Below are 72,089 nucleotides of genomic sequence, written 5' to 3' on the forward strand. Positions count from 1 at the left end.
TTACAATATATATTAGTTACATGATTTTATATGTACTTTTAATTTATTTTAATTTAATTCAAGGGGGGAAAGGTGGTGATGGAATATGAAGAAGCATTGAGGGGATTAGGTAGGATTGGGTCAACACCACCAAGATGTGAACACAAATGTGAAGGATGCATTCCTTGTAACCCAACTCAGATTCCTACCAACAAACATCTTATTGGTGTTCAATATGCTAATTATGAGCCTGAAGGATGGAAATGCATGTGTGGCACTTCTTACTTCAACCCCTAATCAATTAATATTCCCATAACAATTTCACTTTCTAATTGATTATTATTTGTATTCCTTTCAAAAAGTAAATTATTATTTGGATGTTTGTTTAAGTAGTTAATCAGTGATATATCGTAGCCATGAATGTTATGGACACAGCTAACTGAACAAGATTGTTTTGAAACGACATCGATTTGTATATGTTTGGAACAAAGTCAAGCTTTGTGTACTTTTTAGCTGAAATTAATTAACATATAAGTTACAACTTACAATATAATTTTTAACAGTTTTCTTTGAGCTATAAGTATTTTGTATATTTTTCTTAGATAAACAAAATGAGTAAATGACAAATAACAATTGAAACTCATACACATAAGCAAAGGGCGTCTAAGTAAAGATGTCAGGTTCGAACCTCGATCATAAGCTTGTGTTCGACCCAACAATTTTGATAGTTTACCTATTTTGTTTAATTTTAGAGCTACACAAGGTAATTGATTTTTGGGTTTGGGTTGGATTTGTGGTTTTGAACCTCAACTCGCTCAAGTGTTAACTTTTGTTTAAGTAAGATTTTTGTTGGTTTGGATGACATCTTTTAATCATAGGGTGAGCGCAATTTTTACATAGGCGCCATTCTAAATCAAATTTAGTTGGATGCATGTTCACAAATGAAAAAAAATTAAAGATAAACAAATTAAATGATGGTAAATTTTTCTTAGTTGATAGGAACAATGCATAATATATGACAAAAAATTAAACATTATACTAATGTTGTAGATTTCATCGTAAAAAGTATTTAATATTCACTAATGTTCCTCAAAAAAATATTCACTATATGTAGATTTCATCGTAAAAAATATTTAATATTCACTATAATATCAATCAATAATTAGAATACAAATTAATTTTTGTTACATTTACACTTTTGGTAAATAATGTTTATTTTATATTAAAGATAAAATATACAATCGTACATGTTGAATTACCAAATTACTGAGTCTTTATTTCACTTATGTACTTACGTGTAGGGATGAGAATAAGTTATGTTGAGTTAGACTTTGTAAGGTTTAAGTCTGACCATTCAAATTTTTTAAGGCTTAAGTCTAGCATGCGTCCTGTCATAAACTTATTTTTCGGTGAGTATATGGCTTTCTGAAAGCTTGATATGACTTGTTGGCCTGTTTAAAAGCATATTTATATAAGTCATGGGATTTAAGTTTAAAAAGAATAACGAACTAACAGATCAATTAGATTAAACTCTATTTTGATATTTAAAATTAGCGTTTAGGAATTTGACTATATTATATAATATAATATTTGATTCTAGTTTATAATATAGTACATTTAAATATACGAAAAATTAATGTATACTAATAAATTTAAATTACTGAAAAAGTTAACAAATTTATATTTTAATTCAAAGTACAAAATATAATATAGTAATAAATATTATTGTTCGTATTTACTTAATGGTCTATGCCTAACCTTTTAAGTTAAATAGACTTTTAAAAAAATCTAGATTTTTTCTATTTAAAAAAGAAAACCTAACCTGCTCTAGCATATTGTAAGCTAGGTCGTATGCTCCTCTAAATCGATTTAACTTATTTTCATCCCTACTTACAAACAGTTACACTAGTATTTTATTGCTGCTCTATTTTTTTTTTTTTTTTGACAAAGCAGTTACACTAGTATTTAACAATTCAAAAACATTCACGTTTCCCTCAAAAAAAAAAAAAACATTCAATAATAGTATTAAGACTAACAAGTAACAATTTACTAAAATGGACAGAAAACTCTTACAAAAAAAAAATGGACTGAAAAAACGGTTACCGATCTAAACACCAAAAACAACAGTTGAGGTTACAAATCAAATCAAATATATTTATCGCTGATAATCAAAACTTACAATGTATTTATTTTATTTTATTTTAATTAAGAAACATTTGCTTTAAATTACAACATCTGCATTAACTGCCCTAGCTATTATCTTATAAATAAATAGCACTATTGCAAAGTTGCTTCCGATAAACAATTTAAAATAGAATGACAACTCGTATCAATCAATACCTTTTTAACATTACAATTGGAAAATTGTTGTTGACACATTGGAGAAGGCTGTGGCACACATGTAAAATACGCTTTTGCCCCCTCGGCAGTTAACTGCCGAGGAATTCAAAATCCGGCTGCAGTTAACTGCCGAGGAATTCCTCGGTACTTAACTGCCGAGGAAAACTGTTTCATCAGATGAAACAGTCACCTGCTCCCCCTACACACTATTTTCATCATCTTCCATAAAACTTCATTCAATCCACCCAAATCCAACATTTTTTTTGAATCACATCTTGCTCAAAAATGATTCAAGCATCAAGCATAGGATGTATCAACACACTTTTGACGTAAAAAAACAGGTATTGAGCATTTTAATCGGTTTATTTTTTTATTATGCAATGGGTTTCTACGTCAGTTACGTAGAACCCTGTTATGGGGAATCTCGGTAGCTTACTGCCGAGGAAAACCTCGGTAGTTTAGTACCGAGGAAAACCTCGGTAGTTAAGTACCGAGTATTACATAGGCAAAAATTTTGGAGCGAAAAAATGGCTGCCATTTTTTCAAATTTTGTTTTTCTTTGTTTTTTTTTTTGTTTTTTTTTTGTTTTAGTTCATTATGGCATTGATGTTTATGCATTAGTTAGTTGTTAATTCATATTTATGTGTTGTTTAATTATAGTAATGACCGAGAACGCGAAAGATGTTTCGGGAGACACAAAACGTAATTTTGTCCAAATTTCCGGAGATGTCAAGCCGCCTAAGGTTGAAGTCAAACCAAACATTGATGGAGCTTCCATCCATGTTGAAGCTTCTAAATGTGTTAGCCCCGGTGTCGTCCCACTTCAAGCCCACGAAGTGGACACGGCTAGGTTTTTTTCTGACGACATTAAGTTTCCAGATAGAGAAGAATTGCTTGGGTGGGTACGTTGTCAAGCAAATAAGGCAGGATTTACAATTGTTACACAAAGATCAAGCTTGATCCATCCAATATTGCGCCTAGTGTGTGAAAGGAGTGGAGCTCACAAAGTGCCTAAAAAAAACCAAAGCATGCGACAACGGGCTCAAGAAAATGCGGGTGCTTGTTCATGATTAGTGGATATCAAAGTACGCAAACAAAGGAATGGGGATTGAACATTCTTAATGGAGTTCACAACCATGCGATGGAGCCGGCTTTAGAAGGACACATTCTTGCCGGTAGATTAAAGGAGGATGACAAGAAGATTGTACATGACTTGACCAAGAGCAAGATGCTTCCAAGAAATATTTTGATACACTTGAAGAACAAAAGACCACATTGCATGACAAATGTGAAGCAAGTGTACAATGAACGTCAAAAAATATGGAAGGCAAATAGAGGTGACAAGAAGCCGTTGCAATATCTAATCTCGAAGTTGGAGGAGCACAACTATACTTATTACTCAAGAACACATGGTGAAAGTAATACAATCGAAGATATCTTTTGGGCTCATCCAACATCCGTTAAGTTGTTTAACAATTTTCCAACGGTTTTGGTTATGGACTCCACCTACAAAACCAACTTGTATAAGATGCCAATGTTTGAGGTAGTTGGGGTAACTTCGACCGATTTGACATATTCAGTTGGGTTTGGATTCTTGATGCATGAGAAAGAGGAAAACTTTGTTTGGGTTTTAAAAATGTTGCGTAAACTTCTTACTTCAAAGATGAATATGCCTAAGGTGATTGTTACCGACAGAGATGGGTCTTTGATGAAAGCGGTTGGAATTGTTTTCCCGGAAAGTTATGGTATGAATTGTTACTTTCATGTGCAAGCAAATGTTAAACAAAGGTGCGTCTTAGATTGTAAATATCCTATGGGAAAAAAGGATGGGAAAGAGGTGAGTAATCGCGATGTTGTCAAGAAGATCATGAGGGCATGGAAAGATATGGTTGAATCGTCCACTCAAGAGTTATATGCAAATGCATTAGTGGAGTTCCAAGATGCTTGTAGTGATTTCCCACCTTTCCTAGCCTATGCCATGACCACCTTGAATGAAGTGAAGGAGAAAATAGTGAGGGTATGGACAGACCGTGTGTTGCATCTTGGTTGTAGATCCACCAATAGGGTAGAATCGGCTCATGCTTTGGTGAAGAAATATTTGGACAATAGTGTGGGTGATTTGGGTACTTGTTGGGAGAAAATACATAACATGTTGTTGCTTCAACACACTGCGATACAAACAGCCTTTGGTCAGAGCGTTACCGTGTTGGAACATAGATTCAAAGATGTCACTTTGTACTCCGGCTTAGGTGGTCATGTGTCTAGATATGCTTTGGACAACATTGTTATGGAAGAGTCACGTTGTAGGGAAACGTTGTGCATGAACAAGGAAATTTGTGGTTGTGTTCAAAGGACATCTTACGGCTTACCATGTGCATGCGAAATTGCAACTAAACTCCTTGAAGAAAAGCCAATTTTATTGGATGAGATACACCACCATTGGCAAAGGTTACGCATGGGAGAAGAAAGTAATGAACTTGGTTTTTCGGTGGATGATGAGTTGAAGGGTATTGTAGAACGTCTCAAGAAACTCCCTTTCCAAATGAAGCTTGAAGTCAAGGAGGCTTTGCGGCAATTGGCATTTCCTGAAACCACCATGATGTCTCCACCACCACAAAAAGCAACAACCAAGGGAGCCAAGAAAAAAGTGGACATTGCGAGGTCTAAAGGAAGAATTACATCCACTAGCCGGATCCCTTCTTCTTGGGAGGTTGTTGATTCCCAAAATCCGGATAGTCAACCGTCACCATCACCAACAACATCATCATATAAAAGGAAAAAAGGTGCTCGTCTTGGTAAAGCACCAATTTCCCCACTTCCACCACCTTCTCGGTATCCAAAGCCTAAGGCTATCCCGGTTATGAGGCCTATTGATTATATGCCACGCTTCATGCTTCCATTTATTGAAAAAGTGGTGGATGTTATTGGCGATGGACATTGTGGATTCCGGGCTATAGCCGAGTTCATGGGCTTAACCGAACAAAATCATCTCATGATTCGTACACATCTTATTCAAGAATTAAAAGATCATAGAGATGATTATGTTGAAGTATTTGCGGGTGAGGATCGTTATAACTACATTTTAAATGGCTTACATCCTCCCGCAAATACAAAAAGTTGTGCACATCTTGTTGATAAGTGGTTGACTTTTCCGGACATGGGGCACATTGTTGCTAATTATTACAAAAGGTGTGTGGTTGTGTTGACAAATCTTGAACTTGGTAACTCGGAATCTTTTTTTCCACTAAGAGGGCCACCACCGCCGGGTAAGCAAAAAACTCCCATCATGTGCCTTGGGGTAATTCCTAATCACTTTGTGCTTATTTACTTGAGGAATGGTTGTCCACTACCTCCATCATCTACGGAGTGGCACAATCACAAGAAACAAGATGCGGTGACTTGGGAAGATGGGTATTTGGATCAACATGAGTTGTTCCGAAAGCTCATGGCTATTGAAAGTGGAAACAAACCGCCAAAACCACAAAAAGAATCAAACAAAGCGGCGCATATTTTGTTGGACACTCCCGAAAAACCAAAGCAACAATTTGAAGTTATTGCGGAAGATGAGGAAGATTTTATGTCACTTGATCTTCTCCAATCACTTGGCAATTAACTAGGGATTTTTTTGTCGGTGTTAGTCCTTTTTTTTGGTAGAAATTACACCGACGTATATTTTGGGGTCAAAATTGTAATGCCAATTTTTTGTGGCCAATATATAAGTAACATTATGTAAATGATATTGATATATATGATAATATGACTTTTATTGACTTGAAACTAGTGCAATACTTATTTATAGCTTATTAATGTTTACGCATTTGATTTATTCGTTATTACATTCCATTTAATTTTGTTCTAATCTATGATTATTTTGTTAAAGCTTTTGTCAAGTGAAACATGTCAGAGGTTGCAAGAATTGAAGGTCGTGTTAGGTATTGCGCGTTTAAAAAGACGGTTAAGGTTATGATAACACCGACGGACTCTATTGATGATTTGAAGACACAACTTAACACTTATTTTGAGCATCTTGGTGAAAATCAATATACACGTCACTTGTCTGCTCTAATGCCAATGATAGACCTAGGAGAAGATAGAGATGAATTCGCATGGAAAACGGCAAGCTATATGCCTTGGCTTATTAAAGACGATAGCGACGTCGGATTTATGTTTAGGAATATGGTGGAAAATAATGTATTATATATATATGTTCGTTCCATATGCAATTGTAATGAATGTAAGTAGGGATTTAATTTAATGATGTGTAATGATGTGTAATGACTTGTAATGTGTTGTTTGATTATGGACACTATGTTCCGTTTTGATGAATTTCAAACTTTTGTGTGGTTTGAACCAAATGTCGGTTTGATTTAATTATGGACATATGTAAAAGATATTGTATTTTTCTTGTTTATGACCGAGTTTCATTGTTGTATAATTTGAATTGCATATGGAAATGCTCTGGTAAAATTACAGGTAAAAACTGGCCGAAAAATGGCTTGGAAATGCTTAGCATTAATGCAGAACCTGCTGTCTGCATAAATGCTTTCCTCGGCAGTTAACTACCGAGGAATTCCTCGGTACTTAACTGCCGAGGGGGCAAAAGCGTATTTTATATGTGTGCCACAACCTTCTCCAATTTGTCAACAGCAATTTTCTTACAATTGTGTGCATTGCTTCCTTTGTGGTTGTAGGTAACAAATTTTAGTTTCATAACTCAAGTTGATTGCTATTTTATTTAACGCTTAAAATTGTAGAATTTGAGAATGAGAATGGTGTTTGAAACAGAATTTTTCAAATTATGTTTGAAGAACCATGCTACTATATATATTATGTTTGTAAAAAAAAATGGAAAACATTTCTCCACAATATTAGATAACATTTCTAACTGTGTTTATTGATTGTGGCATTGTCAGGAGTATCCGAATTGGTACATTGTCGTGTTTCAACAATGTGTCCACATCAAGATAATTCGTGCTACCAATTTTGTAAAACGAATGGCTACTATGAAGGTGGTGGCTGTTTAAAAACTGAGCCTCCCTCAAAATTGTGTTGTTGCGTTGGAAACAATTGAAAAATTTAGGAGTGTGTTGTATTCCGGTTTGGTTCGGTTTTGAGGTTAGAAATTGTTTGAACTGTAAGATAAAAAAACATGTGGTTTAGTTTGGTTTGATTGACTTTTAAAATAAAATCGAATCAAACTAAACCAATGTCGTTTGGATTGGATCGGTTGATGTGGTTTTTTCTGAGACAATACAATTTTTTGTTTTCAACATTAAAATCAAGTTAAAAAACTAAAACACAACATATTTTCAGCAATGTTTCCGACAATTTTTTAAATTTCATCCAACATTACAAGTTCATTTCCATCCAACAATGTTTCCAACGGCATAGACCAGATTAAAATCGAGGGCGAAAGGTAATCTTATTCCGTAAGAAATGCAAAATTCTAAGATTTTATCATTCTCTATAAGTTCAAGTATCACATAAATACAGTTTTGAAATTAAAAGCAAAGAAGAAACTTAACGAGAGAAGTTTATATGAGTATTGATCTAAGTGACATATGTTTAATTAGTGTTTTTCTTATGTCGCGGTTTGGTTTGGTTGATAAAATAAAAACCGCAAACCGAACCCAACCATGTGGTTGAGTAAGAAAATGATTTGTATACATCCGAACCAAATGCGGTTTTTTACAGTTTCGATTTGGGTTGGTTCGGTTTTCGGTTTTTCTATTGGGCTAGTTCCGTTTTGGAAACCCATAAAAAAAAAAAAATCTTTGTTTGATAATTGTATTTGCGTTTTTTTTTAAGTTTTTTTTTATAAAAATAGTCTTTACGTTTTTTTTATAAAAATTAGTTGAAAAATCTAAAGTACATTCTAATCAACGATAAAGTGTTCCCGCGAGTTTAGCTCAATTGATAGAGATAATGCATAATATATACAAAGTTTGGGGTTTGAATCCCTGACATCAACAAAAAAAATAATAGAGAGTGATATTAAAAGTGTGAAAATATAGAGAGAGGAAAAATCAAGATGATGTTTTAGTAAGAGTTTTTAGGGGGCCAAAATCATTTTAAAATCACTATCTATCTTTTCACATTTTATTTCCCATGATAATTTTAATTCTTGTGGTAACAACCAAACTCATTCAAAACAGGAGTGTATATCCTTCGGTCACTATTATAAGAAAAAATTAACATTTTAGATTCATTTATTAAATAATGTATGTGGTCTTTATTAAAGATCATATACATCATTTAAATAATGAATTTGAAATATTGATTTTTGCTTATTTTAATGACTGGAGGGTGTACTCCTATATGCTCCCATAGAATCAAAATCTTCTATCAAAATCTAATGAAATGGAATTTTGAAAATGAAGTTTACACTTGCTACAACCATGGAACACGAAGGTGTACTTCTAGACGATTGAGCAGTCAGGTGAGGAGGTCTCTCAACTGAGTATAGAATAAGCAATGTTAGAGCAGTCGAGCGAGGAAGATGATTAATTCTAAGGCCACAAACTCATAATGTGGGTCCTCAAAGGCTCAAAATTGAGTCACAAAACATAGTGAGACTCGACATTGACATATTATCTATGATATCTACACTCAACGCAAATAACCGTTTTGAGGAATGAGGGAAGAGACAAGATATGAAGTGGAGTTGCGCACAAAGGGACCTTGTCAACGAGTCATGATGAGGAGAGGAAGTTGAAGCCAAACACAAAGCGCCGCAATCTTACTACCAAAGGAGTTATCATAGCACCCACAAAAATTAATCGAATAGGGGTTACACATTATAGGTCACATTGTTTGGCTAATAGGTAATAGTCACACTATAAATACTCTATTCATACATTATAATTAACACAGTACACATTCAATCAATCAAACAAACTTATTTTCACAAATTTATCATTTTATCTTTCTGTTTGTAGTTATGTATTTTTTAGTGTAGCTCAAAATCCAAAAACAACCATACCTAACGCTATACTAGAGTAACCCATAACTGAGGGACAAAGTTTCTTCTTCAATGTTAATCGCTCTACTGGAATAGTTTGAGAGGTCCTCCCTCAAACTATATATATATATATATAAAGTGCACATTTTCATTTGGACAAAAAAACCAATATCCACTAGTGTAAACCAATTTAAAGTAAGAGATAGTTTAGTAAATATCTCTCAAGCTATTTGTTATAAAATAAAAGTGAGTCAAAGTTAGCAAATTGGTGCAAGTTAACAAATATGTTTTAATGAAAATTACTAAAGTAACCCTCAAGCAATTTGTAATAAAATAAAAGTGGGTCTCAGTTAGCAAATTGGTGCAAGTTAACAAATATGTTTTAATGAAAATTTCTAAAGTAATCCTCAATCTTTTAGTTTTAAATAATAAAGATGAAGGATTGTACCAAAAAAAAATAATAATAAAGATGAAGGATATTTTTGTCTAAATGGAAATGTGTACTTTTGCTAACTTGGACTTTCATGTTTTTGTTGGTCTAAGTTAGCAAACCCATATATATATATATATATATATATATATATATATATATATATATATATATATATATACCCGCAAAGGAGGAAAAATAGTACAATAAAGAGGCCCTAATAACATATGGCACCTCTCTCCCACACCAAAACTCAATAAAAAAAAACCTCATATGAAGCAGAACTGATTCAATCACAAAGGTAACAAAACTACCAACACCACAAAAATTGAAGGCCTCCTTTGTCTGTCCCAACCACACCAGCAGGCTACTGCAGTAGCATAGCAGCAAACCTGGTAGTGATGGAACTGATAACAAAACAGCAGCATCCAGCAGCCTATGACAGAACCACACTCACGTCAGCAGCAAAGCAACAAAAACTCCCTTGATCTTAGACTGATAACACAACAACAGTAGTCCACCAACCCATAACAAAACCGCTATTGCGCCTACCTTACACGCTAAGACACCATTTTGGGTTCCAATGTCATTCATAGTACAAACACGGCCGAATTTTCAACCTAGATAGACTTCAATTCCAAGACAACCTTTTTATTTCCTCCACTATATCTTCCACCTCTATACCTCCATTGTTGAAAATGACATTATTTCTAACATTCCAAATACTCCAAATTGTAGTATGCCATATAAGCCTCATACCCCTTTTTGATTCTTTACTATTGCACACCAAACCATCCCAACACCTTCAATGCGAAAATAGATTTGCCGGAGTTATAGTATTCACCTCTAGCCAATTAAGGATTTTTGACCAAATCTTCCAAGTCACATTACAATGTAAGAATAGATGATTTGTCGATTCATTCACCTCATTACATAAAACACGAAGTAAACTCGCATTTGGCGGAAAAACATGTCTCTTAGCTAAATTGTCTCTCGTTGGGATTCGATCTAGCAAACCCTTCCAAGAGAGAGCCACCACTTTCGACGGCGCCAGACTCTTCCAAATTTCACCAAGAACCTGTTTCTCCTCCTCCCCCCACAAATTCGCGTCGTATTCTTCCTCCGCCAACTTTTTATACATTGAGCTCACCATAAAAGTTCCTCCTTCCTCCAACTTCCAATTCCACTCATCCCCCCCTTGTGTCCATTCAAACCCTTGAATATCGGTCTTCAAATTTTGGAGAAGCTCTTCCTCCCATACAAATAACCTCCTCCTCCAAATAAACTTCCAATCAGAATCATTACCCAAATCCTCCCTCATCTCCGCCACCTTTGCCTTTTTTTGATTCGAAATTGTAAAGAGCATAAGATATTTAGTCCTCAAAGTCATTTCCCCCCCTCCACTTAGTATTCCAAAATGATGTATTAAGGTCATTATGCACCCTTCTATTCACTTCCCTATTAAACTAACTTACCCCACCTTCATCATCTATCTTAACAATGTCTTTCCACCAATGTGAGGCATACCGAGGCAAGCTTTCATTCTCCAAATGCAACAGATCACAAATCCTAGGGCCATACTTTTCTATCAATACATCTTTCCAAAGAGCTCCTTCATCTTGTAAAATTCTCCATCTCCATTTTGCCAAAAGACTTAAATTAACAAGCCTTATATCCCTAATTCCAAGGCCACCTTTCTCTTTTGGTTGACAAACCTTACCCGTTTTAACCCAATTAATCTTCCTACCTCCTCCCACTCCTCCCCAACCATATATATATATATATATATATATATAGCTTCATTTAGTTAACAAACTTAATGTTCACCTCAGAGGAATGCTAACAACACATATTTTAACACACACTTTTCAAAGCACTCTCTTTGATTGGTAAAAATTCACACGGGTCCCGCCAAATCATGTAGGTCATATATAAATTTGGTGGGTCCCATGTGAATTTTAATCAATCAAAGAGAGTGTGTTGAAAAAATGTGTGTTAGAATGTGTGTTGCTAGCATTTCTCGTTCACCTTAAGTTCAATTCATTTGATTCGTGAATCAAGTTCAACAAGTAAGCCAATAAAAGTAGGTTCACTTGATAAAGAGTTGAGACGTTATCCCACGCAAAGATGTGGTTCAAATCCCATTGTCGGCTTGAGATTATCTTTAGTAGGTAATTTATAAAGCGATCTTGGCTTGAGACAAACTCTAACCCTAATGAACTCTTGGAGCCCAACTCACTTAAATATTTATTGTAAAAAATATTAACAGTTTAATTGTTGAGTCAACGAGTTTCAATCTATGTTTACTCGGTTCATTGTCGACCATATCCATTACCATCATTACATTAATTTTTTTACCTACCTAATTATTTTACCTACCTAATTAACCCAACTAACCTATATCCTTCCTCTTCCTTTCCAACAAAATTACCTATATCTCACGCCACGTCAAAAATACTATTCATCTTCGTTTTTTTTCAAAGATTTCATTTTTCTTCCATTTTTTCAGCTCCTTTTTCTTCAAATTCTTAACATTTTCAATACATTCTTTAATTTATAATCCGATCAATGAACACAATTTCTTGGTGTGAAATGTGAATAACTTTTAGCATTAAATTCATCTTCTTTTTTGAAATTAAGCGTTGAAATTAGCGTAAGGGTTTGAATTTTGAATGGAACGTCGCGTTGGGAATAAGTTTCGTGTTGGTCGTAAGATCGGTAGTGGCTCATTCGGAGAGATCTATTTAGGTTGCTCTGTTTTTCTCTCTCTTATGATTTTGTTTGGTTTTTTGTTTTTTTTTTTTTTATGTTTCTTGTTTTATTGATCATGTTGGTGTTTTTTGTTTTGAATTGCAGGTACTAACATTGTAACTAATGAAGATGTTGCAATTAAACTTGTAAGTGATGTTTATTAATTGTTTTTTGTTGTTGCTTCATTTGTTTGTTGAATTTGAACTATGAAGAAAAGGGGTAATTTGTTAGATTTTTGTATTGGCATTTAGTTGTTTATTGTTTAGCTATGGTTGATGCAAAACAGGGTTTAGGAAAAGTGGTTGATCTAGTGTAAACCAAATTGATGTATATGCAATCAATGTTAGTGTATATATAAGAAGCCTTCTGACACGGCGGAACTATTCTCATCCACGGTGGAGCAAGTTCTCTGGTGAGATTAGAGTAGACTCAATAGGAGAGTCGGTGGAAAAGTGGTGAAAATGTGACTTGTTCTCGTTGTGACGCGAAGCCACCTTTATATAAAGGATCCCGGCTGTAACTGACTCCATGAAACCCACCGTGGAAGGCAGGAGTTCGTTAGAGATCTTATCGACAGTCATGATTGATGGAACCATGCTCCTATGGTATAAGGACCACATGAAGTTTTCTGTCATGCCTCAAGTGGGGCGAGGATTATAGGTTATTGGACCGGGCTGTCTGGAACAGTGGTTAAATCAACGTTGTTAAACAGCGGCGCTATAGCGCTATTGCATAGCGGAATTTGAGCACATTGCTATTGTTCTGTGATTACGCTATTTAGTACAAATTATTGTGAAATAGCGGTGTTATAACAATGTTGTCTAGCGGAATTTGAAATTACCACTATTATTTGTGATCCACAATTGACAACACTGGGTTAAATGTGAAGAGAATATTTGAAATGGGTAGAGGGATTTATGTTTCAAAAAGTTAATGTAAAAGTGAGTTGACCAAAAACTTTGAGTCTAAAAATCACATGTGGAGATAAAAACTACTGATTCTAGCTTCAAGTTAGAATCAATTTTAGAGGCAAAATCAATTCTACCCGAGAACATCGGAACATGACAAAACCAATTTTGTCTCCAGAACTCTATAGCGCCCTGTGTTGTCAAATGGCGGATACCGGTGGCAAATTTTTGGAAAACCAGTATGGCCAATTTGTGAAGGAAATGGTGGTGCTATACATCAAACAGCATGTCGGATTTTTGGCTTTCTGCCATCAGCCATTGGTAGCATTGATAGCGCCGACACTTCTGATTGAAGGCGTGTTTGGTGTCCAAAACAGATCCATGTGTGTGATTCACAAGCAATTTTATTATTTTCTCAAATAATTACCAGTGCCAAGGTGTCGTGTACGGTGCCTGTGTCAGCGCTTCATAGTTTCTATTCTTGCCATCTTTGACCGTATCTTTGCTGAGCTTGTTGCACTTTCTTATCTTTTGGGGAATGTGACAGGGTTATACATATATCTGATCAATATTTTCAAGCATTAAAAAAAAAGGTTGTTTCTTTTAAAAACCCTTTTGTTGTGAGTGAGGACTTTCTGTTTATGCAGTATTAGTAGGTTTGAAATGATTAATGATGTGTTTGTCTGCCATTGTTCAGAATAGAACTAGCACTTTGTGGTATTGTTCTTCTTGTTTCAACATTTCAGAGCTAGTTGAATCTAAGTTCAATTATTTTGACTGTAAAAAAGAAGTGGACCAGTGTAAATTTTATGTGGCATTGAATGGAAATGCTTCTTACTTGTTGCGTTGTTCCTGACACCATACTGACTGAGAAAAACAAGTATTTGTTTGTGCATAATATTTTCGATCCAACAATTAATTAATTATTACCTCTATGACATGCAGACTGTAGAATACATACATAATCAAGTATTACCTCTATGACATGCATGGCTCTAAGCCTCTAACATGTTTCAAAGAGGTCATTCATATGGAAGTGAAATTTTTCCTTTTACTATTTCACCTTAAAATGCTTGTGCGTGTAATATGCAACTGCTTTTTGCAAGATAAAAGAAGAGTTTCAGTTCCCAGATATTTGAAACATACCATGCATATTACAATTAATCAAGTCTCCTCAGAAAAATATTGGCATATTCCTTTCTATTCAAAATTCTTATATGTTAATCTCAGAGTCTATGGTTGGGTATTGGATTGGAAGAAATGACATGATTATTTAATCCTGTAATTAATAATCTTTCTCCTCCCTTCCTGAACCAAAGAAAATAAACTTTTGTTAACATGTGACCCGAGTTTCTCTAATTTATTCATTATTTAATCACTTAAAGGTTTACCATATGTGTAGAAAGTAGACATGAAAATAACTATTTTTTATAGTTGAAAACGAAGCGGTCGTCAGTTGCCATTAATAGAAGTAACAGAACCAGTTTCTAACAAAATAATGTATGCTTCATTGGAAAATTTGATGATTAGACTGCAATGCTAGTCTTTGAAAAGATCCTTATATGTGAAATGAATCATCTGTCAAATCATATACTTATTGCTCCGCAAAATTATTAAAATTGAGTAACATCTATTCCTGATATATTCTCTACTCTGTACTTGAACTTTGCTGGTAATTTTGGGCATTGTTTTTCTGTAGCTAGTTACTAGATTCTGGATGTCTCTTAGTGCTAGAGATCTGACTTTGTTGTTACTTTTTGCTTCCTGTTCTTTGCTGCTCTTTTTAATCAGGAAAATGTCAGGACAAAGAATCCTCAGTTGCTGTATGAGTCCAAGTTGTACAGAATGCTGCAAGGAGAGCGTAATGGCCGTTTTCATAAGCATATAACTTTTTTTTATTTTTTATTCCACTTTTTGCAACATACCCTGCTTTTGAATAATTGGTCTTATTTGTAACTTATAAATAGCTCTAACTCAAGTTTTATCTTGGCAGCTGGGATTCCAAATATTAAATGGTTTGGAGTGGAGGGAGATTACAATGTTCTAGTAATGGATCTGCTTGGACCTAGTCTTGAAGAGATGTTTAACTTCTGTAGTAGAAAGCTCTCGCTAAAGACAGTTCTCATGCTTGCTGAGCAAATGGTAGGTCCTATTTATACAATGATTTTTTTTTACTAAATACTCAGCCTACCATTGAACTAATAGTAAGTTAAAAAACTTTTATCCTTCTGTTTTTTTGCCTATGCCAGATCAAACGTGTTGAGTTTGTTCATTCTAAATCGCTTCTCCACCGGGATATTAAACCAGATAATTTCCTCATGGGCTTGGGAAAGCGGGAAAACCAGGTGGCTAAGTTGTTTACGTGGCCTTCTAATGTATTGTATATTCATGTTCATATATTAGGCATTTATTATATATTGGTTTATATGTAGGTTTACTGTATTGATTTTGGTTTAGCGAAGAAATATAGAGATAGTTCGACCCATCAACACATTCCTTACAGGTATGATGATTTAGTTGGTTTGTGAATGCCTTAGTAAACTAGGCTATTCCTAATTGTTAGACCTTGATGGCATAGTGGAATTGATATGCTCAATTTGAAATAATTTCGTCCAATATAGCTGTAACATTTTAATTTATCATAATACTTTTATTTTATTTTAATCTTCATATCGAAAAAATCTTAGCAATGTATATACATGAGGGACGGTTTATATGTATGATTTTTTTATTATGTAATTCAAAGTTTGCGTTATAAAACATTTTTTTGTCAGTATTATCGTGAGTAGATTAACCAATCATGCTTTGCTTGTCTATTGTTGTTTTGATCGCCCACTCAATGTCTGTTTTTGACTAGTATGATGATGCTCTGAATGTCAGTCTATTCATTAGACGATACTTTAGAAGGGTTTGGAGGCTGGCAGTTGCAATGGCTAGAGATTTGAAGGAAGCTTTAAAACCTTTGACAATCTTCACCTTACAAATAGATTTTGTGGGGTTAAGTTAGACACAAAATCTAAGTTGTATAAAATCTCCTCATACAAAGTGATGAATAAGTAGTAGGAGACCTAAATCTTGAATTCAAGCTGGGCGGATTTAAGTGGAGCGATCCTTTAGGAGTTATGTGGAATGTTAAAGCTCCTTTTGACTTATAAAGAAAACTATATTGAAAAAGACTAATGAGGCTTTGAGGTATTGAATTTTGGAGGATAAAGGGATAAAAGAGATAAAGATAAGATTGAAAAATATGAGCATGTTCTGTTGACTGCAAGAAAAGATAAGATTTTGAATGAATGTTTTGGAGAGAAAGTTAGAACATCTATTTGCCACAGTTATCAATAGCGTGGTATAGCAGCGTATAGCTGCCTCCGGTGACTAGTTTTTCAAACGGGAGTTGTTGCTTTTATGCTATTGTATTTACTATCACTAAAATAAAAAATACCATTTTGGATCTTATTGACACAATTTTTGTAAATATCAAATAGAGGTAGTCAAATCGCTAGAGGTAGACCTATAAAAACTATAAGAGATTAAGAAATACCTAGAGATTAATAAGTTGAATAAATATATGATATATGAGAGGACATTATGGCGTTGATTGTGGGATAAGGCCTGATTGTTGTTGTTTTATAGGCCGGTGATATAAGAACTATATCAAAATTAACCATGTGTAGAATGCTTACGGCATTTCTATTTCATCAAAACTTTGTTTTTCAGGACAAATTGTGATTCTTCTCGGTGATATTTCATCCATATTTAGACCCTAATTTTATATAGCCTAGTTTGGCTGCTGTTGTTTTAGTATTAATTTATTGTGAATGTAACTTGTAATGTATTTCATTTTGAAACAACAGGGAAAATAAAAATTTGACTGGAACTGCAAGATATGCTAGCATGAATACCCACCTTGGCATTGGTATATACGATCTCTTGATACTTACTTAGCATTGCTTAATGTGCATCAAAGTGGTATTATCTAACATATTTTTGTTGCTTGATTCTATTTTTCCGATCATTACTATAGAGCAAAGTCGAAGAGATGATTTAGAGTCTGTTGGTTATGTCTTGATGTACTTCCTCAGGGGAAGGTGATTATTACTGTCAACCTTGCATTGTTGTCAACCTTGCATTGTTTTCTTCTAGTGCTTTGTTGAAACCCATTGGATTGATTTTCATTTTATATGCAGTCTTCCTTGGCAAGGGCTTCAAGCACGAACCAAGAGAGAAAAGTACGAGAAAATCAGTGAAAAGAAGGTTTCTACTTCGATTGAGGTGGGTAGGTTTGATATAATTGGCCTTTGAATACGTAATATGCACTATATCTTAAATTGTACCAATGCCTTGTTATGTATTCCAGGCCTTGTGTCGAGGTTATCCAACAGAGTTTGCATCATACTTCCATTATTGCCGGTCATTAAGGTTTGATGATAGGCCAGATTATGCATACCTCAAAAGAATATTTCGAGACCTGTTTATTCGTGAAGGTTTGAAACTATTCTCATAAAAAAACACCTCTTTGGTGTCAATCTTCGAGTTTATTTTATATATGCTTGCAGGATTTGCTCTTCAATCTATTGCTGCAAATTGATTCATTATCATATTGGCATTTGAACAGGGTTCCAGTCTGATTACATCTTTGATTGGACAATCTTGAAGTATCAGCAATCACAGCTAATCACTCCTCCAGCACGTGCTATCGTAAGTGGTTTTCTCTATATTTTTTTCTCGTTTGAGATCTTTTCCATTAGCAATGGGTAGAATTCTCATGCCTGTGTTTTAGGGGCTTAATGCTGGAACTAGTTCTGGAATCCCTCCTGCTATGGCTAATGCTAATAGACACACAGGTAATTTCTTTGTTGTTTCTGTTTCCTTTTTGACATTAAATTTAGTTTGGTCAGTATAATACGTGTGTGGATGCTTTCTTTGGCAAATTTAAGTCATGTTATGTTTAGGTTACCGTGGTTTAAACCTGTCTTTATCTATCTTGCATGCACCAATATTATTTAGCTTTATTAAATTTATTTGGGAAGAATGACTAAGGACTCGTTTTCTTTTCCAATTCCCTCAGTTTTCTTCTACAATTTTTGAAAACAGATCTAGTATATTTCAAAATTTTGAAAATGTCAACATTTTTCTCATTATTTCTGAAAATGCATTATTTTTAAAATGAACATACATTAGTCTTTCATGTCGTTTGATATTGTTATTCACTAAACTATTCTATCATCTTCTTGTTTGATATTTTCAATGAACATAAATTTAAAAAAATGAAAACTTAGAATATTATTAGAAAGTAAAAGGGGCTTAATTTTTTGTCTCCTATTTGTTGCTATTGCTCTGATGTTGTCTTTATTTTTCATGGCCATTTACTTTCCATTCTATGTGTTCATTTTCACTTCAACTAATAAACATAAAATAATACAGATCCAAGATTGTACTCAGCATTTTCTTTTACAATTTTCTATAACAGATCTAGCAATTTTAGAAATTTTGAAATGTCAAAACATTGTTTTCATTGTTCTTGAAAATGCTTTCTTCCTAGCTCGTCTTCCACCTTTTCTGTCACAATTGTTCACGATAAGAGTCTTCCATCTCCTTGTTAGCCTATTTAAAATGAATACTGAAAATATTTTTAGAAAGTAAACAGAGTCTTTCTAATAGGTTTTATGTATTTTTTGCCATATTGAGCTTTTGGGCTTTCTGGTTCTACTTTTTTTCCCATAATCTTACAGGAAGGGAAGAAGGGCGTCATTCTGGTATGGTTTCAGTAAACTCTTCGAGGCGAAGAATGTCGGGACCCATTTTAAATTCTGTAAATATTTCAAACCAGAAAAATCCCGGTCCTAGTGATGCTGCTATGGTAAGATCTTTTGCAAATTTCCTTCAGTTTCCTTTTAAAAAATTACAAAATAATTTGATGTGTTGTGTCAAATCATGCAGTTATCAAGTGCCAATGTCTTGGGCGAGTCGAGTGGATCAAGGCGACTTCATGGTAGCAGTAGCCGCAATGCATTTGGCGGTGCTGATTCAAATTTTCGTGCTCGTGCTACTGAAGATATCAATGGAAAAGCCATCATACATTCAAGTGGACAAAGAATTTCACAAAGTGGACCTTTAGATCCAAGGAGAGTAACATCTTCTAGAAATAGTTCTCATATCAAGAATTATGAAACTGCACTCAAGGGCATCGAGGGTTTGAAATTAAAAAATGTCGATTCCCATCAATAATTTCTTCCCATTTTATCTTGTACATATAAAATTTGGGTTAACATGCTCTGCAACAGTTGCTAGTGACCTGCGAAAGAGACGCGAGTCAGAACGCAGAACTTTCGGCTTTTATTGTCGACTCATATTCTCATGATGATAAAGCCGATAAGGGAATGAGAAGGAAGTAACTTAAATCAGAGATTGTTGATGTAAAGCTTAGATCTACATTGGCACACTTATTTTTTTTGGCGGGAACCTTAAATTTTTGAACATTTTTTTCTGTGAGCAACTATTACTAGATGCTTCTAGTGTTATGTTGATCATAGTTTTATAAAATCACATTTGTTTTTACTCATTTTATCACATTTAAAAGCTGCTATCAAATACAAGCAAAAATTGTAACTTAGCCATTATACTCTTTCTTTTTCTTTTAATATTACACAAATTATTATTTTTCTTTAGTTTTCGTTTTTTATGTCACAATAAAAGTGTATCATTTACATTTTAAAGTACTGGTAGAAGTTTTTCATTTTATTTATATGTTTGCAATTTATGTATATAGTTGACTGTTACTTACAAAGAAATTGACTAATATGGTTATTAGACCATCTACAATGGGGAGTCCTTTCCCCTATTTAGCACCACATGCTAAATAGGCACTCCCATTGTGACACTAATTAATACGGTGCTTATAAAGATGAGTGCTTTTATAGGCACTCTCTCCTATTACTCATGAGTCTCACATGTACAATTAATTCTATTTTTTTCTCTATTCAATTGTTGTATTATTTTAATATTAAAAAATAAATTATATTATTAGTTGCAAGAGTAATATTTAATTGATCAACATTAAATTTTCAACAAAACTTATTTTAAAACAACAAATAATTTACCCATCTGAATGGACCAAAAACAAAAACATACAGTGAATGGATTTAAACAAAACAACAAATAATTTACCATAATTTATTTTATTTTGTTTTTTCAAGTTTTAACTTTTTTTATAATTTATAATTAAATTACTTCAATATTTTAAAATTATATAATTATGAATGAATATATAAATTATTGTTAAAATTTAATGATATACAATTATTGTAGGGATCCAATTAATAATTATTTTGAGGTGCTGGGTTGGAGAGATTTAGTGCTTATTAAGTATTAATTATAAAACGAATGACGTGTACAGTCGGGATCCGTTTAAGCACCCAAATTGAGTGCTGCATTGTGGATGGTATTAATTGCAGTCAAATTTTTAAATAAAGTTATTAATGAATTTAATGAATTTTATCATGAGAAGCACTTTCTTCGGTCTTAAATATTAGGAAATAGTACATGTACTTTTTTTCTTCTTATATTTAAGATCTTATTCTTAGGGAGTGCTTAATTGTAGGAAGGTTCTTCACAAATTATTATACGCCTCTGTTTTAAAGGATTAGGGAATAATTATTTATTTTACGGAAAACATGTGTTTCGATTGGTCGTGCCTACAATTTTTGCATTATTTACCTTACACTTAGGTATATTTCACTCTTATTAAAATAAAAAAAAATTCTAATAAAAATTTTAAGTGAGTAAGGTCTTAGAGTTAACCGGTCAAGACAAATCTCATAACTCGAAGAGTGATGAGTCCTTCAAAGAGGTTCTTACATCTATATTGGGAGTTGAACACATCCTTATCAGATATGGATCAAACTTCGTAATAATTGGATCAACTTTTATTATCTCGGTAATGTAGTTTTTGATCAATATTATCTTTTTTTTTTTTATCAATAGTTAGTTATGTAGTTAGTGACTTCATTTTAAGTCTAATTAATATGTAGGTTGGTAAACTATTTGAATTTTTTTAAATAGGTTCTTAAACAGGTTCACCAATGTGATGGCAAACCTCATGCTCAAAGAACGTTTATGCATATACTTACATATCATCTATCAAAGAGGTCCTCATATATATGAATGCTTGAGTAAAAAAAAAATTACTTTGTGAAAAATAAAAATAAAATAATAATAATAATAATAATAACAACAACAACAACAACTAGCAAAAAGACGGGCACTCACGTGTCCGTCTTTTCGCTCTTTTTATTACGCTAAAATTTAAAAATTATTAACTGTGTTTTATTTATGAAATTTTGATTTGAATTAAAACTAAAAATATAAATGTTTGTTGATTTCAAGGTATAACAAACCAAACTAATCATGATTATTTATTTTAATGACACCAACAATATAACAAAAAAAAATCTAAAATCATTTTTTAGTGACACCAACAACACAACGATCATTATTATAGAAAAAGTTGTGTAAGAGTATAATTGGGATAGTGAAAAAGTGATTATAAATATATTCATTTAGTTTGTTACACTTTTTAAATGATAAAGGGAAAAAAACCACACATATATATACATTCATATCTTGTTTGTTACATTTTTTTAATATTTAAATTTATTCTTATCTATTTGTTACATGTGTTATTTGTATTCAAAATTGAGGGCATTTTTGGAAAGAGAAAAAGTCAGTCCAAAAGAGCTGAAAGAGGTTGTATTCTTTATATATAGTATAGATAATAATAATAATAATAATAATAATAATAATAATAATAATAATAATAATAATAATAATAATAATAATAATAATAATAATAATAATAATAATAATAAATCCGTCAAAAATAATAATAATAATAATAATAATAATAATAATAATAATAATAATAATAATAATGCATACATATTGTAATAATAATAATAATAATAATAATAATAATAATAATAATAATAATAATAATAATAATAATAATAATAATAATAATGCATACATATTGTAATTTTGACTATGAAATAAAAGAAATAACAAAAGTGTAATAATAATAATAGTATAATACAAATAAAGTATGTTGATTAACATTTACAGAAAAAAAAAATATTGAATACCATTAACACATTTTTTTATTTTTCAATAGTCTCTTTAGTGTATTAAATTTTTTCAAAGGTCTTTAATGTTTTTCCTTCATCTCTATCTTATAGATAATATATAATGAACATGTTTATTAATCATGCTTCTCACAAAAAATAAAAACATAAGTTGAAATACTATGCAATGACTTTTTCCATTTATCAATCCTTTCTTAGCTTGATTTTGTGCATTGCTTTGATTCTCCCTTCAGGTAACCTAAAAATTTCTATTCAGTTTCATTTTTAATATAAAATTTACCATCAATAAATCAAAAAATAATACGAATTCTTCTTGTGTATTCTTATTCTAATGATTCAAATATTAAAATAAAAACTTAAGTTGTTATATGTGTATGACTCAACAACATTTATCATATGAATTTGTCATTTTCATAAATTTGAAAAATAAAATGTTAGCTAGATCAAAGTTCAAAAATAATTTATTTTGGTGATTGTGTAGTTCTTGTCTATTGCATAAAAAACTATGAAATAGTAAATTTTGTTCTGTTGACCATCTAGATTTAATGATTTAACTTATTTTGCTGGCTGCAGGATTAACAATTGGGTCAACTTCAAAATTTCATTGCATAGAGCCATGTGTGAATTTCTCAAATTGCCGCCAAGTAACATTGTAAAAACAAGGGCTATGAAAGAGGTGGCACGTGTGTAACCAGAAAAAAAAGAGGTGGCACGGGTTAGGTTAGGTTGTGTTGTTGTGCTTGAAGCCCCCTAAATTACAATGAAGTTATGAGTTTGAGAGAATAGTGTGTAAAATCTTGAATTTGTAACATAATAAAAAAAGAAAATAAAAAGTAAAATATAATGAATATGTTGGAGGTATTGATTCTTTGCATTAAAATAAAAAATTTGCTTTTCTAACATTCAATTTTTTAAAAAAACACATCAAAATGACGTAAATACCTCCGGTGGTAGTTAACTGCTGCAGCACCAACGATAATTAACTATTGTTGGGAGAGCTGCAGTTAATTACCGTTGCGTTTTGCCTTTCTTCAAATATTGACAGATATGTTGTTTTTTTAAGCCCGTAAATGTGCATTTTGTAGAATATATTATGTTCATTTATTCATTCACAATACTTAATGTTAATATTTTAAAAAGCATTCCCTGCATTTTTTAAAAGCATTCATTTGCTAAATTTTTAAATGACATTTGGTGCTTTTTAACACCATTGTTTGTTGAAAATTGTTTTTTCTAATCATTCTCATTTACCATATTTATTCATTCAATCATTCTCAATACCTTTTAGAAAGATCAATTCAATTCATACACAAGTACAAGTACACAAAATCAATTCCAAAACAATAGAATACGACAAATTTATTTAGTTTTAAACAAAGTGTTGTGTTACATTTCATTATCCATAAGGGTGTTGTATTGTTTGCTCAAAATGTTGGCATTAAAGTGTGTTATACTTAGTGTAAAAACTTCCAAATCCTTTGCAAAACTCAAAAATGATGAAAACACAACACATGTATTCTACCAAATCAAGTATGCATGTTTTCACATCGAATTCCTTCATATGAGATAAGTAGCGACGAACACGAATGCATTCCAATATATTCATTTGAACTTAATCATATTGCACTGTCAATTGACAAGTTTCAATTGACAGAGGATCACGATCAAGCTCAAAACAACATCTTAAAAATCCTGTGCAGTATGAAGGAATTGAAACTTGTGCATTCATCTCAAAACTTTTTTTTTTCCACAGTTGAAAAGTAGCATTCCTTTTACATTGTTTATAACGACAGGTATACCAAATTTGAGAGGAAATAAAATTCGAGTCCATGCAATTATATTTGACTAGTTCTGTTTGAGTTAAACGCCGCATGAATTAGAACAATTAAACACACACGGAGAGAGATAAATCACATGTTCCATCATAGAACAATAAAATTTAATATAACATAGTTTCTCATGAGCTTTTGAATGAGAATTTTATATCAAATCAGAAACTGATAATATTAGTAGGCAGTAGCCATAGTAGTAAAGGAATCAAATGAACGCCCACTTTTATTAAATTGCTTTTTTCAATTATTTTCCCCCTTCATGCTATGCAATAACTTCTCTAAAATGCCAGTCACAACAAAAAATATCATCCCTACATCTGACATACCAGCACATGTTATGCAATAATTTCTCTCAAATGCAAGTCACAACCAAAAAATGCAATTTTAAATCTCTCAAATATGACAAGAGAAGTGGGAGATTTCGTGGAGTCGTTTATGTTTCAATGATCAACTAAACTAGATATGCGTACTCATGCAATTCGAAATATGTTTTCCACAAGGATAGGTAAGTATGGTACCCTTATCTAAGTACTCATTCATGAAATTTAAACATGGTTGCAGGAAATTTAAGTTTCATTATTCAAAGTTGCTTATGCCTCAATTATTCAAAGTTAAAACTTCCATAAATCATCTACAGCTAAACCATATAGGCAATTACAGCTTATGCCTCAATTATCCGAAACCTGTTAGTTTTTTTTTTTTTTTTACTTTAGCACGTAACATTGTTAATGTGCTGCTTTCAAAATTGCTTGCATATTGCTGAAGTGCCAAAGCAATTCAGTTAAATAAATACATAGATGAACTAACTTCAAAAGGCCGAAGCAAATCACATGGAAATGCTTAAACTCATATGAACAACTGTCATAGCAGATGATAATCACTAGAGATAACATTGAGCAACATATGTACATCGATTTAGCTCAGCGGAAGGAAAAGCTCATCCACATAACTGTAATGATGTAATGCTACCTCAGTCAATTTCACCTTTCCTATTCATCAAGTCATGATAGTATAGTAGTACACACATAGGTTGACCAAGAATACAAAATATGAACCAAAAAATCATATTTCCAACCTGGCATGAAGAAAAAAAGAATTAAAAACCAATAAATCAACTTGAAGATAATATATATGTAATAGATTAAATTCTTAAATAGGACAATTTAAAGACATACCATTGAGTTTCTGTATTTATTTTGCAGGTAATTAGTGATCAAGACCAAAGGAACCTATAATGAGCGCAAAAACATTCATCATTATCATGTCAACTGAATCTAAAATACAGATTATATCACATTTATCAACAACTGAGACCGGACAAATTGTGTAGTAACATTTTCATTCAGTTGGCTGTAGAAAAATAGAAACTATCACTTCAGATTTTCATTTCCAGTAAGGGCGAAAGTTCATTCAGTTGGCTGTAGAAGAATATGGCACTAAGCCTTTACCTGGAACATAATTCCAATAAAAGCCCACAACTTGAACATGCGGCAAGGAACAGCAATGCATAGCTACACTCAAATGAAAGAAAATTTATGAGCAAAATTTTAAACAATCAAACAAAAATAAACGCAAAAGGGGACGCAATCGATGGGGAAATAGACAGAGATAAACCATGCACCTCATGGAACACGGCAGAAACCAGGAAAGCAGTCAAAGCAGCAGCACCCTGTATAGGATGAAAATCACAATCACACACACACAAAGAACTAAGAAAATAAAAGAGATCTATCTTTAACACATGCTAATCCAATCCAAATCAATGAGAAGCAATGATGTTATTAACAGGTAGCTTAATGCAAAGAGCCAAAAATTGAAGGACAGCAAGGTTAGCACACTGGTACAGATTCCAAATCCAAATTCATCTGAAGGAAAATACAAAGTTTGAATATTGTGTATCAGTTGAAAACTTTCCACCAATAACCAACCCTTCAATAAGGGATGAACAATTCATCTGAAGGAAAATACAAAGCAATGATGTTATACACGTAATGCATGAAAAGATAATTTATTTATTGTTACTATTTATGTAACATTATTATTTTTACAAATAATGTAACATTTTTATTCTTACTCCAAAAAATGTCAAATTATAAAAGTAATGCATGAAATTACTCTGAAGACAAACTTTTCATTTGTGTCTAAAATATGCTTTGAAAGTATCACACAGACAGAATATACTCAGCTAGATAGGAGGGTGCTTGATTACCTTGGGTATACCAAACCTTATGCAGGGAAAATACACGTGGCGAACCATCCATTTGTGCACAGGCTGTAACATGAAGAAATCCACTCAGTTGAATAGTGATGGATCTACAATTTGTTTTGTTTTTTTGTTGAAGGAACAAAATATTTTTAAAAATTTCTAATATGTTCTAAATCCGATTCCGGAACCATATACTCAGTAAATGCGGGAAAGGTAAGCCAGAAAGTCAGATGAAAAAAGAAACTTACTTTCTGGCTTAGATAACATGTTAAATCAGCCTAGATATCATCCTTTGACAGGGTACTGAGTATAGAGTATTGCATGTGTAAGACTAGGCCTTGTGTAGAGTTTCTAAAATATTCTAATCATGTTAGTTTCTAGAATATTCCAACTCTGTTGTGATTCCTGTTAAATAATGTCAGATCATTAGGAGTTACAATTCTGTTAAGGCTAGTTAGCGGCTTGCAAGGCAAGCTGCAACTCATGTATTGTAACCTAACAAATAATTCAGAAAGTAATAATTTCTCTCAAATCTCAGGCTGATATCAAATATGAAATAAGTGCACAATAGTTTCATCCAAAAACTTAGAGCGGCATATCATTTTTGTAGAAGTAAGACTGAAAAGGAAACATACCATATTCCACATCCTCCAATACTGATGACAGCAGCAGCAGAAATGCATTCAACAAAAATGAGTCGTGGATTTTCTTCATGGAAATATTGTAACTAAAATCACCTAAGAACACACCAGGACAAAGAGCCTACCTCTTCAACCGTTTGGGCATTCCACCAATCTTTGTAGAACTCACGATCACCAAACCGGAGAAGCTCCGCAAGTATATTTAACCTATATTACAACGGTAGCTTTAAGGATCAAATGTTGTAAGAATTAATATGAAAAAACTATCAAAGAAAAGCTTTACTTTTAATATAATATACATAAATAAGACAGAGATCAAAACATAATAGGCAGCCCTTGTGCATGAATACAACTCTAAACTATTTCATAACAGTATAAATTTATAGATGACAAGAAACAAGAAATAAGAGTCGGAAAAAAAATAGCATGACATTCTCATAGGTCACGGCAAAAATACTCCAACTCCTCAATATAATAAAACTCTCTGTTTCATAAGTGTTGATAAATCAAGCAATAACAGACACATAAATGCACAATCCTTAGGACATTGCCAGGGAATCAGCTAGGTTTGGTGTCTGTTGTTAGTTCTGACATGGAACAATCTTCGTGGCAATGAACACAACAAACTATGGCAATTTAATTCTAATATGCTTTTAAAAAAAAAAAAAAGTTATATATGTGTTGAAACAAAACAAAGAGGAAATATATACCAAAGATGGAAAAAGCAGTAGAACATGCAGAGCCAGACATAAACATTTGGAACAGAAAGCTTCAGAACTCTCTCAATGGCATATAGAAGGTCTCCCTTCAAAGGATGTTGTGAATTCTGGACAATAGGATTCATATACTGCAAAAATTATTTAAATAAAATAATGTCATCACTCTGAATTTCTGCAGATAGTTGAATAAAAAATTGAAGGGGAAAAGGATCAAAATTACAAGTACATTTATTAACAGCTACTTCTTACTTGTTCTATTATAAATCCCATAACTCCTGTAAATATGACCAGCTTGAGAAGTTGTCGACAGACCCAACCCTTTCGAACCGAAGGTGTGCGAGGATAGCTTGGCTATAACATAAATTCATCACATAAGAAATAGAAGCGGAAATTACACGAGTAAAATCAATATCATAATTTTATCTCAGAACAAATTTATCACCAATCACTTGTTCAATTTATTGGGTTTTTGTCTTCCATGTATAGAGGGAGGAAAAGGAATACTCAGAATAATAAAATTATATTAATAATGATGTGAATATGTTGCAAAATCTTATAATTTGTCCTTTACAAAACCGGCTTGTAAGGTGAGGATAAAATCAATATCATAATTTTATCTCAGAACAAATTTATCACCAATCACTTGTTCAATTTATTGGGTTTTTGTCTTCCATGTATAGAGGGAGGAAAAGGAATACTCAGAATAATAAAATTATATTAATAATGATGTGAATATGTTGCAAAATCTTAACATGCTCACTCACACCCAGGACTGGTCGCTTGGGGCGTGACCTGAGTGGTCCAACAGAGGTAACCTGATAGCAGGTGGCCCAACCGGATCTTAGATAGGCTTTGATACCATTATTTTGGTGAACTTGTAAGGTTAGTACTACCCGCCACTTATAAACACATTTTCAGACCTCATCTCGTCCAGTGTGGGACTCTTAACACAAGACAAAACAATAACCCATGTTTATACTAGAACTGTGATCCTAATCCTGTGGAAAAAAACTCTAATCCTTATTAAATAAAGAATAAATCATGAAAATAAGGAAATTTAAAACACAATATAATGGTTGTGAGATATTCTTAAATATTTTATGATAAAGTGATGATTTGATGAGATATTTTGGAGGTATTCTAGCACTTGACCTCAAGTGAAAGCATACTAATCTTCAAGCTTATTACAAAGGAAATCTTCTAAAGAGGGTAATATGTATGGACCTCACACAACACCATTTGGAAGTCAACATAGACAAAGTTGGGCCCGAGCCGCTTCAGAGAAGAGTAAAGCTTGATCATGTATGGCAAAAGAGATAAGAGCTAGGGAGAGACCACATTTAGCACAAGAGATGGAGCCAAATTGTACATGCAAATAAGCCGAGACCAATCACATTTGAGACAGAAGTAAGGGTTGTAACTAAGGGTTGTAACTACAGCTTAGATAGGAGAAGCCAAACTACATCTACCACAGCTGGGACAAAATGCATCAAAGATCAGGGTCAAAAAGCCAACAGAGGCTATAAAAGCTAAGCAGATGACCAAAAGGAGGACAGAATAGACAGTCAGACAAATTGATTTAAAGATCAGAGACAAGTTGAGGAAGCAGTACATAGAAAAAATCCGCCGATGAATAGAGAACTTGGGAGAAACAGTGTGCAACAGATTCTGACAGGACCTTACTCTAAAAACCTACACTCCAAACCAAAAATATAGCCATAAATAAGTCCGCATAACAGTGCCTTGTATGTGCTTTCATCAGAAAAAATAAATGCATGCAATGTCGGTAGAATATGAGAATCCAAAACGAGGCAACGATGACAATAATTTTACATGCAAGAATACATATATCAACACTTTAAGTTAAAAACTTTTGTTACCTGGTAGCATAATGTAGGAGCAACCATGAAGTATGCTAAACTCTTGAAGTTCACATTGTGTGGGTACTCCTCCATATTCAAAGTATCGGGCACTGTTTCTCCCTATACCACAGGTAACATGATTGAGTAAGGGGGAAAAACATAACTTTTATCAGACACTCATTTGAACAGATTATAACATAATATCACCATCCACCCAGCAAGAAGCCATGAACAGAGGATTGGAAATGGAAGCAGAATGGATTTTACTATAACAATTAGAATACTAGAATCACAGACTACAGTGTAATCATGCAGGACTTTATTGTTCAAAAACTAAACACCACATAGAACGTATAACATAACCTCTTATATTTACCAAAATAGTAATCACTACCTTTTCATTTGAAACAGCAAGCGCTCTCATATCATAGGTTGTATGTGCATATGACACCAATTTTAACCACACTATGCAAGTCAATAGCATTAACGTGGAACCAGATAAAAAAGCAGAATCGCACCTGCACAGCAAGGCCATGGATCCATAAGATATCTTCACTATACCAATTCCCACGAAATGACCAAGAAGAAACTTTTATTATAGATATTATATCCATCATAAGGCAAATCAATGTTTAAAATAAATGCCACAGATGTGGTCAACTTTTATGCTCAAGAAACACAGGAATTTACTTTGATCAAATAATCAGTGAAGAGCTTGCAAGTGTTTCATGAATGTCTGTCAAATGCCTTTATCACATGACATAAATATCTATGAAGAAGCAACAAAATTGTTCCCAATTGTCTGCTCCCTAGACATTACCTTCTGTGTTTCTAATAATATTAATTTCAAATATAATTTAACTTCTACATTATACGAACCAAACACTAAAATGAGGTTCCTCAAACAGCTTTGAAACTTTTCTAATATGATGCAAAAATAATGTTCAAACATTCCTTCCTAGATAATGACATAATTTCATGACTAAAACACAATCATCAAATGAAGCTTATATATGATACATGAATGAACAATTGTCTGAATAGTCCAGATAGAAGTCGAGGAGTCGACTTTTAAGTCTATACTGACCTGAGGATAACTAAAACTGGATAGATGATCGCAACAGTTGTAATTACAATATGAAGTAGAACAATAACCTGCAACATTCAAATCAATATTCCAATGTATGTCAAATATTGAAAATCACATGACTAAAAATATCGTACCGCAATTAATTATGCTCTAAAACTGTTGTTACTTGCACAACAATCAAGGAACATAAGTGATTACAAGACACTTATTTTCCCCATAAAATGAAATATAATAAAAGCTTACTTGGGAAATCACTTACTGGTTCAGAAATACGTTTTTGTTGGGCCAACTTTTCGACTACAAAGGCAGCAAGTGGAAATATTGCAAGACTAAGACTGTGAAATAATCATAAACATTACAAAATGTCAAATAACAGTATAAATATATTCTTAAAGAGGATCATCAAACCCATTACCAACACATGAAGAGGGGCCAATCTCTCAGCGATTTTGAACTAAACCAAAAGCCAGATCGAATCAACCATCCATACTGCCAAACATAAAATTACATTTAAAAATATAAAATTTAGAAAAATCAAACCGCTTAAACAGATAAAAAAGCATTTTTTACAAGTTGGAAATTTAAATTTTGCAGATAGATAGACAAACAAACCTTCATCAGATTTTCAATAATAAGCCTACTATTCACTGCAACAAGCACCACAATACAGAGATTGAACAGTCCTGCATGACTCTGTAATTCATTGATTAGTAAATTAGTAATAACTAGTTATTCATAAAACAACAATTACAGAAGATGCCAAAACAACTAAGCAAGCCCCTATAAGAAGGAAGAAAAAAAAATGTAGTTTTGACAAACTCAAAAGTATCATTTCATTTACTTAAACACATAAGTTAATCAAGAAATTTTATTAATCAAAGGAACATTAATGACCATTTTACAACTTTGTACCATAAAATTATGAGGCTATGCTCTTACTACTAAGCTAGCACCACAATTGTAAATTAATCAAGTAATCAAACAGCAGCATAACATACTGTATAAAATAGAAACATGTAGCATGCAATCAAGAGTGAAACAAAAATCTACATAAAATAAAATAAAAAAATATTTTTTGATAGAAGAAAATATACATTTTAAAATCACATGTTATTTTATAATATAATATAATATAATAAAAATACCTTATAATTTTCTCAACTCCAAAACCATGCCAACTCAATGATATTTCTAACGAGGTTTGAAACAACGCCTCAGACGCAAACACCCGACATGACACTAACGACTAACGACACAGATAAAAATTTCACAAAATGACATAATTAAATGTAATTACAAGCATCGGTCACCGATGCCAACATGCACCTTCGATGAAAGTGTAGCACAAAGAACATGTATTAAAACTTTTAATACTATTATCATTGGGAGCCCCTAATATGGACCTCTTTTCTAAGGGTCCACCCATGATCCTCACAAATTGACCGGCAATAGTGAGTACACTTCGTTTCCAATTTACATGTTACTATCACTTTTCCATTTTTGCCCTCCATTTCTTCATTTCACGTTGTACACTCTCTCCTCCCCTGTTGTTAAAAACAGTTTCCTCCTTTCCTTCATTGATTTCTTCGTTAAAAACCAGAGAGATGGTTTAAGATATCTAGATTAAAAAAATTAGGAGGTTTTGAACCCTTGGTCAGTCGCGGCCTTCAATGTCACCGCCATATCCTCCGGTCACTTTACCCACTCCGATTCCGGAACCACCTGTTTATGACATTTTCTCTGCATAACTCCCAAGGACGTGTCTTCTAACCAGAGAAAACAAGCCATTGATTTTGTTTTATTCTGGTCTACGAACTCGGTTCTAGATTTGCTACAAAGTCGATTATCTTGAAGATGTTGACAGTGAGCGTGAAGGCGTTTGTGCTTCTATTTCTCAAACACAGATTGAAAACAAGACGTTTCATGTTTATGGTCTATTTTAAATGGTAGCTTTGCAATGGAATCTCTACTTCAGAGGGTTCCATTTATTCTTAAAGAGAATGAGGATTGGGAACCATCATTTTGGATGACAAATTGAATTTGAATTTAATTGTAGCAAGAATGTCGAATTGAAATTGTAGAAGTAATGAGTAATTTGAAATTGTAAGAATGATGAATGAGAATGAGGATTATGAATTTGTTGAGAATTGAATCATTCATTGTTTTCTGATTGCAAAAACTCCCCAATAAAAAGGAGGAGGAGGGTGTACAATATGAAATGAGTGGGGAAACAGAAAGTGATTTGTACCCACTATTGCCGGTCAATTTGTGAGGACCATGGTTGGACCCTTAAAAAAGAGGTCCATATTAGAGGCTCCCATTATCATTTACTATTTATATTAAAAAATATTAAAAAACGGTTAATATCAGCAATAAAACTCGATTAGTTACATTAACAAATTTGGTTTATCGTTAATTAAGTGGATTACGAAGCACGAAACGAGCCATGCAAAACTGAAATCAAGAACTTCAAAACCAACCTGTCTAAAAATATTGCCGGAGCTAAGAGGACTTTCTTTGCTTCTCCGGTGAGCGGGAACTGAAGGACGATAAGTGAATTTGAAATCGGCAGTAACATTTTCATTTTCACGATCAGTGATGACGTCATTACCACCATTCTTCTTAACCGCATCATCATCATCATCAACAATTCCTTCTGCATGATCCATTTTTCGATCTTTAACCTCTTCTTCGTTGTTGATCTTACCGTTCAACGAATCATCGGAGGCGGAATCTCGAACCGCATCTGCAGCTGCACTTTCCGCGTCGAAGAGACCACCGGCGGTTGATGTGGCGCTCGGTCGTCGTCGGAGTGAAGAGCGTTTGAGATCTGTGTCGGTTTCGATGGTTGTTATGGTGGCGGTGGCGGTGGTTTCCGGTGCATCGGAAATTGCCATAGTAAACTGAATTAACAGACTTAGAAAAAGTGGTTTATTTATATTTATAGAGAGAGAAAGAGAGAGGAATCAGAAATGATTCGAAACGAGGTAATTAAGATTAATCAAAGCTCTAATCCAAAAAAATAAAAAATAATTAATTTTATAATGACGGTAATTAAGCTGAATTAAATGGGTGTTGTATTGAGTTGTGGCGCTTGTGCGAGGTGTGAGGACGAAGCAGTGGCATACGTCGGTATAAATGTAAAAAATAAATAATAAATAATATCTTTAGTTAAAGCCTTTAAAAAAAAAATATCTGTAGTTAGAAAAAGAAAAAAAAAAGTGAAAAATATATTGATAAAGACAGAGGAACTGAGCAGAAACTTTGGAATATGTCTTGGCACTGTATTTTATTTTATATTTTGTCTTTTTGTTTAGGGGTGTGTGTGAATTGTGATTGTTTGTTAGTGATTGGAGTATTTTATAAAGTAGAAGGTGGTACCAATAAATGTTTTGAAGTTGGTAGTCACTAAATATAAGTTAAAAAAATTGTCTTTAAATATAAAAAAAAAATTAATTATAAGATACATTTAATACTTCTTTTTCAAATAAACCTCTAATTAATATTATTAATTTTTTGAAATATGAAAAACAAGATAAACTATGTACATATTAAGGTAGTATTGATACATGAAATAGACACACTAACTACATTATAATATCTTTTGAAAAACAACAAAAGTTATTTATATTTAAGGACGGATGTAGAAATAAAATTTAGTAAATTTGTAACAAACATATAGGTATATGCATTTTTATGATTTTACTCCTAGGAATCTACAAATATAACTTGAAACAAACACACAATTTATTTAACATGATATAAGAGTCGAATCAAAGATGTTAATGTGAGAATTTGACTAAAAATTCACATTAAATGTGATGATGAATATTGAATTTGTAGTACGGTTTCATAAATTTACAAATTGTTGTATTTATACTCATTTGGGTCACATTAATGAGTAAATATTTTTTTTTCAAATTTATTAAATAGCTAATATATTTAGAATATATTATAGTCCACATACACAAGTTATTCAATCAACCTAAAAATAAAAAGCAATTTGTTTATTAATATGACCAATGGGTTGAGTGTGTGGATACGTTGAGGAAATGGGGTTGGAAGGTTCCTCCATGGGAGTGAAGAAATTACGCGGAGGAATAGCTTTACATGGAACGCGTTAATAGAAGAGTAGTAGCCACGGTCATATTATTGTGAAGGGAAGCTATAAATATTTTCTTACGTCATCGACATATAAATACGCAAAGGCTACAGATTTCAAAGTCCAACCTCTATATTATGTCTCACCATTGGTTGCATTTGGTCCTTTATTAATTACTTCATCCGTTTCAAAATGAGTGTCGTTTTAGATGTTTGCACACATATTAAAAAAATGCAATGATTAAGAGAAAGAGAATGGTTATTTTACCAAATTATCCTTATTAACTATTGGTTAGTTTTAAAAGTAATACTTTAGAAGTAGTGTGCAGAGTATTAATTGGAGGATACAATTGAAAAGAAAAAGTTATTATTGCATTGGAAACTGAAAGCGACACTCATTTTAAAACAATTTTTTTTGGCTAAAGCGACACTCATTTTGAAACGGAGGGAGTAACATTATGACTCCATGCCTATTTACTCCATACAATAAATTACTACAATAATTAAGAAAGTTAAAAGGTAATAAATAATTAAGAAAGTTAAAAGGTACACAAATTTGTTAAAAAGTTACTATTTTCGTTCTCTATTATAAAAAAGGTCTTGCTAACAAGTGCCCTTAAGACACTAGTTGCGGATTCAAAAATAGAAATAATTGATAAATTCTATGTAAAAGAAATTATTATTTAAAGTTTCAATGTGTTGAATGCATCATTTTCAAAATAAAGTTTCTTCTTTAGACTTGCCTTGAGAGCATTTATTAGCATTTCCCTATAAGAAAAAGCTTATTTTTTATATGTATTGAATAACCGATGTATCTTGTTCAAATATACTCCATCCGTTTCAAAATACATGTCCAAGTCAACCACTTCACATATGCCAATACATAATTTTGACTGTTAATATCTTTAATTATCTAAAGTAAAATATTATAAAAATTTAATATTTTGAAAATATTTGTCGAGACAAATCAAACAACATCCTACATGCTAATATTTGTATTTATACATTAGTTAAAAAGTATGGTCAAAGTAAGTTAAGTGAATAGTGCATATTGCAAAAATTGGACATGTATTTTGAAACGGATGGAGTACAAGTTATTCAATAAATTTAAAAAATGAGTTTTTCCCTATAATAGTGATAGATGAGAGTACATGTATCTATTCAAACATTCTCGATTTTTTCTTATAAGTTCATGTGCTCTGTGACTGCTTGTATGACACTCTGGTATGACTCAAACTTCTCCCATCTAATTATGTAACTCATTTTTCCTCTTTTGAATGCATGGAGTGGATCTTCAACAACCTCAATAAAAAAAGGTATTGGAGATAACCCAATTACTTAGCAGACTACTTTCATGACGACATGTTGCTACTTGAGGGTGTGGCGGAACAAATATATTTTTGAAGCAGATTTTCAAAAACCAAGCAACCCAACTTTGGTAATTCACAGATTCATTAAAGATATATAAGATATTACCTTATATCCTATGCATAGAAGATTTCAAAAAAAGGAGACCATATATATTGGATGGGAACGAACTCAGATTGGTTGGTTTAAACTCAACACTGATGGAGCATGGAAGATATGTGATACTCTTGCAAGGTGTGGAGGTCTCCTTCGGGACTCCGACGGAAGATGGATCAAAGGCTACACCAAAAAGATTGAATCGTGTGATGTTTTTCATGTTAAATTATGAAGCGTGTATTTGAGTTTGGACATGACTTGGAGGGAGAATATAACTCAACTTATAGTAGAAAATGACTTGAAGATTCTTTGCAGACATGATTACTGATAATTGCGAGTTTAATGGGAATATTTCTATGTTGGTTTGGCGTATTCGGAAGTTTTTGAATTTGAGTTGGACTGTCCAAATTAACCATACATTGCGTGAGGGCAACAGAAGTGCAGTTTGGCTTGCTAATTTTAGCATTTCGATGGATTCTATGAATTTTAATCTTTTGGAGACTCCTCCTAATGAGCTTCAGAGTCTTTTATTTACTGATCTTTTTGGGGCTTGCATGTCTAAGAACGTCATCTTAGTTTGTTTCTTTTTTCCTTGGGCTTTGCCCTCTTTTGTAACAAAAAAAAGCGGTAGATGAATTAATAATAACATTAAATTGATGGTGAGACCTAAGCTACACTTGAAGAAATGGATAACTAACCCAACATCCATTGAAAATTAGGTCGATATGTAAATTTGTAAGTGCTACCCATAAACTAGTTTTTATTTCATTGGTTGTTGAGTAAATTATCTACAACTCTTTAAGAGTAACCTAGGGAAAGAAAGCCTAAATGGATTGATTATTATTTATAGAAGTTTATTGTTCAAGTTAAAGAGAATTAATATATGTTTTCTATATTATTGTTCCCGGATGGAACATGAGGTATGGTTTCACTAGATCGTGATGTGATCCATACAAGTGAAAGAGAATTAATATATGTTTTCTTCAACCTCAAAACTCGAAAATTGTGATGTGATCTCCGAGCTTTGATGTTAACGAGCGGTACACCATCTTGTATGTTTTTTCTCAAATAGAGGACGAGGTGCAACGGACACTTTGAAGTCGAAATAAGGCAGAGTGTGAAATGTAGCGAGTGAATTGAATTACCATGTTTACCTAGATTGAACCCCCTATTATAGAATAGATGAAATCTTTTGTGCTTCAGCTTGTTGCTAGGCTAATGGAGTACTGGTGTGTGTGTGCTGTGTGTGTATATATATAATCACCCTATACCATTTTGCCTTTAATAATTGTAATTTGTTGGATACCTCCTTGTGGCTGGTGGTTTTCTCAAATTTCACCTTAGGGTTCTCAAATTTCACCTTATTATTCTTATGTTTGTTTTTATTATAAGATTTTTTTTAATCATTTTCGCATGTATTTAAAAGTTGTGTATTCATCTACAAATCTTAATTCAACCGGCAAAATTGCTAAATTTGTTAGATTTTGTGGTTTGAACTCTAGCTATTTCAATTGCCCATTTGTTTTTCAATGGATGATGTCATTTCGTTTATCTACCCAAATAAAATTGTATATATCATGTGTTCATTTTATAAAATTATTTTAACTCAATGAAGGATCCCATTTCTTTCTATGTCATACCACTCATTTCAATACGCTTACAAGGGATTTCCATTAAATGTGTGTGTAAAATTATCTTAAACTAATTTTGCATACCCTTTAAATCCCAAAAGGTAACCTTTTTTAATACCCAGTCATTATAACTAACTTAAGAATTATACAATAAATTATGTTTTAAATTTAAAGAGTAAAAATCAAAACCTTATACCAACATGAATGATATTGTCCACTTCTTCCAACTTATGATCTGCCTTCTCGATGTTAGATCTATCACTCAATCCATCATGTACCTTTCTTGTTATAAAATTGCCGATATTGCCGATAAGGCACGTGACATGAAAACAATGTTTATGTATTTTTTTTTTCTTTTTGGTAGTGGTCGGGGATTGAACCTCGGACCTTGCATATTTTATGCTTTGTTCCAACCAACTGCTCACGAGGACAACAATGTTTATGTATAACATAGCTATAACCATGTTTGATTTTAAGGAAAATAAAATTTATTCGGGTGTTGCAAATGATATGTGATGATTTTTGTTATATTAAAATAGTTCGAATGTCAATTCTATGGTGCGTTTACATTCTAGTTTTTGTTATAAAAAAATAGTAGGGAAAAAGTTGGGTCGATCCAAAAGTATAATACTCTTTTTTTTTTTTAAAGGGAAAGTATAATACTCTTAAAACTCAAAATTTGACCTACCAAAACAAAATAAACAAAAGAAACCTCTTATATTAAAACTTTGATCCCCTAGAAAAAATGTTTTCTTTTTTTAATAAATAATTTAAAAATGATCATCATCGATGGCATTTCATCAAAATATGCTAGACTTATCTAAGCAGAAAATCCTAGACTTCCACCATGTAGCGATCTAATACAAAAATCCACGAATAACAACAAACAAAAAACAGAAATACCATCAACTTTAATATGGCGAATAACATTTGAATCAATGGCATTTCATCAGTTTTCCTCCTTTTTGAACCAATCCATTGGATATACCCTTGATAACTATTTATTTTTTTATGGTAAATTTATTTGAACGTAATTTCAATGGATTTGATATTTTCTCATTGAACATCAACAATAAATCATAAGATGTAAACATCCAAATATAGAATATTTTACTTCAATGTCAAACAAATCCGTTCTATTAAAAAGCATGTTTAAGAAATCTATCATCCAAATTCCGAGTTACTTCTTATATAAATCATCCAAATTCCGAGTTACTTCTTATATAAAACACAATTTTTGAAAACATACTTGAGTGAAAACCATTTAATACAAAAAATAACATGATAAAAATTTATAGTAAAAAAGCACTTTAACTATCTTGAAAACATACTTGAGTGAAAACCATTTAATACTGAAAACATACTTGAGTGAAAACCATTTAATACAAAAAATAACATGATAAAAATAAAGTAAATATCTTCTCAACTAACAAGGTTATCTATTACAAATAATTATATATAGTTGCCAAATAGTCGTCGATTTCTTTTCATTTTCAAAATTGACAGACTGGAGATGCCAAAACTTAGTTACCAATGAAAACATGGTCGATGCCTCACCGAAAACACCACATATTTTATCGTATATCCTATGAGCCAATCATTATTTTTATTACTAACTATAAAAATAAAATAAAAAAATTGAATTAAAACGGTAAGAATCAACATCGTCCAATCAAAATATAACAGCCACCATAGGATCATATGATATATACAGATAACTTAATGAAGTTAACTATATCAACCATCTGGAAATTAACTCGTTATAAGTGGCAGATTTACATAAAATAATGGTTGCAGTTTTATAAAGCAAAACTGTACTAAATAGTGTATCATTGAATGACAGCACTTTATTCAAATCCGGCTACTTCGCAGGTCATGCATGATGCCTGCCATTCGACACTAATTATCGTCATCATCAAATTAAAAGTTGCGAGTTATTGTCTAATATCTTTTCTCAATGGCCGCCTTCAATAGAAACATTCTACTATGAATGCGTTGATCATTTCAATTGGGATGGCAATAATGATCATTACGAACATGCTACTTGAGGCCATGTTCATTTAATTAAAGAGCTTAATAATATTGTGCGGCAATCAGGAGAATGAAATGTTCTAAATGATATAAAACCATAACTTATGTAACCTTTGACCGAATCGAGTCATCTATCCCCCAATAAACAAACACATCCAACGGGTACCAGCCATACAGCTTTGTTTACATCCAAAAAATCAAACTACTTCAGCATATATATTAGAACTCACATAAATTCAAAAACTTGCTTGTTAAAAAGGTGCAACAACAATCAACAAGCCAATTCAGACAATAATGCATTCCACATTGCAAGTACTTATCACTTAGGATGTTCAGACGGAAAATGTAAAATAAATTACTACACCTATTAAAAAGGCCAAACAAGGTTTTAAAACAGAAATACAACAAATGGGGCAAAAAGAGGAGAAACATTACATACCACTTAACTCAGAAACCAACTTCCCTCTAAGTAATGATGGAAGAAAAAATTTCATCACAGAAGTTCAGCAACATTGGAAGGCAGCTCCTCAATCAACACATTGTAGAACTTCTGGATGTCACTCAGCATTCTTTCGTCATCAGTTGTGACGAAGTTAATAGCAACACCTTTCCTTCCAAACCTTCCACTACGACCAATACGATGGAGATAGTTCTCAGGCTGTGTTGGGAGATCATAATTTATAACCAAAGACACTTGCTGAACATCAATACCACGAGCCAGAAGATCGGTAGTTATCAAAACACGGGAAGATCCAGAACGGAATTCACGCATGATAATGTCCCTAGTATTTTGGTCCATGTCTCCGTGTGTTGCTGAGACAGTGTGGTCACGGCTTCTCATCTTGTCAGTCAGCCAGTCAACCTTTCGTCTGGTGTTAACAAAAATGACACTCTGGGTGATAGCCAAAGTCTCATAAAGATCACAGAGTGTGTCGAGCTTCCATTCCTCCTTATCAACGTTGACATAAAACTGCTTGATACCCTCCAAGGTGAGCTCATCACGCTTCACAAGAATCCTCACAGGTTTGTTCATGAACTTCCTTGTGATCTCAAGTGCCTCAGGAGGCATTGTAGCAGAGAAAACTCCGACTTGAATCTTAGATGGCAACAGCTGGAATATATCATAGATCTGAAAATAAAATGAAGGTTATAACATGCATACATTAATTCTTTTAGGACAATAAATCAGTAGGCAAATAAAAATCAAATCTTCAAGATAGCTGAGAGGAACTTTTTTCAAGTTTTAGTTGTGCTCCTAATCCTAATAGTACAAGACTGTGTTTAAGGGCATCCAATAATATTACTATTTACTGGGATAGTGAGCTTCAGAATGTATATTTCCATGTTTCAAACAATTTCTAAAAAATTAATCCTCGGTTTGTAAAATAAAGATCAAAATCTTCAAGATTGAAAGGAACTTAATTCCACATTTTAGTTTTGCTACCGACAGTAGTAGGGTTTGTTTCAAGGTATGAAAAATCATTCACAAAAAATATATTTCATTTTGAAACAGGTTAAAAAATTATTCTCTGGCATTAGAATATTTACATGATTGTAATATATCCATACTCTAAGTTCAAGCTCGAGAAATGGGAATCTTAAATTTCTATGGAGAGAGCAGTTATTTTCAAACTCACATCAAACTATAATTTTCCACTTTTATCCTTACTACACAATTTCCCACCTTAATTTGTTTTTTAACAATAAATTTTGAAAACATTACTAGAATTATGAATAGATAAGAACAATGTTCCTAGAGGTGCAATTCCCAGAAACAGCATACCTAGGAATGTGATTACTAGTACCTTAATATTTTCCATTAAGAAATTTTAGAAAGTGTACAAAAATTAGAAGGTACCTGATCTTTAAAACCACGAGAAAGCATCTCATCAGCCTCGTCCAATACGAACATTTTGATGTAATCTGGTCGAAGCGACTGTCTGCGCAGCATGTCAAATACACGTCCAGGGGTACCAACAACAACATGAACACCGCTTGATAGAATGCGCTGATCTTCACGAACACTGGTTCCTCCGACACAAGCATGCACCTTCACACCTAGATAATCTCCAAGTGCACGCATGACCTTCTCAATCTGCTGAGCAAGCTCACGAGTAGGTGCCAAGACCAAGGCTTGGCATTCGGTCACACTGTAGTCAAGTTGCTGCAAAATCCCAGAGCAGAAGGTTGCAGTCTTCCCTGTTCCAGATTGAGCCTGTTGTATAACATCAAGACCCTTGATAAATGGAACTATTCCCCGTTGCTGAATAGCTGATGGCTTCTCAAAACCTAAAACACAAATCAAACTAGTTATTAAGGATTTATGTGTACATTTATTTATGTATCAATAAAAGACTCGGCAGTGCAAATACTTGTTTGTACAAAAATACAGCTGAATAAAGTCATACAACATTAGCAAGGTGGAATAAAATATGCAAAAGGTTTTTATAGTAAATGAGAGGATATACTACGTAGAAAAAGGATGATAGATTCATTTTACATGCATAAAACTCATACAGAAACAAGAACAATCTTGGGTTTTTTTTATGAAAAAGTAGAAATCGAACTTATGGTAGTGATAAAAATATTCCAATTTCAAAAATTATAAAGAAACAACCGTGATAAATAGGAAGCAAAACAAAACGGGTATATTTCACAGTATGGAAGGTTTTTAGCTGCCAGATACAATACAAAATTTAAGGACCAACAGAGCCCAACAATAACATTTTAATTCTTAGAAGATGAAAGCACGAAAAAAATCCCATCTGGTTAAAAAAATTAAAGATTGGTACAGAAGGAAGTAGAAAAGAACAGAAAAGATTAAATCTACCATATGCGTAAATGCCTCTGAGAAGATTCTCTTGCAAGCCCATAGCATCAAAACTATCATAGACCTCATCATAAGATGTGAAGAAGTCCTGTGCATCAGTTGTGAGTCTGTAGATGCATTGAAGGTATGTACCCGAAGTTAGACAAAAACAAGAATAGTAACACTAAACGCTAAAAAAACAGAATTGTATACTTCACTTAAAAAAATAAAAAATAAAAATAAAAACAAAGCTATGACGGGGTTGTACTTACAACTCATTCATTTTTGAATCAAACTGCTTAGCATCAAACTGTGAACCCTCTGGTGCAACGCCTGCCATGACTGCAGGAAGTAAAGGAATAATATTAGCACACAATTACTAAAGCATGCTTAGTTTGGCATTAATCCAATCCAAGGAAAACATGTTAACCAAAGGAAAATACACGATTTAAGTATAAAAAAAAACTGCATCTTCTCAAAAAAAGTCTAAGCAACACTTTGCCAACTTCAACCATTATACAAATATCTATTATTGTTGAATGAAGTAACGATAACAATTTTGACATAACTCAAATTGAAGTGTTTGTGTAATAGTACACTAAAATATAACATGCGACCCAAAAGATAAAAGATATGATGGTATATAAAAGTAAATTAATCATTTTTCTTTATGAAAATCTCTCCCCTCCTACCAATAAACCAAACAACTAATATTTACCTTCCCTCTCAACCAATCAAATTATTATCAAATTAAATCACTCACCACCCTCCTTTGAACCAGACATAACCTTTTAACTATTTTCAATCTACTTCAAGAAAAGGGTAACCCTCTTTTATCTCAACTAAAAAAAATACACTTTCAACAAATTATAGCACAAGCAAAACCATATACACAAATTATTACAGCAATGAACATGATGAGATTAAAAACGATAGATTAAAATAAAATCAACATAATCTCTTAAATAAATAAAATCGAACAAAATAAAAATCTAACCTACAATAAAAATCAAGCATATGAAACTAATCCTAAAACAAGAATATAAAAAACAAACAAAAAAACAAAGTCATCGAACGCTACAAACATAACAAAAAAAAAAGACAGAACCGATAACAATAACAATCGAACTTCGAAGCGTGTTTAAAAACACAAAAAAAAAGACGCAAATCAAACAAACAAAAAATCCATAAACAGATCCAATACATAAAAACAACAATAAAAAGTAAATCGATTAAAACAAAACAATAAAAACAAAAAGCGAATCGGAAAAGACGATAGAAGAAAAAAGCTACCTTAAGAGATGATGAAAAAGTTGATGATCGGAGAGAGAAAAAGCGATGTTGTTGAAGAGAACGGTTGGTTATTAGGGTTTCCAAAACTCCTCAGATCTAAGCCGCGGAGTTGAGGAAAGAGAGAGAGCAAAGAGCGTTTTTGTTTTTGCGTTGTGAAAAAGCGAGTGAGTGAGAGAACTGTGTCACAATAGCCAAAGATTATAGTAACAAAAACATACCCTAGTTTTCTGTTTTGTTATTGGACTCGGTATGTGCTTTTACAGATTTGCCCTTTGGTTCCGTACCCCCACTAGATAGGTCAAACCGCCATAGATTTTATTGGTCTTGGTCTAGTGCTAAAAATACATACATGCTTGCATAGTTTTAAAAATCGGACCCGTCATTGATTCGGTAATGGCAGTGGGTCATTGGATCATTGGTTGAATTATTGGATCATTGGTCGAACCACATAAAAGAATCTGATTAAATCGGATAACTTGGACATACCATTTGGTCTTCATAAAGTTTTTATCCTTGTATTAAACAATAAACAAGATGACTCGATCTATTAAAAAAATCATAACACTATTAAATGCTGACAAAAATGATTAGATAAATTAAGATGATTTTTCAAATTTGTTCTTCAAATTTAAGTCCATCGATTATGTCATAATTATCTAAGCAAACGCCTAAATTAATTCTATTGTGTGTGTGTATATATATATATTTAAAGAAAGAGATAATACAAGTTCCTAGTCATAAAAAAAATACAGGTTTCCTTTTTTTTTTTTTGAGGGAATATATATAATTAAGGGTTAAATGTGTTTTTGGTCTCTATAAATATGTCAACTTTTCGTTTTAGTCCCTCTAAAATATACCATCTTCACTTTTGGTACCTCCTTTAAAGTAAACTCATATGTAGAATTCATATTTTTCAATAAAATTTTGCAGAAAAATTCATAATATTATAAGAATCTCTCCCAAAAAAAAATTAGAACTTTTTACCAAAAGATAAATTTAATATGAATTTTTATATTTTTGACGGTTAAAAATTCATATTTAATTTGTGTTTTGTTAAAAAATTCTAATTTTTTTGGGAAATTCTTTTACAATATTTTACATATTTCGGCACATTTTCATTAAAAAATTCCAAAAATTAACTTAAAAATAGGGACCAAAAGTAGTGATTGAAAATTCTATAGGAACTAAAAGTTAAAGGAAAATTTTAGAGGGACTAAAACGAAAAGTTGGTATATTTATAGGGACCAAAAACATATTTAACCTTATAATCAAGGGTTAAATATGTTTTTGGTCCCTATAAAATTGCGACCTTTTAAGTTTAGTCCTTACTTAATTTTAATAGCTTTTTTAATCCCTACAAAAAAAAATTACTTATAATTTTAGTCCCTGCTAAAATAAATTTTGTTTAATTATCCTTAAACTCTTAAATTTTTTAACGATTCTTTTTATACAAGTTTAGAACATTATAAAAGGTTCATTTACTAAAATCTATAATTTTTTAACATGAAATAAATTAAATATGAATTTTTTAAAACGATAAAAGTTTAAGATATAAGTAACAAAAATATGGACGTAGAAATCAAATTTTTGCGATATTTTTTTCGGAGGACCTTTTAATAACGTTCTTAACACGCCTGTAAAAAATTGTTGAAAAACTTAAGAGTTTAAGCATAAATTAAACAAATTTAGATTGAGTAAGGACTAATATTGAGTGCAGAAATTTTTTGTAGGGACTAAAAATGCTATTAAAATTAAGTAAGGACTAAACTTACAAGGTCGCAATTTTGTAGGGACCAAAAACATAATTAACCCTATAATTAATAACAACTAATAAATTGTCACAACCAACTGTATGGTGCAGTGGTCAGCGTCCACATGTATGTCCGCCACTTCCCTGGTTTGATTCCTGCTTGGGGCATGTTCATTTTTTTAAAATATAAAATAGTTGTTCTAAAAAAAAGGCTTTAAACCGGTTCGTTCAAAAAACTATCGGGTCACCGGTTTTTAACGGGTTTATCCGATTCATACCGGTTCGCACCGGTTCAATAGCATGGTCGATCCAATATGACAGCCAAACCGGTCAACCCTCCGGTTCACAGTCGGATCGGTCCGGTTTTTAAAACCGTGCATGCTTGTTCAAGCTCTAGGTATTTAATTCGCATGCCTCCAGGTAAGTACCTTTTTAGAAGTGGTTGGAGAGAAATAATTGATGTCGATGAGGGTATTATATTCCATGTTTTAACCTTGTGTTATGAGATATGGTGTGTTAGAAATAATAAATGTTTTAAGGGAACTGATGTTATGAGATATTGTGAATTTTAAGAGTGCTAGTACGGTGTTGGTGGAGACACTAAGTGGAAGTCCAATTTTGCCAATATCTGATGTTCATTGGACACCTCCTTTTAGTGGTTTCTATAAGCTTAATGTTGATGTGGCAGGTCTGATATAGGGGAATAAGTGGGGTATTGGTGTTGTGATGAGAGATGATGAAGCTGTTGTCGTTGCTGCTAGTTCCTGACAAGTCTTTTCATTACCGGATTTAAAGGTTGTAGAAGCTTTAACTATGCAGAAGGGCTAGGAATTTGCAATAGATATGTGTTTTTTTTTAATCTTATAGCATAATCAGAGGCTTCTAGTGTGATTTTGGCGTTGAATGCTCATCAACAATCTCCCAACTATGTTGGCTTTATTATTTGAGATTGTATTAGTTTTAATGGTAGTTTTGTAGTTTATATTTTTTGCATGTTAGGCGTGAAGCCAACCAAGCTGCTTATTATTTAGCTAAATACACTCTTAAGATGTAGATTGCATATGGATAGAAGAAACTCCGCCTAGTATTTCTGTAGTCTTGACATTTGATTTATTGCAAAACTTTCGTTAATGAATTTGTCTTTAACGTAAAAAAAAATGCTCTTTAATATGATTGAAACGGTGTAAATGTAATTATTATTTTTTTAAGATATTGTTTGGGTAATAAGGTCTTCTCTACCTTAGATTAGGGCATCATTTTTTCATTAAAAAAATTGTTATACACAACATCAACCTAAAGATTTAAGGTCAAGGGGTCATAAAATTGTTGGTTTGACCATTGAGTCAGTTAAGGGTGTTTGCAAATTGGATTAGTTCGATTTTAGGAGAAAAAACCATTTGATCCAATCTTTTCGGTTTCGTTATTTATTCATCCAATTGGTTTGGTTTTAAAATCAAATCCAATCCAATCCGATCCAAAAAAATTCGGTTTGGATTAGATTGGTTTTCGGTTTTCATTGTTGTATATTTTTTTCATTTTCTTTTAAGAAAATATATTATTTTATGACATTTCATGAAAAGGTAAGGTTACACAAAATATGAATAAGTAGAAAATAAAAGCAACATAAAGTAAATAAACTAGTAGGTTAAAGAAAATAGTTAAAGAATCGTAAATGAATAATATTTCTTAAAAGAAGAAAAAAATTTACATTTTTTTTTGAAGAATTATTAAAGAACTAGTATAGAAAATAGTTACAGAATTTTTTGGGGGTGGCCGGGGTTCTGTAACTATTTTGTAGACTTGTTCATTAATAATTCTTCAAAAAAAATATTTATAAAAAATTCATATAATATATACACACACACACACACAAGTATAAATATTTCGGTTTGGATTGGATTGGATTGGACCGGTTCATACTAAGGGAACCAAAAACCAAACTAATCCATTTAAAATTGCGGTTTTATTTTTGGTTTTTGGTTTTTCGGTTCGATTATTGCAGTTTCCATTGGATTGGACATGAACACCCCTACAAAAGAACATAATTAATACTAATTATGACATTGTCATGATCGTTTTGTGTTTTGTTGGTGACAACTTAACCTACGAGGATTCTTGTACAATATTGAGGGAGTTGGGGATACAATATATAAAGATATTCTCTAAAGCTAATATAGAATAAACTTAATTACAGTTCTTTCAAAAAAAAAAACTAAATCACAGTCAAAAAAGTTGGATTGTCAATTCAAATAATTCTTATCTTTTTCTTTTACAAACTAGAATTCTTTTTCTTATCTTATAAAGTAGTATCATTCTATGAACACATTGTAGTTGTTAAAAAAACACTATGTATCCGCTACATCATGGTCAAGGTTACTATTATTAAAAAAAAAAGGATTACTTAAAAAATCGATAATTAAAATATAGTTGGTTTTTTATATAGTTAAATGATGGTTGTTCTTTTTAAGGAAAATGATCGGTGTTCTATTGCGTCTAATTAAAATAATTGTTCCCGTCAAAAAATTAAAATAATTGTTTTAGAGACATTTCACAAAATAATGTGAGCTTATTTTCATCGTAATTGAATTCACAAAATCTCATAATTAAATGTTTTAAACTTTGCACCAAAAATAATATTATAGTTTTTTATATGAACCAAGTGAGTTGGTACCTTTTATATGGTGGACGAAACCAAAACCCTCAAAATAAAAAAGATCAAAAGTTTAAAAAAAGAAACACAAAAAAGTAAGGAAGAGAAACAACCCAATTGGAAAATGAAGTCGTTCAACCACCTTGGGTTCAACTTTAAAACGAGTCTTATAAGCTGCCCTATTGAGCTCTTTTTTTGTTTCTTGGTTAAATAAGGCGTAACTGGGACGTTAGCTTCGTTTGTCTCCATAGCCAACAAATGTCTAATTAAATTGAGATCCCTTTATAGAACCGGGCACATGGTTTGAGTTGTCTATTTGTTCAATTGTGTTACTTGAGCATGGTCAACCTGCTGAATCTAAGTATCAGATTTATTTTGTACATGATGTGTTGTTGAATGTGTATTTTGTGTATTTGCATTAGAATCATTTGCTTACATATATGTATTTATCCTTTGAGTAACAATATTATGTCCAATGGCAGCAGTTTGTTGAATTATCAGTTCCAGGATAAAAGGAGGTTGCTCATTATGTGTTACTTGAGCATGGTCAACCTGCTGAATCTAAGTATCAGATTTATTTTGTAGATGATGTGTTGTTGAATGTGTATTTTGTGTATTTGCATTAGAATCATTTGCTTACATATATGTATTTATCCTTTGAGTAACAATATTATGTCCAATGGCAGCAGTTTGTTGAATTATCAGTTCCAGGATAAAAGGAGGTTGCTCATTATTGTTGTCCAACCAGTGTAGTTGTAACGCACCTACTTTACAATATAATTTATTTTATTGAACGAAGTTACTAGGTAGAGTTGAATTAATATTATTATTGTCGATGTTTTCTTATTTTATGAGTCGTTGTTGAAAAGAAATTGGAAATAATGTTGTTGAGTGGGAGGTGGTTTGAGAAAATTAGAAGGATTGAAGAGGAGAGTACTAGCAAAATGAGTAAAGAGTCGTGGGTGTCGATAGTAAGATTTTCATAAATGTGGGAGGGGAGAAGTAAAATAGTTGCGCGTAGGAAAGGATGATAATCTCAAAAGCTCTTGTGTTCTTCCTCTCATTCGCTCTCATTTCCGATCAAAATTTGAAGTCCATCAACAAGAACTTACCATTCATTATGTATAATGATATCATATGTACCATCTAGGTTCAACAATCAACAGTTCTGTGCAACAAGAGATAATCATTTGATCACTAATACATGACACTCTTAACGATACATCAAATGAATTTTTTTAACTTCAGTTGCAATCTGGTTATACGTTGGCGATTTCCCTTCAGTCTCCATAATATTAATAGAATTATTTGATTGTTTATTTAAATAACAAAAAAAATTCATGTATGGTAAGGGTGCCTGCAATGTTGTTTGTATTTGTTCTGAAGAAAAAAAATTATTTAGTTCTAAGATAAAAGTGCATGTAGTTTGGTTCGATCAATACGACTCATTTTTGTTTTGTTTGAGCCAATTTAATAAAGTTTAAATTGGAACAAGTTTTGGATAACCAAATTATATGTCTAAATGAATATTTTCAACTGAATATTCTTATATCTTTTAAAAGTATATTTTAAAAATTTGAATAATTTATTGAACTGAAATTGAACAAAAAGCAAACACATTCAATAATTCATAATGCTGTAAAACAAAACTCCATGTGTTGTATTATTGAAATGAATTCATACAAATGGTATATCGACTCCGGTCGTTTATATTCGTCTATTTATTGTTTTGGTAGACAAGACAAGTCATAATTTATTGTTGTTTATCTTCTTCTTCTGCCCGTTTAGATGGTGGACGACAACGGTTTATTGGACTGCAACCTCTGCTTGGGGGATTAGCAGGAGTTGGGGGACCGGGAATCAGTAGGTTCGGTCGCAACGCCGGATAGCCTATAGGTTTAGCTTCAACATTTTGAGTGAAAGTTGAGCAAATTAAGATAGCACTAAAGAACATAATTAATACTAATTTTGACATTGTCATGATCGTTTTGTGTTTTGTTGGTGACAACTTAATCAACGAGGATTCTTGTACAATATTGTGGAGTTGGAGATACAGTATATAAAGATATTCTCTGAAGCTAATATAGAATAAACTTAATTGCAGTTCTTTCAAAAAAAAAAACTTAATCCCAATCAAAAAAGTTCGATTGTCAATTCAAATATAATTCTTATCTTTTTCTTTTACAAACTAGAATTCTTTTTCTTATCTTATAAAGTAGTATCATTCTACGAACACATTGTAGTTGTTAAAAAAACACTATGTATCTGCTACATCATGGTCAAGGTTAGTATTATAAAAAAAAAGGATTACTTAAAAAAATGATTATTAAAATATAGTTGGTTTTCTATATAGTTAAATGATTGTAGTTCTTTTTAAGGAAAATGATCGATGTTCAATTGCGTCTAATTAAAATAATTGTTCCCCTCAAAAAATTAAAATAATTGTTTTAGAGACATTTCACAAAATAATGTGGGCTTATTTTCATCGTAATTGAATTCACACAATCTCATAATTAAATGTTTTAAACTTTGCACCAAAAATAATATTATAATTTTTTTTTATATGAACCAAGTGAGTTGGTACCTTTAATATGGTGGACGAAACCAAAACCCTCAAAATAAAAAAGATCAAAAGCCTAAAAAAAAGAAACAAATAAAAACAAGGAAGAGAAGCAACCCAATTGAAAAATGATGTCGTTCAACCACCTTTGATTCATCCTAAAAACGAGTCTTATAAGCTGCCTTATTGAGCTATTTTTCAGTTTCTTCGTTAAATAAGGCGTAAGTGGGACGTTAGCTTTGTTTGTCTCTATAGCCAAGGAAGGCCTAATTAAATTGAGATCTGTTTGTAGAACCGAACACATGGTTTGAGTTGTCTATTTGTTCAATTGTGTTACTTGAGCAACGCCAACCTGCTGAATCTGAGTATCAGATTTATTTTGTACTTGATGTGTTGTTTAATGTGTATTTTGTGTATTTGCATCATAATCATTTGCTTCCATCTATGTATTCATCCTTTAAGTAACAATATTATCTACAATGGCAGCAGGTTGCTGAATTATCAGTTCGAGGATAAAAGGAGGATGCCCATTATTATATTGTCCAACCAGTGTAGTTGTAACGCCCATACTTTATAATTTATTTTATTGAATGAATTAAGTAGGTAGAGTTGAATTAATATTATTATTGTTGATGTTTTCTCATATTATGAGTCGTTATTGAAAAGAAAATGGAAATAATGACGTTGAGTGGGAGGTTGTTTAAGAAAGTTAGAAGGAATGAAGAGGAGAGTTCTAGCAAAATGAGTAAAGAGCCGTGGGTGTCGAAAATAAGATTTTAATACGTGGGGGAGGGGAGAAGTAAAATAGTTGCGCATAGGAAATAAGGACAATCTCAAAAGCTCTTGTGTTCTTCCTCTCATTCGCTCTCATTTCCGATCAAAATTTGAAGTCCATCAACAACAACTTACCCTCATCATGTATAATGATATCATATGTACCATCTAGGTTCAACAATCAACGGTTATGTGCAACAAGAGATAATCATTTGATCACTAATACATGACACTCTTAACGATACATCAAATGAATTTTTATAACTTCGGTTGCAATCTGGTTATACGTTGGCGTTTTCCCTTCAGTCTCCATAATATTAATAGAATTATTTGATTGTTTATTTAAATAACAAAAAATATTCATGTATGGTAAGGGTGCCTGCAGTGTTGTTTGTATTTGTTTTGAAGAAAAAAAATTATTTAGTTATAAGATAAACTTGCATGTAGTTTGGTTCGATCAAGACTGTAACGCCCGTCTTAATTATTCGATTATTTAAAAATATATTTATATATATGATTTACGTGATTTTCATGATTGATATGTGTGAATTTTATGATTCATGAAGTTGAGTGGGTTATATGATTTATAACTGAATTATGTGGAGTATTTTGTTGTGGTGAAGTTGTTATGACTTATTTTATTATTAAATAAAATAAGATATGAGAAATAAAATAAAAATATTAAAAATTGGGTTGTGTTGTGAGATGAGCAATTAGTAGTGAGAAGAGTAAAAAGGAGAGATAAATAGACAGACATAAGTTAGGAAAAAATAGTACGTACGTTTTTGGAGAAAAATGGAGAAAAGTCAGAAAGAGAGAAGAACCAAGGGAGGGCTGCGATTCTGCTATTATCAGGTAAGGGTGAGACTAATTTTCAATATTATTAAGGGTATAATTCTGTAGAATGAATTTAGCATGATTAGGTTAAGTTTTGGTGAGACTTTAAGAATTAGGGTTTTGAGGTTGTAATAGATTAATGATAGTATAGAAGTTGTTAAAACTATGTATAGATGATTTACAGTTCATAGATTAATCCTATAACAATGTTCTAATCAGTATTTTGGGATTTGGGTAGATGAATTCGGGATTTCCGTGTGAAATATTGATGTTAAGCGTTTTTGAGAATAAGTGACTAAGTGGGGTTTTGGAAAACGATTTTTTTGAGTGGATTAAACTTGAAATTTTCTATAGAATATGATAGAGCTTAGTGTCAGGAGCGCGTAGGCGAAAACGGCATCGAAAACGGATTAACGGTTTAGGTTTTATGCACGAAAACGTGAAAGGTAGAAAATCTGATGTTGTCTGTCGAACTAAGAACGTGCCACGATGGAGGTCCAACGTGCCACGATTTTTCCAGAAACAAAACCATTTTTTAGGCTGTCCAAACGTGCCACGATGGTACCTCAACGTGCCACGATGAAGTGTTGACTTAGACTATTTTTGACCTATTTTCATGTCTCTAAAGGGGTCCTAAGATGTATAGTAAGACCCCAAATCAATGACCTTAATGAGAGGGATTGTAATTAAGGGTTATAGTAGTAGTTTCTTTTGCCATAATGTGGTATTGTTATATGAGTATTATGTGGATTATATAAGACGTTTAAGATGTTTTTGATTATCATTGATACTGTTATATTGTGATGTGGTTTTTGTGCTGCCATGTTGATGTCACTTACTGAATTAAGCTGTATGAGTCTATCCAAGATGTTGTCCTAAATGTTGGTTATTAATGTCATGAGGTTCTATATGTTGGTCTAAGTTGTAAGTTGTAAGAAGTTGTCCATGATTATGAGTCGTATGAGTTGTTCATGTTGTTGTCTAAGTTGTTGGAAGTTTGAGTTCATTGCATACTCATTAAAGTTGGGGGCTTTAGGCCCGGCAGCCTTTGTGCTCATTAAAGTTGGGGGCTTTAGGCCTGACAGCCTTTGTGCTCACACGTTAAGGAGCCTATTATGCTCATCATATTGTTGATTGGTACCACATGCATTTGCATATCAAGAAGTTTCATGATGTTTAAGATTGTCAAGTTGTTGTTGAGTTGATAGAGTTGCATGGTAAAAGGTGAGTTGTGTCGTCAAGTTGAGTGTTAAGTTGATTATGATTTGTGATGAAAATTAGTAATGGTATTAGATGATTGTATTTGTTATGAAATGAAAAATATGTTAATTGTTAATTGTTGATATGTTATTAATGTTTAAGTTGTTAAATGCATTTTATTGGATTATATGCTTAATGTATTGATTATGAAATCTCACCCCTTCTGCGTATATGTTGCCTCGACCGTGGGTAATGTGCAGGTAATAAAGATTAGAGGCGTTAGTGAGTGGACTCCTCACTTGGTGTCTAGGTGCTCTGATACGTAACGGGATGGGGGCTTGCTTTTACTTCTATTCCTTACGTGTCTCTTTTATGAACTAAATTATGAGATTTTCCAATAAGGCCTGCGTGCCAAGACTTTTCAATGTTGAACTATTTTCCGCTGCAACAGTTTTAAGATTTTCATGATGTTGAATTTGAAGGATAATTATTACTATCTGTTTGAGATGTTAAAGTAGTGTGTGACATTCCGTTATGAATTAAATACTCTGATTTTAAATGAAATTTTTATGTTGAGAAAACGGGGTGTTACAATTGGTATCAGAGCAGGTCGGTCCGTCCGGCCAAGTAGTTGAGTCGCGTTGTGTCGTATTACAATTTTGTGTTGTATTTAAGTTGTAATTGTTGTTGATTGTTATGTAGAGAACCAATACCTGGTATGAACTGGTTGGAGTACAACCATGTTCGTATTAATTGTTTTAGTAAGTCGGTGTATTTCTCTTCTGCCGAAGAAGAAAGTGGAGCAGAGTTTTGTCTACTAAGCAGCTGAAGCAGTTAGCACGTGATGGAATTTTGATGTTTTCGTTGATGGCGTCACTATCTATTGAGAATCAAGCAGTGAGTGACAAGTTGCAAATTGTGTGAGGATTTCCCGAAGTTTTCCTGAAGAGATTGTTGTTTGATCTTACCGGCACATCAGGAAGTGTCTGCCGTCGGAGAGAGAGGTTGAATTTTCTATTGATCTTGTTCCAGGAACGAAGCCTGTGTCTATGACACCTTATCGTATGTCAGCTTCTGAGTTGGCAGAATTGAAGAAACAGTCGGAAGATTTACTTGATAAGAAGTTTATAAGACCGAGTGTTTCACCTTGGGGAGCGCTGGTACTGTTGGTTAAGAAGAAGGATGGTAGTATGAGGTTATGTATTGACTATCGACAGTTGAACAAAGTAACTATAAAGAACATGTATCCACTTCCTAGAATTGATGACTTGATGGATCAATTAGTGGGTGCACGTGTGTTCAGCAAGATTGACTTGAGGTCGGGTTATCACCAGATTAAAGTAAAAGATGAAGATATGCAGAAGACGGCTTTTAGGACGCGATATGGACATTATGAATATAAGGTGATGCCTTTTGGTGTTAGTAATGCGCCTGGCGTGTTTATGGAGTATATGAATCGCATTTTTCATGCATTTTTGGATCGCTTCGTGGTTGTGTTCATCGATGATATTTTGATTTACTCTAAGACAGAAGAAGAACATGCGGAACATTTGAAGATTGTCTTGCAAGTGCTGAAAGAGAAGAAGTTGTATGCTAAATTGTCTAAGTGTGAATTCTGGCTGAATGAAGTAAGTTTTCTTGGCCATGTTATTTCTGGTAGTGGTATTACAGTCGATCCATCTAAAGTTGAAGCAGTATCACAATGGGAGACTCCTAAGTCAGTTACAGAGATTAGAAGCTTTCTGGGTTTAGCAGGATACTACCGAAGATTTATAGAAGGATTTTCTAAGTTAGCACTTCCGTTAACACAGTTGACGTGTAAAGGTAAAACCTTTGTGTGGGATGTTCATTGTGAGAACAGTTTCAATGAATTGAAGAAGCTTTTGACGACGGCTCCAGTTTTGATTTTGCCAAAACCTGATGAACCTTTTGCGGTGTATTGTGATGCGTCCAAATTGGGCTTAGGCTGTGTGCTTATGCAAGATGGTAAAGTTGTTGCTTATGCATCAAGACAGTTGAAAACTCATGAACGAAACTATCCTACACATGACCTTGAATTAGCTGCAGTCGTATTTGTCCTTAACATTTGGAGACATTACTTGTATGGTTCGAGATTTGAGGTGTTTAGTGATCACAAGAGCTTGAAGTACTTGTTTGACCAGAAAGAATTGAATATGCGACAGCGGCGGTGGCTCGAATTGTTGAAGGATTATGACTATAGTTTGAATTACCATCTGGGTAAAGCTAATGTTGTTGCGGATGCCTTAAGTAGGAAGAGTTTACATATGTCTGCTATGATGGTGAAGGAATTTGAATTGCTTGAACAGTTTAGAGATATGAGCTTAGTTTGTGAAATGTCGTCTCGGAGCGTTAAGTTAGGAATGCTGAAAATTGATAATAATTTCTTAAAAGATATTAAGGATGCGCAGAAAGCTGATGTTAAGTTTGTGGACTTTTTGGTTGCTAGTAATCAAACTGAAGATAGTGACTTTAAGGTCGATGATCAGGGTGTGTTGAGGTTTCGAGGTAGGATTTGTATTCCAGACAATGACGAGATAAAGAAGATGATTCTTGAAGAGAGTCATAGGAGTAGCTTAAGTATTCATCCCGGAGCTACAAAGATGTATCATGACTTAAAGAAGTTGTTTTGGTGGTCTGGATTGAAACGTGAGGTAGCACAATTTGTGTACTCTTGTCTGATTTGTCAGAAGTCGAAGGTAGAGCATCAGAAACGTGCTGGATTGATGACACTGTTAGATGTACCAGAATGGAAATGGGATAGTGTATCCATGGATTTTGTGACGAGTTTGTCGAATACTCCTAAGGGAAATGACGCTATTTGGGTGATTGTTGATAGATTGACGAAGTCGGCACATTTCCTTCCGATTAATATTAGTTTTCCTATGGCTCAGTTGGCAGAGATTTATATTCGTGACATAGTGAAATTGCATGGTGTCCCTTCAAGCATCGTGTCAGATAGAGATCCAAGATTTACTTCTAGATTTTGGAAGAGTTTGCAAGAGGCTTTAGGCTCTAAGTTGAGATTGAGTTCGGCTTATCATCCTCAAACAGATGGTCAGTCGGAAAGAACAATTCAGTCACTCGAAGACTTGTTGAGAGTTTGTGTACTCGAGCAAGGTGGAACTTGGGATAGTTATCTTCCGTTGATAGAGTTCACTTATAATAACAGCTATCATTCAAGTATTGGGATGGCACCTTTCGAGGCTTTGTATGGTCGGAGGTGTAGGACTCCATTGTGTTGGTTTGAGACAAGTGAAAGTGTGGTTCTAGGACCAGAAATTGTTCAACAGACTACTGAGAAGGTGAAAATGATTCAAGAGAAGATGAAAGCGTCGCAGAGTCGACAGAAGAGTTACCATGATAAGCATAAGAAAGACCTCGAGTTTCAAGAGGGAGACCATGTGTTCTTGAGAGTTACTCTAACGACCGGTGTCGGTCGTGCATTGAAGTCAAAGAAGTTGACTCCAAAGTTTATTGGTCCTTATCAGATATCTGAGAGAATTGGCACGGTGGCTTATAGAGTTGGCTTACCACCGCATTTATCGAATTTGCATGATGTGTTTCATGTATCGCAGCTGAGGAAGTATGTTCCAGGCCCGTCCCATGTGATTCAGAGTGATGATGTGCAAGTTAGAGACAACCTTACGGTAGAGACCTTACCCTTGAGGATTGATGATCGCAAGATGAAGACGTTGAGGGGCAAGGAGATACCTCTAGTGAGAGTTGTTTGGAGTGGAACGACTGGTGAAAGCCTGACATGGGAGCTGGAGAGTAAGATGATGGAGTCTTACCCAGAGTTGTTTGCATGAGGTAAATTTTCGAGGACGAAAATTCTATAAGTTGGGGAGAGTTGTAACGCCCGTCTTAATTATTCGATTATTTAAAAATATATTTATATATATGATTTACGTGATTTTCATGATTGATATGTGTGAATTTTATGATTCATGAAGTTGAGTGGGTTATATGATTTATAACTGAATTATGTGGAGTATTTTGTTGTGGTGAAGTTGTTATGACTTATTTTATTATTAAATAAAATAAGATATGAGAAATAAAATAAAAATATTAAAAATTGGGTTGTGTTGTGAGATGAGCAATTAGTAGTGAGAAGAGTAAAAAGGAGAGATAAATAGACAGACATAAGTTAGGAAAAAATAGTACGTACGTTTTTGGAGAAAAAGGGAGAAAAGGCAGAAAGAGAGAAGAACCAAGGGAGGGCTGCGATTCTGCTATTATCAGGTAAGGGTGAGACTAATTTTCAATATTATTAAGGGTATAATTCTGTAGAATGAATTTAGCATGATTAGGTTAAGTTTTGGTGAGACTTTAAGAATTAGGGTTTTGAGGTTGTAATAGATTAATGATAGTATAGAAGTTGTTAAAACTATGTATAGATGATTTACAGTTCATAGATTAATCCTATAACAATGTTCTAATCAGTATTTTGGGATTTGGGTAGATGAATTCGGGATTTCCAGGTGAAATATTGATGTTAAGCGTTTTTGAGAATAAGTGACTAAGTGGGGTTTTGGAAAACGATTTTTTTGAGTGGATTAAACTTGAAATTTTCTATAGAATATGATAGAGCTTAGTGTCAGGAGCGCGTAGGCGAAAACGGCATCGAAAACGGATTAACGGTTTAGGTTTTATGCACGAAAACGTGAAAGGTAGAAAATCTGATGTTGTCTGTCGAACTAAGAACGTGCCACGATGGAGGTCCAACGTGCCACGATTTTTCCAGAAACAAAACCATTTTTTAGGCTGTCCAAACGTGCCACGATGGTACCTCAACGTGCCACGATGAAGTGTTGACTTAGACTATTTTTGACCTATTTTCATGTCTCTAAAGGGGTCCTAAGATGTATAGTAAGACCCCAAATCAATGACCTTAATGAGAGGGATTGTAATTAAGGGTTATAGTAGTAGTTTCTTTTGCCATAATGTGGTATTGTTATATGAGTATTATGTGGATTATATAAGACGTTTAAGATGTTTTTGATTATCATTGATACTGTTATATTGTGATGTGGTTTTTGTGCTGCCATGTTGATGTCACTTACTGAATTAAGTTGTATGAGTCTATCCAAGATGTTGTCCTAAATGTTGGTTATTAATGTCATGAGGTTCTATATGTTGGTCTAAGTTGTAAGTTGTAAGAAGTTGTCCATGATTATGAGTCGTATGAGTTGTTCATGTTGTTGTCTAAGTTGTTGGAAGTTTGAGTTCATTGCATACTCATTAAAGTTGGGGGCTTTAGGCCCGACAGCCTTTGTGCTCATTAAAGTTGGGGGCTTTAGGCCCGACAGCCTTTGTGCTCACACGTTAAGGAGCCTATTATGCTCATCATATTGTTGATTGGTACCACATGCATTTGCATATCAAGAAGTTTCATGATGTTTAAGATTGTCAAGTTGTTGTTGAGTTGATAGAGTTGCATGGTAAAAGATGAGTTGTGTTGTCAAGTTGTTGTTGAGTTGATAGAGTTGCATGGTAAAAGGTGAGTTGTGTCGTCAAGTTGAGTGTTAAGTTGATTATGATTTGTGATGAAAATTAGTATTGGTATTAGATGATTGTATTTGTTATGAAATGAAAAATATGCTAATTGTTAATTGTTGATATGTTATTAATGTTTAAGTTGTTAAATGCATTTTATTGGATTATATGCTTAATGTATTGATTATGAAATCTCACCCCTTCTGCATATATGTTGCCTCGACCGTGGGTAATGTGCAGGTAATAAAGATTAGAGGCGTTAGTGAGTGGACTCCTCACTTGGTGTCTAGGTGCTCTGATACGTAACGGGATGGGGGCTTGCTTTTACTTCTATTCCTTACGTGTCTCTTTTATGAACTAAATTATGAGATTTTCCAATAAGGCCTGCGTGCCAAGACTTTTCAATGTTGAACTATTTTCCGCTGCAACAGTTTTAAGATTTTCATGATGTTGAATTTGAAGGATAATTATTATTATCTGTTTGAGATGTTAAAGTAGTGTGTGACATTCCGTTATGAATTAAATACTCTGATTTTAAATGAAATTTTTATGTTGGGAAAACGGGGTGTTACAAAGACGACAAATTTTTGTTATGTTTGAGCCAATTTAATAAAGTTTAAATTGGAACAAGTTTTGGATAACCAAATTATATGTCTAAATGAATATTTTCAACTGAATATTCTTATATCTTTTAAAAGTATATTTTAAAAATTTGAATAATTTTTTGAACTGAAATTGAACAAAAAGCAAACACATTCAATAATTCATAATGCTGTAAAACAATACTCCATGTGTCGTATTATTGAAATGAATTCATACAAATCGTATATCGACTTCGGTCGTTTATATTTGTCTATTTATTGTTTTGGTAGACAAGACAAGTCATAATTTATTGCTGTTTATCTTCTTCTTCTGCCCGTTTAGATGGTGGACGACAACGGTTTATTGGATTGCAACCTCTGCTTGGGGGATTAGCAGGAGTTGGGGGACCGGGAATCGGTAGGTTCGGTTGCAACGCCGGATAGCCTATAGGTGTAGCTTCAACATTTTGAGTGAAAGTTGAGCAAATTAAGATAGCACTAAAAAACATAATTAATACTAATTTTGACATTGTCATGATCGTTTTGTGTTTTGTTGGTGACAACTTAACCAACGAGGATTCTTGTACAATACTGAGGAGTTGGGGATACAATATATAAAGATATTCTCTAAAGCTAATATAGAATAAACTTAATTGCAATTCTTTCAAAAAAAAAAACTTAATCACAGTCAAAAAAGTTGGATTGTCAATTCAAATATAATTCTTCTCTTTTTCTTTTACAAAATAGAATTCTTTTTCTTATCTTATAAAGTAGTATCATTCTATGAACACATTGTAGTTGTTAAAAAAACACTATGTATCCACTACATCATGGTCAAGGTTAGTATTATAAAAAAAAGGATTACTTAAAAAAACGATTATTAAAATATAGTTGGTTTTTTATATAGTTAAATGATTGTTGTTCTTTATAAGGAAAATGATCGGTGTTCTATTGCGTCTAATTAAAATGTCAAGGTTAGTATTATAAAAAAAAGGATTACTTAAAAAAACGATTATTAAAATATAGTTGGTTTTTTATATAGTTAAATGATTGTTGTTCTTTTTAAGGAAAATGATCGGTGTTCTATTGCGTCTAATTAAAATAATTGTTCCCCTCAAAAAATTAAAATAATTGTTTTAGAGACATTTCACAAAATAATGTGGGCTTATGTTCATCGTAATCGAATTCATAAAATCTCATAATTAAATGTTTAAACTTTGCACCAAAAAAAATATTATAGTTTTTTTTATATGAACCAAGTGAGTTGGTAACTTTAATATGGTGGACGAAACCAAAACCCTCAAAATAAAAAAGATCAAAAGCTTAAAAAAAATAAACAAATAAAAGCGAGGAAGAGAAGCAACCCAATTGAAAAATGATGTCGTTCAACCACCTTGCGTTCATCCTAAAAACGAGTCTTATAAGCTGCCTTATTGAGCTATTTTTCAGTTTCTTCGTTAAATAAGGCGTAAGTGGGACGTTAGCTTCGTTTGTCTCTATAGCCAGCGAATGCCTAATTAAATTGAGATCTGTTTGTAGAACCGGGCACATGGTTTGAGTTAAATTGTATATTTGCATCAGAATCATTTACTTCCATCTATGTATTCATCCTTGGAGTAACAATATTATCTACAATGGCATCAAGTTGTTGAATTATCAGTTCTAGGATAAAAGGAGGTTGCTCATTATTATATTGTCCAACCAGTGTAGTTGTAACGTCCCTACTTTATAATTTATTTTATTGAATGAATTAAGTAGGTAGAGTTGAATTAATATTATTATTGTCGATATTTTCTTATTTTATGAGTCGCTGTTGAAAAGAAATTGGAAATAATGTTGTTGAGTGGGAGGTGGTTTCAGAAAATTAGAAGGATTGAAGAGGAGAGTACTAGCAAAATGAGTAAAGAGTTGTGGGTGTCGATAGTAAGATTTTCATAAGTGTGGGAGGGGAGAAGTAAAATAGTTGCGCGTAGGAAAGGATGATAATCTCAAAAGCTCTTGTGTTCTTCCTCTCATTCGCTCTCATTTCCGATCAAAATTTGAAATCCATCAACAAGAACTTACCCTCATCATGTATAATAAAATCATATGTACCATCTAGGTTCAACAATCAACGGTTCTGTGCAACAAGAGATAATCATTCGATCACTAATACATGACACTCTTAACGATACATCAAATGAATTTTTTTTAACTTCAGTTGCAATCTGGTTATACGTTGGCGTTTTCCCTTCGGTCTCCATAATATTTGTAGAATTATTTGATTGTTTATTTAAATAACAAAAAACTTTCATGTATGGTAAGGGTGCGTGCAGTGTTGTTTGTATTTGTTTTGAAGAAAAAAAATTATTTAGTTCTGAGATAAAACTGCATGTAGTTTGGTTCGATCAAGACGACTCATTTTTGTTTTGTTTGAGCCAATTTAATAAAGTTTAAATTGGAACAAGTTTTGGATAACCAAATTATATGTCTAAATGAATATTTCCAATTGAATATTCTTATAACTTTTAAAAGTATATTTTAAAAATTTGAATAATTTTCTGAACTGAAATTGAACAAAAAGCAAACACATTCAATAATTCATAATGATGTAAAACAATACTCCATGTGTTGTATTATTGAAATGAATTCATACAAATGGTATATCGACTTCGGTCGTTTATATTCGTCTATTTATTGTTTTGGTAGACAAGACAAGTCATAATTTATTGTTGTTTATCTTCTTCTTCTGCCCGTTTAGATGGAGGACGACAACGGTTTATTGGACTGCAACCTCTGCTTGGGGGATTAGCAGGAGTTGGGGGATCGGGAATCGGTAGGTTCGGCTGCAACGCCGGATAACCTATAGGTCTAGCTTCAACATTTTGAGATAAATTTGAGCAAATTAAGATAGCACTAAAGAACATAATTAATACTAATTTTGACATTGTCATGATCGTTTTGTGTTTTGTTGGTGACAACTTAACCAACGAGGATACTTGTACAATATTGAGGATTTGGGGATACAATATATAAAGATATTCTCTAAAGCTAATATAGAATAAACTTAATTGCAGTTCTTACAAAAAAAAAAACTTAATCACAGTCAAAAAAGTTGGATTGTCAATTCAAATATAATTCTAATCTTTTTCTTTTACAAACTAGAATTCTTTTTCTTATCTTATAAAGTTGTATCATTCTATGAACACATTGTCGTTGTTAAAAAAACACTATGTATCCGCTACATCATGGTCAAGGTTAGTATTATAAAAAAAAAGGATTACTTAAAAAAAACGATTATTAAAATATAGTTGGTTTGTTATATAGTTAAATGATTGTTGTTCTTTTTAAAGAAAATGATCGGTGTTCTATTGCGTCTAATTAAAATAATTGTTCCCCTCAAAAAATTAAAATAATTGTTTTAGAGACATTTCACAAAATAATGTGAGCTTATTTTCATCGTAATCGAATTCACGAAATCTCATAATTAAATGTTTTAAACTTTGCACCAAAAATAATATTATAGTTTTTTTTTTTATATGAACCAAGTGAGTTGGTACCTTTAATATGATGGACGAAACCAAAACCCTCAAAATAAAAAAGATCAAAAGCTTAAAAAAAAGAAACAAATAAAAGCGAGGAAGAGAAGCAACCCAATTGAAAAATGATGTCGTTCAACCACCTTGGGTTCATCCTAAAAACGAGTCTTATAAGCTGCCTTATTGAGCTATTTTTCAGTTTCTTCGTTAAATAAGGCGTAAGTGGGACGTTAGCTTCGTTTGTCTCTATAGCCAACGAATGCCTAATTAAATTGAGATCTGTTTGTAGAGCCGGGCAGATGGTTTGAGTTGTCTATTTGTTCAATTGTGTTACTTGAGCAACGTCAACCTGCTGAATCTGAGCATCAGATTTATTTTGTACTTGATGTGTTGTTAAATGTGTATTTTGTGCATTTGCATCAGAATCATTTGCTTCCATCTACGTATTCATACTTTGAGTAACAATATTATCTACAATGGCAGCAGGTTGCTGAATTATCAGTTCGACGATAAAAGGAGGATGCCCATTATTATATTGTCCAACCAGTGTAGTTGTAACGCCCATACTTTATAATTTATTTTATTGAATGAATTAAGTAGGTAGAGTTGAATTAATATTATTATTGTTCATGTTTTCTTATATTATGAGTCGCTGTTGAAAAGAAAATGGAAATAATGACGTTGAGTGGGAGGTTGTTTAAGAAAGTTAGAAGGAATGAAGAGGAGAGTTCTAGCAAAATGAGTAAAGAGTCGTGGGTGTCGAAAATAAGATTTTAATACGTGGGGGAGGGGAGAAGTAAAATAGTTGCGCGTAGGAAATAAGGACAATATCAAAAGCTCTTGTGTTCTTCCTCTCATTCGCTCTCATTTCCGATCAAAATTTGAAGTCCATCAACAACAACTTACCCTCATCATGTATAATGATATCATAAGTACCATCTAGGTTCAGCAATCAACGGTTCTGTGCAACAAGAGATAATCATTCGATCACTAATACACGACACTCTTAACGATACATCAAATGAATTTTTATAACTTCAGTTGCAATCTGGTTGTACGTTGGCGTTTTCCCTTCAGTCTCCATAATATTAATAGAATCATTTGATTGTTTATTTAAATAACAAAAAAAATTCATGTATGGTAAGGGTGCCTGCAGTGTTGTTTGTATTTGTTTTGAAGAAAAAAAAAATATTTAGTTATAAGATAAACTTGCATGTAGTTTGGTTCGATCAAGACGACAAATTTTTGTTTTGTTTGAGCCAATTTAATAAAGTTTAAATTGGAACAAGTTTTGGATAACCAAATTATATGTCTAAATGAATATTTCCAATTGAATATTCTTATAACTTTTAAAAGTATATTTTAAAAATTTGAATAATTTTCTGAACTGAAATTGAACAAAAAGCAAACACATTCAATAATTCATAATGATGTAAAACAATACTCCATGTGTTGTATTATTGAAATGAATTCATACAAATGGTATATCGACTTCGGTCGTTTATATTCGTCTATTTATTGTTTTGGTAGACAAGACAAGTCATAATTTATTGTTGTTTATCTTCTTCTTCTGCCCGTTTAGATGGAGGACGACAACGGTTCATTGGACTGCAACCTCTGCTTGGGGGATTAGCAGGAGTTGGGGGATCGGGAATCGGTAGGTTCGGCTGCAACGCCGGATAACCTATAGGTCTAGCTTCAACATTTTGAGATAAATTTGAGCAAATTAAGATAGCACTAAAGAACATAATTAATACTAATTTTGACATTGTCATGATCGTTTTGTGTTTTGTTGGTGACAACTTAACCAACGAGGATACTTGTACAATATTGAGGATTTGGGGATACAATATATAAAGATTGTAACACCCATACTAGACGTATCTAGAAAGCCTAGCAAGTGCGTTAATTTAGTACTGGATACATTAAAAATTTACAACAATAAAACTTCGAATGAATATAAAGGACAACAAGGGCGTTCGTACAATGATAATACAACTTAACTTTTCTAAAACATCATAAAAGCATCCTTTAAAATCCACTCCATCCAGCTGCAAGTACGAACGAACACTTGTCGCATCATCCATTCGGCTACTGGCTTGCTAATCCACCTGATATCTGAAACAAAATAGGATTGGGATGAGACATAATGTCTCAGTGAGTTCCACCTAATCCTAGGCTAAAGGCAACCTCAAGGGGAAACCTACGGTCACCACGTGTCTACATTACAACCTGACGGTTGATAATACGTGTGTGGGGACTTGCATACTTAGACGGTTGTGCATACTAGGGTCGTCATAATTCATCTTACTTGTTATAGGCTTACTATCATACGTGTCATGGCGGTCAAGGGATCCTAGGACCGCTAACTCAAGATACGTTAAACGCATCAAGACTTAACATCACATATTCATGACACAATCCTAAACCGGACGATTAGGGGAACCTAAGATCGTCATCGGCATAACATTCTTTACTTGATCTATTTCATATCTTATACTTGTCTAATAACATCTCGTGCTATTGCTCATAAACATAATCTTACATAAATTCATTTCTTGCAACATAAACATAAATAAAGTCAGGGTCATACTTGGTTAGCGTTGAACAAACATTATTATCTGAGTTCATTTTACGGAGAGTCCCGGGTGGAGTAACCCCGAGAACAATCCCATACATGACCGATGTACGTACATCGGACTCCCTCGGTGTCGTGCGGGTCCCTTGCGGCTTGAACCGTTCCCCTTAGGTCGAGAACCTCTCGTATCCCCCTGGCGTGGATAACAAGAGACACGAACACCTACATCTTACTCAGTGACATGCGGGTCCTTTACGGCTTAAATCGTTTCCATCATGAGAACCCCTTGAATCCATACCTTCATGGATTGCAAGAGACATGTCACCTACATATTCATTTTTTTAATCATAAATCTTAATCTTAAACATATCATGAAAGGTTAAACATTTTCATGCTTACTTGTTGATTCTTACATATGTGAAGAGATTAATCATCAATTCACGTCTTAACATAATGCTTGATTATCTTAAACATATGCGAAGAGATTACACTTCGCGTCTTATCATATTTAGGATTCTTGCTTAACTTTCTTTGTGAAAAGATATCCAATCTCTCACATCCTAGCATAAATAATTCATGCTAACTATCTAGTTCTTGATAACTATATCGAGGCTCTAGTTCTTTCCCCTTTCTTATTTTATGCTACCCGGATATAATGAATATTATTCTCTCGCATGCCACGCTTTACCAACATATTAAATACTTGTTTTATTCTTAAGTAAATATATAAAAACATGTAAAACATCTTTTCAGCAAGTATTCGTGAGTTAGCAAGCATGGCATAATTTGGGTAACTAATCATAACATATAAAATTCCTAATATTCATATTATCCTCACAAGATAAAAACATAATCCCAAGGGTAGGAAAACTATCTATGGAACTCACCATAAAAGTTCTTGATTCTCTCAATATCTTTTGCCACAACTCAAAGCTCATATCATTGCTTTCCCTTCAACCCTCTTATCTTGCTCTTAGAAGCCTTATTTTCAGACCTCTGCTTCAGTCCTTGTCCATTCAATATGACTCACTTATGCAAAACTCGTACCCTGCAATATCCAGCATCAATGCCTTGACTTTAACAATTTAATTAAAATACCAAACGATATCGGTTTTGAGAAAACGACCACTCGTTGGAAAGCTTAGGGTGTCAGGATTCCAAATATAATTTTTTTTTTGAGGACTAACCATCCAATTTGTACATTTTAACAAAAGAGTGGACATTGGTACAGAAACGAGACTGAAACTTTCCCAAACTTGCAGGTAACTTTTCTCCTACTATACTTAATAGAATTTAATAATTCTTGTGTCTAAACTGTAGGGAATTTCGTTATCTATCCACAGAAATAACAACCACTCAATTCAGAGTTACATGGAAAGAGTTCTTACCATTTTAATGAAGCCCTGTTCCAAAATCCGCAGCCAGAATCCAGCAGAAAATACCAAATTTTAAACATGTTTTCCGAACTCGTTTCAAATCCGAATCATACAAAATTTGTGTCTAAACTATAGGGAATTGAATGAGGAATCCAAAACTTCAGCAATCATTCAATTTCAAGCTACATAGAAATAGTTACGAATTAAAAACCATAACTTGAGCTTACCACTATTTCATGAAATTCATCCATAATCAACCTCAAATTCAAAATTAATGAAACACTCACCTAATTGATTAAGCAACAGCCCCAGCTTAAGCTCCAATTCCAACTTTTCTCTGCATCAAAAACCTAGCTTCCCTTGAACATCTCTTTATGAGCTTTAAGATGGAAAAATTGCTAACCCAAGCTTCTATATACCTCCATGATTATGTACAAACCACAACATAAGCTTGATCATTCAAGAATCCAACTTAATCAAAACCTTAACTTCATAAAGGAGAGAAGAATTGAAACTTACCTATTAATCCAAGCTTCTAGCACCATTGGAAAACTTACACAACTTGTTTCATGATTTGGAAATAGTTTGGAAAGGATTAATGGAAGAAGAAGAAAAGAAGAAGAAGAAGAAGAAGAAAAAGAGGCGATGGAGAGTAGAGAGAAGGAGGAGATAAACTTTTCCAACCAAGAGAGAGAAAGGTTGGGAGAAAATGAGATATTTTGGGACAAATATCAAATAAATATCCTTTTGTGTGAAATTACCAAAATACCCTTTATCTTAAGCGTGTTAAATACGACTCTGAGACTTAGCTCGTATTTGACTGTCATCACTTGATAATGTTCTCCATAAACTTACTTTCCTTTATATTAATTTTATAGCACAATTGACGGTAATATTTCGACACTGACAGCGGGATATTACATTCTACCCCTCTTAAAAAAAATTTCGTCCTCGAAATTTAGAGATCATTTAACATGTAACGAGTTCAAGCATAACATTTTGAAATAATCCTTGCATTGTCGGAATCATTCTTCACATAGTCTTAACTTAACTTTAAAACATCATGAGCAAAACTTATTCTTACGGCATATTGTACCATATATCTCGGATCCATATTACCTACTTAGGGTAAATCATTTATATGGGTAACTTATCGCTATCTGGGACACTCATGATTTGCCTTTCAACTGGAGTCTCACTAGAATCCAGGTTTGCCCTGCAGTGCTCAATTGCACCATTCAAGTAAGCATCGTCATCATTTAACCATCATGGCATCGAAGAGTATGAATCTCATCATACATAACTCATGAATCGTAATTCCTTCCGTGATAAAATTCTTAAACTTCGAAAGTGGATTCTTTTCTATTCCTTCTTAACTATATGTATGTTTCAGACACATATTGATGTATAACTCAGACCATGTAGGATCCTTGATCCACATAACAATATTTAGCTTCTTTATAATTAACAACTTAACCGGTTCACTTCCGTTGCGCTTCTCTGATTCCCATCGGTTGGTTGTAGCCAACACTCCATTCTATCGATACGAGTGAAACTTCTCATTCCTTCTCTTATACTTTATCATCTTCTTGAACTCTTCTCAAGACCATTCATGTGGCATCCACTTCTGCAACTTGCTCTTCATGAGGCCTTGTTTGACAGAATCTCATGATAGACTTGCCGTATTCTCATATTACCTTCTTGTAGTTGAACTTTACATACTTACTTGTAGATTTACCTTCTGTCGTATCACTACCATTCTTAAGTTTATTCCTAAGCAAATCTCGAATTCCCATAGCATACTCATATTGCACACCGTGCATACCTTTCTTGAACATCCTACTTTGCATCTTCGTTTCTCGCATGCTATGCTTTGCTTAATCTTACCAATGCTAGCTCGTTAATTTTCTTCTTGAAGAAAACTTCATAATTTTGCACACGGATCATTGGTGTTGAGGTTTCTTTATTATATGTATAAAATATTGAATTTTGGGTCTCGGTCGTTACCATAAAATTCATGGAACGAGTTGATAACACAATAGTGTCATCAAATCTTGCTCCAAGTGTTCAAATTATTTTTCATGTATTGTAACCAACCGGTGCCTACGGAATTCCATTTAAAATTCATGAACACCAATTCCAATCACCCGTATGCGTATATCTTTTCTAAAATTTTATAAATTTCACAAACATTAAAATTTGTCATGGTAACGAGCCTTAGTAAACTAATTAAGCAAATCATAGATTCGAGGGGTAATTAATACTCCACCAAAACCTGAGAATTTTGTGATCAAACATAACTCCTCACCACTTAACTTCTTACTTCATGTCTTCATATCCATAACGTCCAATCATATACCGGAACCTCTATATTCTTGGTTTAAATTCATCTTGACTCTTAACACATTAACTTCCAAAGTTACCTTGAATCAAATCAATTTCGTTGATAGTTGCTCATGCCTTCTTCCTTTGAAAATCTTAGGGTGTGATATGCATTCGTCACTTGTTGTCATAAAGGTTTTCATCACTTAAAATATTATTGCGAAAATAACTCTCCAATAGTTACTGCAGACCCTAGAGACGAACTGACCGTTTTCGGAAAAACAGAAACCTCGCCCGAGGTTCGCTATTGGTGGAGCTTCTTCAGTTCAACATTTTTTTTTCAAAAACCTACTTTACATAAAATCCTTATTTCTCAAGTAACCTAATGCATATCATTCATTCCCATTATTGTAAAATATTCTATAATATATTAATGGCAAGCATCAACCTAATTCGATACAGTTCTCGGAACGTCGGAAACTAATGCCTTAATCTTGACGACATAAACTTTCGCTTAAACCTTTAACTTCTTCTACTACGAGTAACTTGCCTCGCTACATTGCAACTTATCGCACTTTCAAAACACCAGAACCTTGTCCACTCTGTGCTTACAAATCCATAACCTCATTCACATAACTCTACTTCTGAGAGTCTACTAACTCCGTCCACATATGTCGACTTCTCCTTATCTTGTAGCCTTGTACTTATGTTCCATAAATATATTTCCTTTCTATAACATTGTCCTACTCCAACAACGACTTTTACCAGAACTTCCGGTCCCTCTTAAACATTCTCAAATTCTTCACCTTCGGGTATTCAAAATATCTTTAACAACTTCCCCAACGTTGTCGGATCAACCCATCTTGACATAACCTTGCATTCCCGAAGAAATCATACTTAAACGGATTAGCCCACCGGCCACCATTTGGCATAATCAGTTTCTTACTATTCTTACTCTGAGTTCCTACCTTCTCAAATCATCTTCATCACATACTTCATTCCTCCTGGTCCTATTCAGCTCTCAAGCATCCGTTCTAACCGTCGAATGTTAAATTAAGTTGATCAGGCTCAACTAACATCAACAATTAAAACATTTACCTGGAACCCAATGGTCCCACTTCCTTAGTTGTAACTTAATGACCCAAGGCACGGTCTGAATCGACCTGCTCTGATACCAAATGTAACACCCATACTAGACGTATCTAGAAAGCCTAGCAAGTGCGTTAATTTAGTACTGGATACATTAAAAATTTACAACAATAAAACTTCGAATGAATATAAAGGACAACAAGGGCGTTCGTACAATGATAATACAACTTAACTTTTCTAAAACATCATAAAAGCATCCTTTAAAATCCACTCCATCCAGCTGCAAGTACGAACGAACACTTGTCGCATCATCCATTCGGCTACTGGCTTGCTAATCCACCTGATATCTGAAACAAAATAGGATTGGGATGAGACATAATGTCTCAGTGAGTTCCACCTAATCCTAGGCTAAAGGCAACCTCAAGGGGAAACCTACGGTCACCACGTGTCTACATTACAACCTGACGGTTGATAATACGTGTGTGGGGACTTGCATACTTAGACGGTTGTGCATACTAGGGTCGTCATAATACATCTTACTTGTTATAGGCTTACTATCATACGTGTCATGGCGGTCAAGGGATCCTAGGACCGCTAACTCAAGATACGTTAAACGCATCAAGACTTAACATCACATATTCATGACACAATCCTAAACCGGACGATTAGGGGAACCTAAGATCGTCATCGGCATAACATTCTTTACTTGATCTATTTCATATCTTATACTTGTCTAATAACATCTCGTGCTATTGCTCATAAACATAATCTTACATAAATTCATTTCTTGCAACATAAACATAAATAAAGTCAGGGTCATACTTGGTTAGCGTTGAACAAACATTATTATCTGAGTTCATTTTACGGAGAGTCCCGGGTGGAGTAACCCCGAGAACAATCCCATACATGACCGATGTACGTACATCGGACTCCCTCGGTGTCGTGCGGGTCCCTTGCGGCTTGAACCGTTCCCCTTAGGTCGAGAACCTCTCGTATCCCCCTGGCGTGGATAACAAGAGACACGAACACCTACATCTTACTCAGTGACATGCGGGTCCTTTACGGCTTAAATCGTTTCCATCATGAGAACCCCTTGAATCCATACCTTCATGGATTGCAAGAGACATGTCACCTACATATTCATTTTTT

At 33.1% G+C, this 72,089-nt stretch overlaps 4 protein-coding genes and 2 long non-coding RNA genes across 10 annotated transcripts in view; 3 read left to right on the plus strand and 3 right to left on the minus strand.

Annotated features, from left to right (window-relative positions):
• Window positions 1–442, plus strand: part of LOC146945898 (polygalacturonase-like) — a 1,297-nt gene extending 855 nt beyond the window's left edge. For both annotated transcript variants that reach the window (XM_085748862.1, XM_085748863.1), the window contains exon 3: window positions 64–442. In XM_085748862.1, the coding sequence (XP_085604988.1) occupies window positions 64–276 (213 nt within the window). In that variant the 3' untranslated portion in view covers window positions 277–442. The remainder of the gene's footprint in view (window positions 1–63) is intronic.
• Window positions 443–12,173: 11,731 nt separating this feature from the next.
• LOC146945899 (casein kinase 1-like protein 1) lies at window positions 12,174–20,085 on the plus strand. Its single transcript, XM_085744179.1, has 14 exons — window positions 12,174–12,458; window positions 12,567–12,607; window positions 15,161–15,230; window positions 15,363–15,511; window positions 15,619–15,714; window positions 15,802–15,872; window positions 17,224–17,285; window positions 17,394–17,457; window positions 17,557–17,641; window positions 17,727–17,853; window positions 17,985–18,067; window positions 18,150–18,213; window positions 19,102–19,229; window positions 19,310–20,085. The coding sequence occupies exons 1-14, from the start codon at window positions 12,383–12,385 to the stop codon at window positions 19,595–19,597; spliced, it is 1,404 nt and encodes a 467-aa protein (XP_085600305.1). The 5' UTR covers window positions 12,174–12,382; the 3' UTR covers window positions 19,598–20,085.
• A 2,555-nt stretch (window positions 20,086–22,640) lies between these two features.
• Window positions 22,641–23,374, plus strand: LOC146945900 (uncharacterized). The gene is made up of 2 exons (XR_015026542.1): window positions 22,641–22,742; window positions 23,083–23,374. It is a non-coding gene; the product is annotated as an uncharacterized LOC146945900 (long non-coding RNA).
• A 1,522-nt stretch (window positions 23,375–24,896) lies between these two features.
• LOC146945901 (diacylglycerol O-acyltransferase 1C-like) lies at window positions 24,897–33,769 on the minus strand. Of its 2 annotated transcripts, XR_015026543.1 has the most exons (17): window positions 33,340–33,769; window positions 31,472–31,552; window positions 31,275–31,348; window positions 31,119–31,194; window positions 30,857–30,924; window positions 30,164–30,287; window positions 29,788–29,889; window positions 28,157–28,258; window positions 27,899–28,035; window positions 27,314–27,395; window positions 27,183–27,203; window positions 26,796–26,952; window positions 26,551–26,613; window positions 25,963–26,010; window positions 25,790–25,852; window positions 25,517–25,570; window positions 24,897–25,416 (listed from the first exon to the last, which is right to left on the minus strand). XR_015026543.1 is itself a non-coding variant. In XM_085744180.1 (16 exons), exons 1-16 carry the CDS (start codon window positions 33,754–33,756, stop codon window positions 25,312–25,314), a joined length of 1,617 nt encoding a protein of 538 aa, XP_085600306.1. In that variant the 5' UTR covers window positions 33,757–33,769; the 3' UTR covers window positions 24,897–25,311. The 2 variants fall into 2 exon arrangements, 1 of the variants encoding a protein (XP_085600306.1); XM_085744180.1 differs by lacking the exon at window positions 26,796–26,952.
• A 6,588-nt stretch (window positions 33,770–40,357) lies between these two features.
• On the minus strand, window positions 40,358–44,358 carry LOC146945902 (eukaryotic initiation factor 4A-10). The gene is made up of 5 exons (XM_085744181.1): window positions 44,189–44,358; window positions 43,168–43,237; window positions 42,917–43,023; window positions 41,945–42,375; window positions 40,358–41,215 (listed from the first exon to the last, which is right to left on the minus strand). Exons 2-5 carry the CDS (start codon window positions 43,233–43,235, stop codon window positions 40,580–40,582), a joined length of 1,242 nt encoding a protein of 413 aa, XP_085600307.1. The 5' UTR covers window positions 43,236–43,237; window positions 44,189–44,358; the 3' UTR covers window positions 40,358–40,579.
• A 21,118-nt stretch (window positions 44,359–65,476) lies between these two features.
• LOC146945903 (uncharacterized) overlaps window positions 65,477–72,089 on the minus strand; it is an 8,505-nt gene continuing 1,892 nt past the window's right edge. For 2 of the 3 annotated variants that reach the window (XR_015026545.1, XR_015026544.1), the window contains exons 5-9: window positions 68,049–71,287; window positions 67,817–67,948; window positions 67,542–67,711; window positions 67,041–67,201; window positions 65,477–65,693 (exon numbers count right to left, since the gene is read on the minus strand). This is a non-coding gene — a long non-coding RNA (uncharacterized LOC146945903). The remainder of the gene's footprint in view (window positions 65,694–67,040; window positions 67,202–67,541; window positions 67,712–67,816; window positions 67,949–68,048; window positions 71,288–72,089) is intronic. The other variant, XR_015026546.1, reaches the window with a different exon arrangement.

Source organism: Medicago sativa, chromosome 2, assembly GCF_051527215.1.
Source record: "Medicago sativa cultivar Bolivia chromosome 2, Bolivia_mono, whole genome shotgun sequence".
Lineage (NCBI taxonomy): Eukaryota > Viridiplantae > Streptophyta > Magnoliopsida > Fabales > Fabaceae > Medicago > Medicago sativa.

What these genes read in the sequence shown, in the direction of transcription:
- LOC146945899 (XM_085744179.1), top strand. Translation starts at nt 12,383, where the DNA reads ATGGAACGTCGCGTTGGGAATAAGTTTCGTGTTGGTCGTAAGATCGGT. An exon ending in CTCCTCCAGCACGTGCTATC is followed by an intron (nt 18,068 to 18,149) that starts GTAAGTGGTTTT and finishes CCTGTGTTTTAG; the next exon opens with GGGCTTAATGCTGGAACTAG. An exon ending in TAATGCTAATAGACACACAG is followed by an intron (nt 18,214 to 19,101) that starts GTAATTTCTTTG and finishes ATAATCTTACAG; the next exon opens with GAAGGGAAGAAGGGCGTCAT.
- LOC146945901 (XM_085744180.1), bottom strand. Translation starts at nt 33,756, where the DNA reads ATGGCAATTTCCGATGCACCGGAAACCACCGCCACCGCCACCATAACA. An exon ending in TGGCCCCTCTTCATGTGTTG is followed by an intron (nt 31,195 to 31,274) that starts GTAATGGGTTTG and finishes ATTATTTCACAG; the next exon opens with TCTTAGTCTTGCAATATTTC. An exon ending in ATGCCCAAACGGTTGAAGAG is followed by an intron (nt 27,204 to 27,313) that starts GTAGGCTCTTTG and finishes TGCTGTCATCAG; the next exon opens with TATTGGAGGATGTGGAATAT.
- LOC146945902 (XM_085744181.1), bottom strand. Translation starts at nt 43,235, where the DNA reads ATGGCAGGCGTTGCACCAGAGGGTTCACAGTTTGATGCTAAGCAGTTT. An exon ending in GATTCAAAAATGAATGAGTT is followed by an intron (nt 43,024 to 43,167) that starts GTAAGTACAACC and finishes ATGCATCTACAG; the next exon opens with ACTCACAACTGATGCACAGG. An exon ending in CAGAGGCATTTACGCATATG is followed by an intron (nt 42,376 to 42,916) that starts GTAGATTTAATC and finishes TTTGTGTTTTAG; the next exon opens with GTTTTGAGAAGCCATCAGCT.